Source organism: Triticum aestivum, chromosome 4B, assembly GCF_018294505.1.
Source record: "Triticum aestivum cultivar Chinese Spring chromosome 4B, IWGSC CS RefSeq v2.1, whole genome shotgun sequence".
In the NCBI taxonomy this organism is placed as follows: domain Eukaryota; kingdom Viridiplantae; phylum Streptophyta; class Magnoliopsida; order Poales; family Poaceae; genus Triticum; species Triticum aestivum.
The window spans coordinates 605,712,922-605,766,523 of record NC_057804.1 but is presented as its reverse complement, the minus strand read 5'-3'; the positions used below and the strand labels follow the sequence as shown (position 1 = coordinate 605,766,523).

Sequence of the window (53,602 nt, the reverse complement as noted above, 5' to 3'; positions counted from 1 at the left end):
AATCTATTAAAGAGTTCCGGCCTATCAGCCTATGCAATGTTATTTATAAAATTATTTCTAAGTGCCTCGTAAATAGGCTGAGACCGATTCTTGATAGTATGATCTCTCCAACCCAAAGCGCTTTTATTCCTGGAAGATTAATTTCTGATAATGCTCTTATAGCTTTTGAATGTATGCATTCTTTGAGCACGCTAAAAGACAGTCGAGGCGAATTTTGTGCTTATAAATTGGATTTAGCAAAAGCTTATGATCGGGTGGATTGGCACTTTCTCAAAAGGATAATGGGTGCGTTGGGCTTTGACGCAGTTTGGATAAAATGGATTATGGCATGTGTCACATCTGTCAAATTTTGTGTGCGCTTTAATGGTCAACTTTTGGAAACTTTCTCCCCTTCTTGTGGTCTCAGGCAAGGGGACCCTTTATCTCCATACCTATTTTTGCTGGTGGCGGAAGCTCTTTCTTTGTTGCTTCAGGATGCATGTGCTAGAGGAGCTCTCCAAGATTTCAAGGTGAATAGGCATGCTCCGAGTATCTCTCATCTTTTATTTGCCGATGATTGCCTTATGTTTTTCAAGGGGTCCATTGATCAAGCGTTGACAATTAAAAATATCATTTCAACTTACCAAAAGGGGATTGGACAGTTATTGAGCGCAGATAAATGCTCTATTATGTTCGGGAAGAAGTGTAGTATGGAAAACCAAGTGTCTGTCATGGTAATCTTGAATATTACCGCTGAAGGTTTTGAGGACAAATATCTTGGGCTTCCGGTGCCAAAAGGAAGAATGAAGGCTGGTAAATTTCAATCTACTAAAGAAAAAGCTCTTAAAATTTTATCGGATTGGATTGAAAAATATGCATCCAGTAGGGCGAAGGAAACGTTGATCAAATCAGTTCTTCAGGCTCTTCCAGTTTATGCCATGGGTATCTTTAAATTCCCAGCGTCGCTTTGTGAGGAGCTATCTCATATTATAAGGAATTTTTGGTGGGGTGACGAGGATGAGAGGAGGAAAACTCACTAGTTGGCTTGGGACAAACTGACTAGGCCTAAAGGTAAGGGAGGTATGGGTTTCCGCGATCTCAGATTATTTAACCAAGGTCTGCTAGCTAAGAAGGCTTGGAGATTGGTAGTTAACCCTAAGTCCTTATGCGCAAAGGTGATGAAGGCGAAATATTATCCCCAGGGGCATATCCTTGACACTGTTTTTTCACAATCAACTTCACTTCCTTGGCAAGGTATTATGCATGGTTTGGACCTGCTTAAATCGGGCGTTATTTGGCGAGTATGTGATGGATCTAATATTAATATTTGGAGAGATAATTGGCTGCCAAGAATCTCTGGTCTTAAGGTTACTACAAAGAAGAATGGAACCAGGGTCAAATGGGTGTCTGACTTAATTTTGAGTGGACCGAGGAGATGGGATGAGAATTTGGTTAGGCACTTATTTTATCCACATGATGCAGAGGAGATTTTAAGTCTTCGTTTTCAGTCGTCAGGGGAAGCTGATTTTATAGCTTGGCATTTTGAGAAGAATGGTTTATTCTCGGTTAAAAGAGCGTACATGCTTGCGCTTAATTTAAAGGAACTTAAAGAAGATGAAGGGCAATACAGTGGCGCGGTGTTGGGGGAGAGGAAGATTTGGGATATTATTTGGAAGGCCAATGTTCCTCAGAAGATTCGTATTTTTGCTTGGCATGTCTCTACGAACAGCTTGGCCGTCCAGGTAAACAAAGTCATGCACCACCAAGCCACTCTTAGTACATATTCTATTTGCGGAGTGGAAGATGAAAATACGTTTCATGCGCTAGTTAAGTGCCCTAAGGCATATGCGTTGCGTATGACAATGAGAGGTATATGGGATCTTCCTGGGGAGGAGGTTTTCAAGCATTCGGGGGCTGATTGGTTTCTTATTCTTTTGGACCAATTGAATGCTACTCTGCGTGACTGTCGGTGTCAAAACTGGCGGATCTCGGGTAGGGGGTCCCGAACTGTGCGTCTAGGCAGATGGTAACAGGAGACAAGGGACACGATGTTTTTACCCAGGTTCGGGCCCTCTCGATGGAGGTAAAACCCTACTCCTGCTTGATTAATATTGATGATATGGGTAGTACAAGAGTAGATCTACCACGAGATTAGAGAGGCTAAACCCTAGAAGCTAGCCTATGGTATGATTGTTGTTCGTCCTAAGGACTAAAACCCTCCGGTTTATATAGACACCGGAGAGGGCTAGAGTTATACAGAATCGGTTACAATGGGAGGAGATCTACATATCCGTATCACCAAGCTTGCCTTCCACGCCAAGGAAAGTCCCATCCGGACACGGGACAAAGTCTTCAATCTTGTACCTTCATAGTCCAGGAGTCCGGCCAAAGGTCATAGTCCGGCTATCTGGACACCCCCTAATCCAGGACTCCCTCAGTAGCCCCTGAACCAGGCTTCAACGACGGCGAGTCCGGCGCGCAAGTTGTCTTCGGCATTGCAAGGCGGGTTCCTCCTCCAAATACTTCATAGAAGATGTTGAACACAAGGATAGTGTCCGACTCTGCAAAATAAGTTCCACATACCACCGTAGAGAGAATAATATCCGTACAAATCTAATCTGCTGACGTATTCCGCAGTGTGACATCATGCCACGGCCAAACCTTTATTCGAATCGTTTTACTGTCCCACCTCAGCATGTTTAGCGAGGCGGTTTCCTTGGCACGTCTTGTCAAAGCAGAGATTGCGTCCCCTTTTTCCGGGATTCTCATCAATACGGGCGTCGGTAACCCAACCGTGCCATTAATCACGGCGCTTGGGAGATAAGCGAGTTTTACCAGGCTGGCGGGGGCACATAGTTTTGGTCGCCCATATAAGGGGATAAGGATCCACCCTTTCCATCTATGCCTTCTTCCTCCCTTGCTTATCCATTTCCGCGCACTCGAGCTCCAGTGCCCAAGTCCGCACTTACCACCTCAACCTTCTCCAGCCATGTCAGGAGCGGGAGGCAGGTGGATGGCTTCCTCCATCACGGAGGGGCAAATCAAAAAGTTGAGGATAGCCGGATACTTGTCCAACGACATCGCGCATCGGCTCCTAGATGAGGGGCAGCTCATCCCCACCCCTAGGCCCCATGAGAGGGTGGTGTTTCTCCCCCATTTCCTCCGCGGACTAGGATTCCCACTCCACCCATTTGTCCGGGGGCTCATGTTCTACTACGGCCTGGATTTCCACGATCTGGCCCCAAATTTCATCCTCAACATCTCGGCGTTTATCGTCGTGTGCGAGGTCTTCCTCCGCATCAAGCCCCACTTCGGCTTATGGCTGAAGACCTTCAATGTCAAGCCGAAGGTTGTGGGCGGCTGGCAAGCGGACTGCGGAGGCGCCATGGTGGGCAAGATGCCCAACGTCACATGGATCGAGGGATCCTTTGTGGAAACCATCAAAGGGTGGCAATCGGGGTGGTTCTACATCACCGAGCCGGGTGACCCTGAATGGGCAGCTGCCCCCGAATTCCAATCTGGCATCCCCACACGGCTCACCTCCTGGAAAGAGACGGGCCTGTCGTGGGGTAATTCGGAAGAGGTGACCGGACTCCAAACCAGCGTCCAAAACCTGGTGGACAAGAAGGTTAAACTTGTCAACGTAGTCCAGGTCATGCTCTTCCGCCGGATCCTCCCGTGTCAATGATGGGATTTCAACTTGTGGGAGTTCGACCTGGCTCGGCACCAGACTTTGTCCAGGCTCTTCGACACAACGCACGAAGACGCGTGGAAGGTGCTATTCAAGAGTTCCGAGGTTCCCCCTCCCATTACCGAGGATCGCGAATTCTGCGCCAAGCTAGCGCAGTAAGCTTGTTTTACCCTTTACAGGAAACTTGTTTTTCATAGTTTGACTCTATGCGGGATCTAAGCTCTCGCTCCTTTGACAGGACTGGAAGAGGACGTCCGGACGGATCGACTGTCCGGCTCCTTTGCCCGAAGGCCCAGCAGACGCCCACTTGGCAAAGTTGCTGGTCCCGGCACCTCACGTGGTGCCGGAGAAGAAGGCCAAGAAGAAGGCCACGGGAACTCGAAAGAGCTCCCGGCGCCTGGTGGTGTCGGACTCATCACCCGACAACCTCGAAGCGCACTGCTCCTCCGAAGATGAGGAGGAGGAAGAAGAAGCCTCTCCCCCTCGAGCGGGAGGGAGGAAAGAAAAGGAAGGCCGCCCCAACTGGGGAGGCCGGAGGGTCCAAGAAGGGGAAGACCCTTCTTCCGGACTATGCCACCAACGCCGAAGACGGCGGAGAGGATTGGCCATCCAGGGCCAAGCCCCTAGCAACATCGTAAGTATCCGGATACCAGAATAACTCATGGTGTTCCTTTAGTGCACAGTATCTTCTAACACCGAACATAATCATGCAGTCCGCCCAAGGCCCAGCTCGACGCTTCATCGAGTGGATCCCTGGATTCGTCGGATGTGAATAGTCTTTCACTCCCGACTGCTACCTCCCCTCGCCCCACGAACGATGCCGAGGTGGAGTCCCAGAAGGGGCTATCCCAGGAGGAGGTAGCCCCGGAGGCGCCTCAAGGCGACCTTCCGGACTCCAGGCGCAAAGGGGATAAAACCCCAGAGGGATCTAAGTCCGGCCCTAGGCCAGACACCGCACCGGAACCTTCAGTGGTTCCAGAGTCTGGCAGGCGACCCCTTCATAAGAAGGGCAAGCCTACGATGCCGATGGCCTCCGTCCAACCGGAGGCGCCGGACAATTTGCTGGAGGTGCTTAACTGCGCCTCCATCGACGAGGAGCACTGCACTATTATGAGTGAGGTGATCCAGAAGGTTCAGTCCGCCAAGAGCGGGCTGACAGAAGCCTGTGCTAGCCTTCTAACAGGCTTTGAGGTATGTATTTAAAACATGTAAAAATGTTACTGCATAGACAGTATCCCCTGATGCTCAGTTTGGTGTTCGGAAAGAAAAGCCGGACTGAGGATCTAAATAGATATACGCAGGAGTGTAACATAAATATGTCAATATGGGAATGCAGGCTGCGCTGCTGACCTCTGGCACACTGACTGCGGAGGTCGATGCATTGAAGCAGAGCCTCGAGCGGTCCGAGAACGAGCTCGGCCTTGCCAAGAAGCAGCTCAAGGACAAGGAAGGTAGGTATTACCTTATGTAAGTATATATAAAAATACCTGGTTACAAATAGTGACAAGACCAACGTGAATGTTTACAGGGGCCACAACCGAGGTGGCGACCCTGAAGGAGGCGCTGTCCAAGGTCGAAGACAATGCAGCCGTGGAGCGCACCGAGCGAGAGAAACAAGAGGCGCGGGTGGCGGAGGTGCGGCAAGAGCTCAATGCTCTTGTGAAAAAACACGAGAGTTTAGAGCTTGACTCAAAGACTCGAGAGTCCGAGCTTTCCTTGGCACTTGAAAGCACCAAATCTACCAAGGCCAAAGCCCAAAAGGCCCTCCAGGAAATTGAGGCGATGAAGAAGATAGAGGCGGGTAAGGTATTCTTTATGCAAAGCAAGCATGTGAAAGTGAATTACTTGTTACTTACCCGAATCCGGAGCTCTCCAGGAGCATTCGTAGATCTGCCCCGCAGTGTGTCCGACGCCGCCGCATTCTACCGAGCCGAAGAAGGGAGCTCGATGGAGAAGGTGTTCTGGTCCCAGTATGTTGAGGCCGGACACCCGGTGCCCTTGAGCAACCAACTGAAGCAGCTGGTCGAGCTCCATAAGGCAGCCGAACAGGCCATGAAGGACCTTATAGGCCGGCTATGGCTTGGGGAGGCCATGCCTGGGAGCTACTTTGGGCTGGTGAGGCGGCTGGTGGATGCCTATCCATGGCTTGAAGTCATCAAGCGCTCCGTATGCATCGAAGGCGCCCGTAGGGCCCTTGCCAATGCTAAGGTACATTAGGGCAAGCTGGATGCTGAGAAGCTGGTGACAGATGGGCCACCGGAGGGGAAGGAGCATCACAGGCCCGAGATGTATTATGAGGGCGTCCTGAAGGGTGCCCGCCTTGTGGCGAATGAATGTTCCAAAGATGTAATTTTTCAGTAAACTCGCTCATGTTTATCCTGTGCGCTGAAAACTTGTTCATATTCGCTAAGCAACGCTTGTTGAATTTAAAATATTACCTTCTATGCGGCCGTTTATTAAATCCGAGAGATGCGAGTCGTCGGCTTGTACCCCCATGCCACGAGTGCTGGGGTGTTCGGGATAAACCTGAGCACTCTTGTTCCCATTCTTGGGTCCTTCGAGGGAGGCACCCAGCACAACGAACAAGGCAATCGGACTATAATGCTTTATCACTCTCACTTAGCCATAGAATTCTATAATTTTAAATTTCGGCGAAGCCCCTAGTATTCGGAAGACCGAGTTCGGGGCACTATCCACGCCTAGGCCGGACAAAGCCAGCTCCTCGCTCTAAGCGGCATAAGTCTTTAGGGACTCGAAAACCTCTTGAACAGCGACCGGCTCTCGCCCTATCATGACGGTCAGTTTTAGCTTTCTCTACTGAGGTGCTCAACCCAGCTCAACTGGGGCACAATCGCAGTAGTTCTCCCAGCGCTACCTTAGCCGATATAGCGGAACGTAAGGTACCAAAACATGGGAGCCGGGCAAACCCAACTATTGACCCAAGACATGATTCGGAGCCGATGCATATAATGCTATAAGTTCGGGGTGCCGCACTCGTGAGAGTGTTCGGACTTCTCACACCATATTCTGGGGTACTTGAGCCCCTGGTGTATTGGCCGTACCAAAGTTTAAGGTTGCATAATGTCGTAACTGAACATATTTACATAAAAAATGATTGCAATAATAGACAAAAGCTATGTATTGTTTATTAAAAGGCTGCTATGAAAGCAGAATGATACAAATAGTGCGATAAGCAAGAGATGGGATTATTTGACATGTCCCCCTCCAGGGGCAAGCTGCCTGACTTTAAGTAAGACAGGTATTTAGCTCATTATAGAGACCACCTGGACATTCGACGTGGCTTGCTGTCTCCCTGGCTGTTGCATCGTGTGTTCTGCGATTGTACTGCCGGACAGGCCTTCCTGAGAGTGGAGTCCTGAAAGTAAGAAAAGAGAAATGACAAAATCGGGTGCCCCTAGTGCGGTTGAGCCGCATTCTGGGCGTGCCGTGGTTGTGCCCCTCCCCTTATGCCCATGGTATTTTCAGAGCGTAATTATGTACGCGTGGTACTGGTTTCGCAATCTCGCGAGGGCTGGGGTTGGGGCCGCACTGCTATGCTTGCTCGGAACGTGCCAGACGGTCTTGTTGTAGGTTACTCCGGGCGCGCTTGACGGTGTCCAGACGTTTAACAGCCGGACTGGAGAATTGCCTTGAGAGGCTACTTTGTACTTCCGCCGTGAGGGCCGCCGTGTGCTCCTCTGTTCGGAGAGAGCGTTCGGTGTTCCCATTGACCGTAATGACTCCTCGAGGGCCTGGCATCTTGAGCTTGAGGTATGCATAGTGCGGCACCGCATTGAACTTTGAAAATGCGATTCGCCCGAGCAGGGCGTGATAGCCACTGCGGAACTGGACTATGTCGAAGATTAACTCCTCACTTCGGAAATTATCCGGGGATCCAAGACCACTTCGAGTGTAACTGAGCCTGTACAGCTGGCCTCTACACCTGGTATGACGCCTTTAAAGGTAGTCTTTGTGGGTTTAATCCTTGAGGGATCTATGCCCATTTTTCGCACTGTATCCTGATAAAGCAGGTTCAGGCTGCTGCCGCCGTCCATGAGGACTCTAGTGAGGTGAAATCCGTCAATGATTGGGTCTAGAACCAATGCGGCGAATCCGCCGTGACGGATTCTAGTGGGGTGGTCCCTTCGATCAAAAGTGATCGGGCAGGAGGACCATGGGTTGAACTTTGGGGCGACTGGCTCCAACACATATACGTCCCTGAGTGCACGCTTCCGCTCCCTTTTGGGGATGTGGGTTGCGTATATCATGTTTACCGTCCGCACTTGTGGGGGAAAACCCTTCTGTCCTCTGTTGTTCGGCGGCCGGGGCTCCTCCTCGTCATCGCTATGCAGCCCCTTGTCTCTGTTTTCGGCACTGAACTTGCCTGCCTGCTTGAACACCCAACAATCCCTGTTGGTGTGATTGGCTGGTTATTCGGGGGTGCCGTGTATCTGGCACGAGCGATTGAGTATCCGGTCCAAACTGGACGGGCCCGGAGTATTTCTTTTGAATGGCTTTTTCCGCTGACTGGGTTTAGAGCCTCTGAATCCGGCATTAACTGTCGTATCCTCAGTATTGTCGCCGTTAATGCGGCGCTTGTGCCTGTTGCGACGCGACCTGCCATTGTTGTCCTTGGTATCCGAATTACCAGGGCTCTTGGTCATGTTATTACTACGAGCTAGCCAGTTGTCTTCTCCCGCGCAAAAGCGGGTCATGAGTGTTGTGAGGGCTGCCATGGATTTCGGCTTTTCCTGTCCTAGGTGCCGAGCGAGCCATTCGTCACGGAAGTTATGTTTGAAGGCTGCAAGGGCCTCTGCATCCAGACAGTCGACTATTTGATTTTTCTTGGTTAGGAACCGTGTCCAGAATTGTCTGGCCGATTCCTCTGGCTGCTGAATTATGTGGCTTAGGTCATCGGCGTCTGGTGGTCGCACATAGGTGCCCTGGAAATTGTCGAGGAATGCAGATTCCAGGTCCTCCCAGCAACCAATTGACTCTGCTGGCAAGCTGTTAAGCCAATGTCGAGCTGGTCCTTTAAGCTTGAGTGGGAGGTATTTGATAGCGTGTAGATCATCACCGCGGGCCATGTGGATATGAAGGAGATAATCCTCGATCCATACCGCAGGATCTGTTGTGCCATCGTATGATTCGATGTTTACGGTTTAAAACCCTCGAGGATTTGATGATCCATTACTTCATCTGTGAAGCATAGTGGGTGTGCGGCGCCTCTATACTGGGCTATATCATGACGTAGATCATATGAGCTTTGCCTGCCATGTTCGGCCTGGCCGTATTTGCCATATCCGGCATGACGGTTATCGTCGCGTGTCGTGGGGCGCCCACGCGATCCGTAGATTGATCTTGTTTGCCTTGCCTTGTCCTCCAATATGTCTCGCAGGTCTGGTGCATTTGCCCGTGCCTTGGTATTTTTTGAGCGGCGCCGGGGTGCGGCTTGAATGGATGGCCAAGAGGCCTCTCTATCGCGGCCACGAGGTGGCCGGTCGGCCGCGTCCTGCGCTGGTGACGTAGGTTTAGGTGCTTCCTCCTCTAATTGGGGTAGCAGCCTGCGCTTCGGGTAGCTCTTGGAGGGGCGTTCGAGTTTGTACTCTTCGGCCGCAAGGACTTCAGTCCATCTGTCGGCTAGCAAATCTTGGTCAGCTCTAAGCTGCTGCTGTTTTTTCTTGAGGCTACTTGCCGTGGCCATAAGCCTGCGTTGAAAACACTCTTGTTCGACGGGATCCTCAGGCACGACAAATTCGTCGCCGGCGAGGCTTGCCTCGTCTTCGGAGGGAGGCATGTAATTATCGTCCTCTACCTCTCTGTCTGCCGCTCTCTTATGAGGGCTGGCTTCTCCATCCTCCTGCGCTGAATCCTGCTGGAGGGGGTTGTCTTCGGCACTGTCCGGGGTGTTATTGTCTCCGGTGCCGGAATCGCTGTTTTTTCCTTTGGCGGGATTTAGAGCGGCGCCGCTGATGCCGACGCTTAGGCTGCTTCTTGGAGGGGTCATCCTCCGTTGTTCCATCGCCATTCCCTTCTTTTGGGGTGTCCAGTACCTTGTAGGCGCTGGTTCTTGGTCGTCTCCTGCATCGTCGTCCATACCGTCGATGTCTTCGGAGTCGAAGTCGAGCATGTCGGTTAAATCATCGACAGTGGCTACAAAGTGGATGGTGGGTGGGCTTCGAATTTCTTCGTCATCCGCATCCCAACCTTACTGACCGTAGTCCGGACAGGGCTCTCCTGATAAGGAGAGAGACTTTAGTGAATTCAGGACATCGCCAAAGGGTGAGTGCTGAAAGATGTCCGCGGCGGTGAACTCCATGATCGGCGCCCAATCGGGTTCGATCGGCAGGGGTGCGGAAGCTTGGAGTCCGGAAAGGAGTCCGACACCTTGGAGTCAAGGGCTTTGCAAAGGACAGGGCTGGTATTCGGCTCGATCGCCGTAGAGATTGCAGCCCCCGAGGCGGTTTCTAGCCACCCGACCTCGATTGGCGCAGTCGGCTCCGAGCTAAGGGTCGGAGTGGACACTGAGGCGGCCTCCTGGGCGCTGTCCGGCGGCAGAGCTAGATCGTGCCCATCGTGACAGTGCGGCGCGCTCGGCTGTGGCTCGAACCCGTCGAAGATCAAGTCTCCACGGATGTCAGCCGTGTAGTTCAAACTTCCAAACCTGACCTGATGGCCAGGGGCGTAGATTTCGATCTGCTCCAGATGGCCAAGTGAATTGGCCCGCAGTGCAAAGCAGCCGAATACGAAGATCTATCCGGGGAGAAAAGTCTCACCCTGGACCGCATCATTGTTGATGATCGGAGGAGCCATCGGGCCTAAGGGTGACGACACAGAGGAACTCTCAATGAAAGCACCAATGTCGGTGTCAAAACTGACGGGTCTCGGGTAGGGGGTCCCGAACTGTGCGTCTAGACGGATGGTAACAGGAGACAAGGGACACGATGTTTTTATCCAGGTTCGTGCCCTCTCGATGGAGGTAAAACCCTACTCCTGCTTGATTAATATTGATGATATGGGTAGTACAAGAGTAGATCTACCACGAGATCAGAGAGGCTAAACCCTAGAAGCTAGCCTATGGTATGATTGTTGTTCGTCCTATGGACTAAAACCCCCCGGTTTATATAGACACCGGAGAGGGCTAGGGTTACACAGAGTCGGTTACAATGAGAGGAGATCTACATATCCGTATCGCCAAGCTTGCCTTCCACGCCAAGGAAAGTCCCATCCGGACACGGAACGAAGTGTTCAATCTTGTATCTTCATAGTCCAGGAGTCCGGCCAAAGGTCATAGTCCGGCTATCCGGACACCCCCTAATCCATGACTCCCTCAGTGACCAAATTATTTTCATTTTCTGGAGAGCCTGGCACTCGAGGAATGACTTGATATTTGGTACGGGGAAGAAACTTGTCTCAGCATCTGCTAATTTTGTGTAGAGTTATTGGTCATCATTTGTCGCAAGTCAATCCTGCCCAGAGGTGGACTTGAAAAATAAAGGTAAAGGATTGTTGTCTGGTTCATTTTTTTTCCTAATCCTATGGAAACTCAGTGTTATGGCACCCCCTCCTTCGGAGTATATTAAGATCAATGTCGATGCAAGCTTTGTGGAGAGCATTAGCGCTGCAAGTGTGGGTGTGGTGGTCAGGGACTCTTCGGGGAAGGTCCTCGTCTCTTCCTGGGATTACATTGGGCTTTGTAAAAGCGTGGAGGAGGCGGAACTACGAGCATGCATTGCGGGTCTATATATAAGTATTACCTTTCACAATCCTAGAATTTTGGAGACTGACTGTGCGTTTGTGGTTGCGTCTCTTGCAAATGAAATAGGAGACATGTCTTCAATGGCTGATTTGAAAAAGGAAGCAAGGAGTTTATCAAAGCTTATAAATAATTTTAAATACTCCAAGATTAATCGTTCGGCTAATATTGTGGCACATACGATTGCAAAGTTTAGTTTCGATAATAGATCGGATGGTATCGTTGTTAACGATGTTCCGCCCTGCGTGGTGAATTTTGTAATGAATGATTGTAATAACATTCTTGGTTAATCAATATATGTGGTGGTTTCAAAAAAATATATATTTAAGGTTTTAATACATACTGTCAATCGTATTGTCTTCTTCAACGTGCACTTCGATGTAGCCAATAACAAGTTGGACAACACATACACGCAAGTAATATGGTTATTATCCACACAAGGAGCTCTATCATTGTATTCCTGTCTTAAACATGGAGAAGGAAAGAAAATTCTACTCCCTTCGTCCCGTGCAAGACGTTTTTTGACACTATACGTTTTTTGACACGACACTAGTGTCAAAATACGTCTTATATTATGAGACGGAGGGAGTACTTTTGGTCTTCAGACATTAGATCGATTAACTTATATTACCTAACGCGTGGAAGATGACAATAACCGCAATTTTTTTGTCATTTTAAACATGAAAATAGGATGGATGCCAATAGATTAATTCTTAGGGCGTCTATATATGATACAACCATGTGATTTTCCTGAAGATATTTCTAAAGTTGGCTCAGTTTTCTATACTACTTGAATTGTCTGAATCTCATTAATATTCTACACTAATTTGTATTTTCTCATTTCCTTTTACTGTCTACTGGATTTATTTCCCTCCTGAAAAAAAAATGTTATTTAGAAGTACCTTAAAACTAGTAAAATTCATGGGTTAAGGTTTTAGCTTTGATACGTGTAATCCAAATTCTGCCAGTAGTTGAGAGTAAACATTTCCTTTTTGCTTTAAAAGATGAATCTGTTGTGAAATGGAAGATGTGAAAGCTATAAGTATACCTCTTCGTTCACCTTTAATCATGAATATTCTCTTATACTCCAGTGTAATCATCTTAACTTGATCAAGAAAATAATGAGTAGCCAAATGCCCAAATATCTTCAAGAGGCCAACTAACTAAATTGTCAGGGCCCACCAGGTTAAGGGATATCCAGTGAGCTAAAAGTCCACTATTTTTCTACGGCGCTGCTATACAGACGACATATTTGTGGCCGACTCTTGCACGATCTTACTTGGCAGCTGCCTGTGAACGCAGGAAGCAATTGTTTTTTCCGTAGCTGATGCTAGCGTTGTTGGGGAGCAGGTGTCGTTTGCCGATCGTGCATCAAGTGTCAAGTGTGAAGCAATTTTGATTTTTCTATGAGTTGACAGATGTATTTGAATCAATCAGTCATGTACTCACTAGAAGTAGTATGAGATCAGATCATTGAACCAGAATTTACCAAAGTACCCCCTCTGTAAAAAAAATATAAGAACTAAAAGTCCACTATTTTTCTATGAGTTAAGATCACTATTTTAGTGAACTAAACGCTCTTATATTTCTTTACAGAGGGAGTACTAGAGACTAGAGAGAATATGATGACCACATAATACACATAATGTTCATGTCGCAGCCGATCTCCTGACTTTTCTACTATGTATACTTTTATGGTAAGCCAATTATAATCCCATCAAAGCATGTTGAATTCATAATAGTGAGAACTGCCAGCACCTTAATAATCATGGATTATCTGTTGAACAACTGTACGAACAACAACTTAATAATTGGCTTGCTCAACATCCAGCTGCTGTAGACAATGGCAATGCTTGTGGCAGCCAAGGTGTTGAATCCACCCGGCGAGAAAAAGAGACAGAGGTTTGCACTTGGTCCTCTTGGTTAGTATGTAGAGGGGATCTATCAACAATCCCGTCGTCTTCTTCCAGCTTTTTCCTCTAAATTTGATATACTTCAAAAACGGATTACTCTTTTCAGTATGAATGGCTCACTGTCCCATTCTTTCCGGCTAGGGCAGCAGCTGAGTGAATTGCAAAAAACATCGACACTTCAGGCTAGGTTTGCAGGATCCACACATATACGGAATTGTGCCAAAAAGCACTAATTTTTTGCCAAAAACACTGGTTGCTCGTTTGGACCGTTTTAAGTGCATTTATGACAGGAGGGGCCCGTATCTGTCGACGTGGCAACACTGTTCACAAGCAGGCGTTGTTAGACGGCATTACACGCCACTCGCACACCGGTTCGAGCTGGGCCGCTTAGTACTCGAGTCGTTCCCACCCGTTGCGCTCCTATCCCTCTCTTTTCCACCCCGCACTCTCTCCTCTGAGTCATGGTGACGGCTGGCGGCGCAGGCGGCGACTGCAGCGGGTCTGCCGGCGTTGGAGATGATGGTCCACCGGTGGGAGATGTATGCGGGAGCTCAAACCCTAGCTGGCCGTCGGATGCGAGCAGCCCCATCCAGAGCCCCCATCACTGTCTCAAATATGCGGCGGCAAGATCTTGGGCCAGGGCAATGAAGGAGAATCCGATGGAGAGCCACCGGATTGCCTCGTCGTTTGGCGGCATCTAGTGAGTTCCCTCTTCCTGTCGATCGATTCTAGGGTTAGGGTTAGGTTTTTTTGGCACTGTTAGTGATGTAATTTAGTGCTCTCTTAATTGTGATTCTAGGGTTATGGTTTGGTTTTTTGGCACTGTTAGTGATGTAGTCTAGTGCTCTGTTAATTGTGATTCTAGGGTTAGGGTTAGGATTTAGTTGTGGTTGATGTAGTTTAGTGCTCTGTTAATTGTGATTCTAGGATTTAGGGTTAGGATTTAGGTTTTTTGGCATTGTTAGTGATGTAGTTTATGCATTTTTATTTACAGTACATTGGTGCTCTATTTTAGTGCTTTGTTAATTAAGATATTCTGTTTTAGTGCTCTATTAACTAAGATATTTTAATTATTTGTGTGCAGTTTGAATGATGATGTTTGGCAAGTTAGAATGCACTTCCATGACAGAGAGAACTTGGAGATATTAGTTTGCATTTTAGACATAACATATTATAATTTGGTTGCCCTGATAGAGACAGAGGGATATGGGCTGAATGATTTCATGTATTTTGTGAGGGATCCTGGTGTAGGGATTACAGGAATGGATGAAATTTGTGATGATGATAAGGTGGATGAAATGCTTGACCATATTGCTAACAATGATTAGAATGTAGTTAACTTGACAGTGGTTAGGGGCACTGATCCAAGACCTGCAGATTTGAACTCAGGCTATCTGTATGAGGAGCAGCTTCCTTTGAGCCAATTAGGAGAGAACCCTGTGTATGTAGTAGATCCTTCTTGTGTTCTCTTAAGATCACCACCAAAAAGTAGAATACAGAGTCAACCAGAGCCACTGCAGTTCTACACCACACAGCAGAGCACAAACCATGATATGCAGGTTCCTTTGGATACATATGCTGCCATGGAACAATGCATTGCAGTAGATCAGGATGAACTGGAGACAATAATGGAGTTGAAGAGGAGAACAAAGATTGCCAAATTTAGGAAACATAAGGTTGCAACTGGGCATGTAAATAAGGTTAAGCAGAAGCTACCAATTCTGCTAACTGGAGATGATTCAGATCTAGATGCAGATGAGGACTATCTTCAGAGGCTTAATGAAATGAGGAAGCAAAGAGAGGATCCACTCATTCATTTTGGTGGAGACACTGATTGGATGAAGTGTATGAGGAAGCTGAGGAAGGGCAGCATGTGGAGGTGGAGCAAGAGGAGCAGGTGCACCAAGAGGAGCAGGTGGAGCAAGATGAGCAGGTGGAGCAGCAAGATGTGCCTACAAAGAAGAAGAAAGCTAGAAAAGGGCCAACGAAGAGGTCACATTCTAGCTTGGAACAGAGATTTGAGGACGTTTAGGCACCATCATCAGATGGGGAGGCAGATCTTGGTGTTTTGAAGCAAGAATATGATGATGGAGCTGAGGAAGTACAATTTGTTCTGCCCAATGGAAGGAAGAGCAAATCAGTGGATAGATGTCGATTGAGTTTGTTGGCTGTGATGCTGGTGATTCTGATGATGATGATGCTTACTATGATTGTAGGGTCCCTCGGCGTCAAAAAACCCAGCAAAGTGAGTCTAGGGTCCCTCGACGTCGGAAAATCCACCAAAGTGAGTCTAGGGTCCCTCGACGTCGAAAAACCCACCAAAGTGAGTCTAGGGTCCCTCAGCATCGAAAACCCCACCAAAGTGAGTTAGGGTCCCTCAGCGTCAAAAAACCCACCAAAGTGAGTCTAGGGTCACTCGATGTCGGAAAATCCACCAAAGTGAGTCTAGGGTCCCTCGGCGTCGAAAAACCCACCAAAGTGAGTCTAGGGTCACTCGATGTCGGAAAACCCACCAAAGTGAGTCTAGGGTCACTCGACGTCGAAAAACCCACCAAAGTGAGTCTAGGGTCATTCGATGTCGAAAAGTCCACCAAAGTGAGTCTAGGTTCCCTCGGCGTCGAAAAACACACCAAAGTGAGTCTAGGGTCACTCGGCGTAAAAAAAATCCACCAATGTGAGTCTAGGGTCTCTCGTCATCGACAAAACCAACCAAGTGAGTCTAGGCTCTCTCGGCATCGACAAAACCAACCAAATGAGGCTAGGGTCAATCAACATCGACAAAACCAACCAAACAACATCAGATTCGGCAAACTAGAAGATCCATACATAACCATAACTAATAAGTACCATATTACACGATAGTGCTTAATGCTAAATAGGTACATTACATAACCATAATTTAGAGATTAGTATATCATTCATCTAATAGTAGTCATTACATCACCATAATTATATTACTCATCATCCCATAACCATGCTGGTGGTACTAATAATCAGCATATTACATTATACTGCTCATTCATTTAAGATGGCCTTGATCCCATTGAGCTTCAGCTTGGTCTGCTCCACAACCTTCTCAAGCTCATTAATGTGGGCCTGCAACTTAATCTTCTCTTCAACAAGCTTCAACTTCATGATCCTAATGACATTGGCTTCAGCAACTGACAGGTTCTTGAGCATGTCATACTTCTCCTGCAGCTTTTTCTCACCAGGTTTGTTCTGCATCTTAACTCTCTGCATCTGAGCCCTCTGCTCCTGGGCATCCAAGAGGCCGTTGACATCTTCAACCAACCTCTCATAACTTGCCTGCAGCTTGATCTTCTGTTGTGTCAGATTGTGAACAACAAATGAGCTTTCCAGATTCTCCTCAATCTTGCTCCTCCTGCACTCTTCATACTTATCCCACAACTTGGTCAATGCATTCTCCATTGAGGCTGGCCAAAATGGATCAACCCATTAAACTAGCCCACAGTTTCTTCTCTCCTGTAATATTAGTGTTAAACAAATGGTGAAAAGTGCTCACTAATCCAAATGCTATAAACTAACAAGCAGGTATAAAGTAACACAATGAGTTAAACAAATAGGTATGAGCTATATGACACACTGAGTTACACAATTACAGTGCTCACTAATCCACATGTTGTAAAGTAACAAGTCTCAATCAGTGCTCCCAACCCTATGCACATACTGGCATATAAACAATGACCTCACTAACCCACCACTATCACAGAAAAATACATAATTAATTAACAGTCTAACTAATAGGACAGATCTGCTGACAACATTGTGCACATGCTCACATATAAACATTGACCTCACTGAGAAACTAACACACCAAATCGGCTAACTATAAAATCAGTACTAAACAATGACCAGATTAGCATAAATTTGGAACATACCTTCACAGCACAAGCAAAGAACCTCCTACCAGTATGGATGCCCTCGAAAGCAACACGCCTCTCTGCTGGCAGGGAGTGTTCATTGCACAAATACTCAGGTTCAGTGCCCTCGAAATCGGAGTCATCCGTGGTTTTAGGGATCTGTAGGTGCAAAGGAAAGCAAACAAAACTTCAGATCAAGCTCAGTAGAAAAATCCCCAAATCCCAACCCTAACCCTAGCTTGAGCTCAAGCAACTCACCTTGATGATGCCCTCGTCTGAAGCTGATTCGACGTACTGGTGAGAGTTCTCGCTGTTGTCGTCATTAGACCAGGACACCATGGCGATGTGGCGGCGACGGCGGTCAGAGATGTAGGAGGGGGTGGTAGCGGCGAACGAGCGGGAGCATAGAGGGGAGAAGGACGAGAGAGAGTGAGGGCTGGGGGGTGGGCCTGCACCGCTTCGGGGGTGTTTGACCCGAGCGGCTCGAATCGGTGCGCGAGCAGCGTGTAACGCCATCTAACGGCGTCTCTGTGTGAACAGTGTTGCCACGTCGACAGATGTGGGCCCCTCCTGTCATAAACGCACTTAAAACGGTCCAAACGAGCAACCAGTGTTTTTTGCAAAAAATTAAGAAAAAAAATTAGTGCTTTTTGGCACAATTCTGTATATGTGTGGATCCTGCAAACCTAGCCTGAAGTGTCGATGTTTTTTGCAATTCACTCGCAGCAGCTAGACCCATATCTTTTGATGGCGAGCATTGATCGAGATCCTTCGGTGAAAGCTAGAACCACATGATGTTGATGTTCAGATTGAAGTTGTTTCGCGACACAGGGGGGGTGATGGCATTTTTTCTTGAAAAAGGAGGAATGCATCTGAATGATGCATGAAATCATATTATTAACAAAAAATATCACACAAAAGCTCCCTGATACAAAACTCGCTCTCAAAAGAGCCAAAGTAAGGTCAAAAATAAATTTGCCACAACCGACGAAAATAGAACAAGATGGCTAAACACCTAGTCTATTATTGGACCAGCATCCAAATCAGTTGTAAATATCCCTTGCTACCATCTCCCAACAGTTCCATCCAATAGACATATGCTCCTTGACTTCCGCATGACTGAGTAAGGACCACATACGGACCTAAGACGTGGCTCTATATATGACCTACAAAAAATTTATGAGAGGTTGCCTGTTAAAAATCATGTCGTTTCTGCAGTTTCATATCGGCCATAGTAATGTACATACTCCTATCTGAATATGCCCTGCAATACTCGGCTTCACTCCATCTAGCCACGATCCAAATAATGTGTTAATACTAGACGGAGGGTTAACATTGAAGGCCACTTGAATCGTACACCATAGAAGTTTCGCGAGCGAACATTCGAAAAAGAGGTGTTTTATATTCTCATCCTGATCACATAAGCAGCATTGCTTACTACCCTCCCATCTTCGCTTGGCTAAGTTGTCCTTTGTAAGAATTACTTCCTCGTGAGTGAACCACATGAATATCTTGATTGTCACAGGGACTTTAATCTTCCAAATATGACTTGATTTTGGAATTGGACCAGAGTTTATTAGGTCTAGATACATAGACCTGAGGGAAAATATCATATTGATGGATAGTTTTCAGTGAATCATGTCTAGCTCATTAGAGAGGTGAACATCCATCAACCTTCGAATGAGATGTAACCAACTATCCCACCAGTCACCTACTAGAGACCTTCTGAACTGGATATTCAGGGGAACAATATGTAATATTGTAGCCACATAAGCTTCCTTATGTTGCACAATATTGCACAGAGAAGGATATTGTGTGGCCAGTGGCGTCTCCCCTAACCAAGTATCCTCCCAGAATCTAGTCGTGTTACCGTTACCAATGATAATTTTGGTTATGTGAAAGAAGGCAACTCTTGTTCTCATTAACCCATTAAAAATTGACACGGCTAACATTTGGTTTGCATAATGCAACTAATTACTTATGTAATTGTCAAGAATGATGATGATGTATTGTACATAGTGATCCGTACCTCATAGTTATGAAAATGACATTTTGGAGTGAGTTTCTTGAAACATTACGTTAAAAGAAGATAGTGAGTTTCTGAAAGATATGGAACGCCCATGCATTTCACTCCATCGACACTCACTCAGTAAATACTCTCGGACTTACGATCTTTGATTTGGATTTGTGGTCGCATAGAGTTTGTAAGGCTATTGCCAAGGAACACGCTTTCTCACAACCTGTGTTTCTCTCCTCACGCGCCTGCATGCCTATGTAATTCCTATGTAATTCTGGTACAGTTGTAATCGGCCTTGGCTGCATTATACTTTGAAAAATTTATTCAGGCCGGGGAACTCCCCCCCCCCTAACGCGATTACTAAAAAAGAGAGGATAGTATATATGTGGATTTGTTGAAACATTAATAACCATAAGTCCTCTCTTGTATATTGGTGGATAGTTGCATGAAAGTGCCATCTTGGAGTAAATTTTTCTTGAAACATTAATTTAAAAGAGGAGATAGTATGGTCAAACGACAATAAACTAAAAATGTCAACCCATTTAAAATTGACACGGCTTGCATAATTCAACTTATCAGTTATGTAATTGTCAAGCGTGATGATGATAGATTGTAAACAGTGAGACGTATCTTGTTGTCATGAGAGGTTGCTTTCAGGAAGTAATGTTACCTAACTTTGCAGCTAATAAGTAACAATGGCGCCTTAGATTATGGACCTTACACATACGTCATCTCCTGTATATGTATAGTTGAATGAAAGTGACATATTCGAGTGAATTTCTTGAAACAATAGCTTGTGCAACTATCAGGTATTAGGGAACCATGCTTATTAGGAAAGTGTGGTCGTGGTTCATATGTTGCATATTGTTTTGCTTCTATTGTACTGAGGAAATCAACTGTGTTTCTGATGGATAACCTATGGTTCTTACATTCTAGAACAAATGCTAGCCAGGTATATTTGATTTTTAAGGTATCATGGAGAGTTTAGAATGGTACCTAAGTTACCTAAATTTTATTATTACAGGGTGGTTGCTAAAATAAACATTTCATCTAACACAATGATATGTTTGTTTAGAGCACGATTAAGGAAAATGATTTAGTGAGAAAATATGTACAGTCATAGGTTCTAGTAAATGTCCCACAAAAAAATAGGTTCTAGTAAATGGGATCATCATACTTCAACAAAAATAAAAATGAGCTTCTAGTAACCGCCAGAGAGCCAAACGTCTACTGTGTTTAAAAATAGTTGATGCATGCACATGATTGACATCTAATATATGCAATGCGACATCATATATTAATTACACAAAACATTCTTATCCCGCTAGATGTCTTTTCGTTTCTCTAATATTTATTAAGATAACTATAATCGATAAATGAAATGTTTTGGATTCCTTCTAGTGAAAATTATCAAGTAGTATGAGTCGTTTGCATATCTCACTGATTGGACAAAACTTTACTTATGCTATTGACACTATTAATTTCTGCATTGAGCTGTCATCGATAATTTCATTTATTATGCCAAGTTTGCGGTTTTGGTGATGTCACTCTATTTACTTATTTTAAAGTTGTTCTAGATAAGAGATGTTATTATAGATAAGACTTTGATAAATTATCTCCCGATCAGTGACAATACTCTTATACATTTCGTCCATATATTTTTAATTGCGTAACCTACGACACCATGAGTTGCACAGGTAAGATTTTTTTCTCGAAAAGGAGGATGACCCCTGGCCTCTGCATCTAGAAGATGCATGCATCCATTTTATTAATTATTCATAAAGACCTTACAAAGTAGTACATCAGGTAGTCTGAAGCCACCATCTTAGCAACATATGTCGCTATTCCTATCCACTTGATGAAGGGTTGCCAATAGTCCGAGCCTAATACCAAACAGACATCTCATAAATGCCTAACATCTAAAGTCGGAGGCCCCAACCAAGCCACATACTAGGTTATGGGGCGCAAACCGGTTTGATGCACTCTCACATATCGTCGTCGCCGTGATCCATCTTCAGAGCAGATAGTGACGCATCAACCTTGCCAAGCATGTTGTCGATGCCCCCAGGGTGCCAGACAATGCCTCCTCCCTGCACGCATCTATCATCACACATCCATCGCCGAGGCCCTACCGCGCCACGCCGCCGAGACTCCACGTCGTTGATGCGTCATATGGAATGCCGCTCCACCGCTGGGACCGTCCACTGATCCCTCAAGCCAATGCACACCTCCAAAGATGCCCCCGAGGAGGGAACAACACAAGTGCGCCGCCGTCTTGGGTTTCCCCGGAGGTAACGGAAGGAGTTGGGAGCTTCACCTTGATGATGCCTTCAAGAAGGAAACGACGCCGAGGGCGTCACCATCACCGGCTCCGGCCACCGGCCGGAGACCAGGTTTTCACCCGGATCTGTCCCATGAGTATCCAACCGACAACATGTGCACCGTACAGACCGCCTTCAAAGCCCCAGATCTGGCCACCCAGATTTGACGACCATCCACAACAGTACTGCCACCATGGGAGCCCTGGCACACCGGCCACTGCCTGCGTGTGCCACCACTGGAGCCTGGGAGAAGGGCTGCCACGCCACCTCGCCAAACCGCGAGAGCCTCTGTGATGAATCCCGCGCGCTTGTCACCGTCGCTGAACTGATCAAATCCGGAGCCAAAGACACCAGATCGCCAGTGCAGATGGAAGGCCCCTCCCCGTCGCCTCGCGAGCTACAGGGTGGCCAGGGTGGGCCACAGCCCACCCTGGGATTTCTGATAAGCCTATATACCTATGAATCACTAAATGGGCTAGAGAAAAAACAGCCCAATAGCACTTGCCTGTTGACCCAGAACGAACGCAGCAGCCACGCCCTCGTCATCTAGCTGCCTACATCGAGCAGAGCCAGCCCTCCAGTCGCCTCGTCCTGACTCGTGACACCCTCGCCATAGCCGTCTCGCCACCCTTGCTGGCCGGATCCCGCCTCTCCTTCCCACGGCGTTGCCCCTGCCCTGTGTTGCGCGTCTCTCCCCTGCCCTATGTTGTGGGGCTGCGCCCCTAACTCTTCGGCCGCCTGACACCCCTGCAAAGACCGGCGGCCGCCGCCCAGTGCCCCACTGCCCAGTCCAACGATAGCAACTAAGCAAGTCAGCCTAATTTAAGGTATCAAATACCCAATTTCTGATTAGTATTTTTTTGTTGTGCTATACTATCGACTAGATGAACCAAACAAATGCATAATTTCGCATATCATCTGCCCCAAATAGCTTTGATTGAAAATAATATTTACTGCAGAATTGTTCAATACTATCTCAAGGTATGTATTATGTATATATGGTCCATGTAATATTTAGTATGTAGGTTTCTTTACGACTTAATTGAGAATTTTAGTGTGTTTGTAAGACCATATTGATCTATTTCTATATAATATTGGTAATTATTTAGAATTTTCACATGTCATATTTCTTATCAAGAAAAAAAATTATGTGCGGACCACCCTGTTCTCAAATGCTAGCTCCATCACTGGCGAGGAGAGGTGGGGCCCTTATTGGAAGGAGTGGAGACCCTTATAGCTAGCCTTAAGATGGTAAGATTGTAGGAGTGGAGACCCATATACCGCCCTTATATTAGAGGGAAATACACTTTGAAACCTGGTTGTATATACACCATATATGGGATTTAATAAATAAACAAAAGGTCAAAATAGTTTAGAAGGTTTTTTGGAATAAACTTGACTTTCTTTTGCACTAGTATATAAATTTTCACGAAAAAAAACCAGCGCTGACTTCAGGGCAAAAAAGACAAAATTTATTTGCTATTATAGGTCACTATTCACACTATTTTAGCCAAAAAAATGTCTTTTTTGAAAAGAAGTTTTTTCGCGAATACGCAAAGCTTTCGTATCTTTACATTGATAGAAGGAGTAGAATGAGTACAAAGGGGGTACAACACATGACACGGACACAAGCAGGCGTGAACATGGTGCCCGGAGCAGAGAGAAGGGGATGCTCGGCCCGAACAAAGGATACATCACAACTAGACTTACCAAACCCGAACCAAGCGGCAATGCTGAACCTACACAAGAATTCCAACATCTACCAAGCCAGAATCAGGGACACCGCGAGCTCGCAAGATAACGCCTTCAAGAAGGAAGACGGTGCCGGGACGCCATCGCTATCCGGTCCCGGGGAGTCAGACCTAGGGTTTCCCCTGAGCTTGAAGAGGGGCGCAGCTGAAGGCCTTGACAGCGCCTCCAAGAAGGAAGCGACACCCGCGGGCGCCACTGCTGCCAGCACCGGCAAGCCGAACAGGGATCTCTCCCTGGCCTGAAGCTGAGCAATCCCATAGCCGCCTAATCCGGAATTGAAGATGTGGAAGTCAAAGTTGGTCGGAATTACCATGTCTGGAGGGGGTTGGCAAGGCTGCACTTGTCGTCGGTGGGTGGCATCGCCCACAAACCCACGAGCACTTGGATCTGGCAAAACGTGGAGCCTTGAGGCATACAAGGTAGGGCTGGAGACGAAGCAAAACCTCGCGAGCAGATCTGGGGCAGCGGCGTCCAGTAGCGTCGGCAAGCTAGGACTGGAGAGACGCAGATCCCAGCTGCCGTGGCCTTAGCCGTCGTGACATCGACAAGCCGAGTGAGCTGGAGGGGATGCAGCCACACGGTCGCCGAGGCTGGAGCTGCCCGGCACCGGCAGCAGGGGACACCGGAGAGACGCGGGCCCTAGGCAACCGAGACCGGAGCACCACCAGCAATGATCCGCCGCGAGGAGCCTGTAGGGGAACGTAGCAGAAATTCAAAATTTTCTACGCATCACCAAGATCAATCTATGGAGAGACTAGCAACGAGAGAGAGGGGAGTGCATCTTCGTACCCTTGAAGATCGCGATGCGGAAGCGTTACAAGAACGTGGTCGGTGGAGTCGTTCACGAAGCGATCCAGATCGCGGCCAAATCCGATCTAAGCACCGAACAACGGTGCCTCCGCGTTCCACACACATACAGCCCGGGGACGTCTCCTCCTTCTTGATCCAGCAAGGGGAGAGGAGAAGTTGAGGGAGAACTCCGGCAGCACGACGGCATGGTGGTGATGGAGCTCGTGGTTCTCCGGCAGGGCTTCGCCAAGCACTACGGAGGAGGAGGAGGTGTTGGAGGAGGGAGAGGGCTGCGCCAGGGGAAGGGTGCGTCTGCCCTCTCTCTCCCTCACTATATATAGGGGGAAGGGAGGAGGGGGAGGCGCCCTAGGGTTCCCTAGGGGAGGGGCGGCGGCCACAGGGGAAACCCTAGATGGGTTTGGGCGCCCCCACCCCTGAGGAAACTTGCCCCCCAAGCCGGGAGGGGCGGCTGCCCTAGGGGTGGCGCCCCCACCTCTCCTGGTTACGTGAGATGGGGTGGGAGGGGTGCTCAGCCCCTTAGTGGGCTGATGTGCCATCTCCCCTTGGCCCATAAGGCCCCCCAACGCTTGTCGGGGCCTCCGAAACCCCTTTCGAACACGCTGGTCATCACCTGGTACCCCCGAAACAATTCCGGACTCCAATACCCTTCGTCCAATATATCGATCTTCACCTCCGGACCATTCCGGAGCTCCTCGTCATTTCCGGGATCTCATCCGGGACTCCGAACAACCTTCGGTAACCACATACTATTTCCCATAGACCCTACGGGTTTGGGAACCATGCAGACATGACCGAGACATCTCTCCGGCCAATAACCAACAGCGGGATCTGGATACCCATGTTGGCTCCCACATGTTCCATGATGATCTCATCGGATGAACCACAATGTCAAGGATTCATGCAATCCCGTATGCAATTCTCTTTGTCAATCGGTATGTTACTTGCCCGAGATTCGATCGTCGGTATCCCAATACCTCGTTCAATCTCGTTACCGGCAAGTCACTTTACTCATTCCGTAATACATCATCCCGTGACTAACTACTTAGTCACATTGAGCTCATTATGATGATGCATTACCGAGTGGGCCCAGAGATACCTCTCCGTCATATAAAGTGACAAATCCCAGTCTCGATTCGTGCCAACCCAACAGACACTTTCGGAGATACCTGTAGTGCACCTTTATAGTCACCCAGTTACGTTGTGACGTTTGGTACACCCAAAGAACTCATATGGTATCAGCTAGTTACACAATCTCATGGTCTAAGGAAATGATACTTGACATTAGAAAAGCTTTAGCAAACGAACTACACGATCTTGTGCTATGCTTAAGATTGGGTCTTGTCCATCACATCATTCTCCTAATGATGTGATCCCGTTATCAATGACATCCTATGTCCATGGTCAGGAAACCATAACCATCTATTGATCAACGAGCTAGTCAACTAGAGGCTCACTAGGGACATGTTGTGGTCTATGTATTCACACATGTATTACGGTTTCCAGTTAATACAATTATAGCATGAACAATAGACAATTATCATGAACAAGGAAATACAATAATAACCATTTTATTATTGCCTCTAGGGCATATTTCCAACAGTCTCCCAGTTGCACTAGAGTCAATAATCTAGTTCACATCACTATGTGATTGTAATGAATCAACACCCATGGGGTTTGATCATATCTCGCTTGTGAGAGAGGTTATTAGTCAACGGATCTGAACCTTTCAGATCCGTGTGTGCTTTGCAAATCTCCATGCCATCTCCTAGATGCAGCTACCACACTCTATTTGGAGCTATTCCAAATAACTGTTCTACTATACGAATGCGGTTTACTACTCAGAATAATCCGGATTAGTGTCAAAGTTTCCATAGGCGTAACCCTTTACGACAAACTCTTTTACCACCTCCATAATCGATAAAATTCCTTAGTCCACTAGTTACTAAGGATAAGTTTGACCGCTATCCTATGATCCATTACTGGATCACTCTTGTACCCCTTGACTGACTCATGTCAAGGCACACTTCCGGTGCGGTACACAGCATAGCATACTATAGAGCCTACGTCTGAAGCATAGGGGACGACCTTCATCCTTTCTCTCCCTTCTGCCGTGGTCATGTCTTGAGTCTTACTCAATATTCACACCTTATAACACAACCAAGAACTCCTTCTTTGCCGATCTATTTTGAACTCCTTCAAAATCTTATCACGGTATGTATTTATTTGAAAGTACTATTAAGCATTTTTATCTATCCTTATAGATCTTGATGCTTAATGTTCAAGTAGCTTAATCCAGGTTTTCCATTGGAAAACACTTTTCAAATAACCCTATATGCTGTCCAGAAATTCTACATCATTTCTGATCAACAATATGTTAATAACATATACTCATCAGATATTCTATAGTGCTCCCACTCACTTCTTTGGAAATACAAGTTTCTATAAACTTTGTATAAACCCAAAATCTTTGATTATCTCATCAAAGTGTATATTCCAACTACGAGATACTTACTCCAGTCCTTAGAAGGATTGCTGGAGCTTTGCATACTTGTTAGCATCTTTTAGGATTGACAAAACCTCTTGGTTGTATCACATACAACCTTTCCTCAAGAATATCATCGAGGAGACAATGTTTTGACATCCTATCTGCAAGATTTCATAAATCATGCAGTAACTGCTAATATAATTCCAACAGACTCTTTAGCATCGCTACGAATGAGAAAGTCTCATCGTAGTCAACTCCTTGAACTTGTCGGAAAACATCTTAGCGACAAGTCGAGCTTTCTTAATGGTGACACTTACCATCATTGTCCGTCTTCCTTTTAAAATCCATCTGTACCCAATAGCCTTATGACCATCAAGTAGTTCTTCCAAAGTCCACACTTTGTTTTCATACATGGATCCTCTCTCGGATTTTATGGCCTCTAGCCATTTGTCGGAATCCGGGCCCACCACCGCTTCTCCATAGCTCGTAGGTTCTTTTTTGTTTAGCAACATGACCTCCAAGATAGGATTACCGTACCACTCTGAAGTAGTACGCATCCTTGTCGACCTACAAGGTTTGGTAGTGACTTGATCCGAAGTTTCATGATCACTATCATCAGCTTCCACTTCAATTGGTGTAGGTGCCACAGGAACAGCTTCATGTGCCCTGCTACACATTGGTTGAAGTGATGGTTCAATAACCTCATCAAGTCTCCACCATCCTCCCACTCAATTCTTTCGAGAGAAACTATTCCTCGAGAAAGGACCCATTTCTAGAAACAATGATTTTCGCTTCCGGATCTGAATTAGGAGGTATACCCAACTATTTTGGGTGTCCTATGAAGATGCATTTATCCGCTTTGGGTTCGAGCTTATTTGGCTGAAACCTTTTCACATAAGCGTCACAGCCCCAAACTTTTAAGAAACGACAACTTAGGTTTCTCTAAACCATAGTTCATACGGTGTCATCTCAATGGAATTACGTGGTTCCCTATTTAAAGTGAATGTGGTTGTCTCTAATGCCTAACCCATGAACAATAATGGTAATTCGATAAGAGACATCATGGTATGCCCCATATCCAATAGGGTGCATCTATGATGTTCGGACACACCATCACACTATGGTGTTCCAGGCGGTATTAGTTGTGAAACAATTTCCACAATGTCTTAATTGTGTACCAAACACGTAACTCAGATATTCATCTCTATGATCATATCATAGACATTTTATCCTCTTGTCACGACGATCTTCAACTTCACTCTGAAATTACTTGAACCTTTCAATAATTCAGACTTGTGTTTCATCAAGTAAATATACTCAGTATCTACTCAAATCATCTGGAAGTAAGAACATAACGATATCCACTGCGTGCCTCGGCACTCATTGGACTGCACACATCAAAATGTATTACTTCCAACAAGTTGCTTTCTTGTTCCACCTTACTGAAAATGAGGCTTTTTAGTCATCTTGCCCATGTGGCATGATTTGCATGTCTCAAGTGATTTAGAATCAAGTGAGTCCAAACGATCCATCTGCATGGAGTTTCTACATGCGCACATACCAATAGACATGGTCCGCATGTCTCAAACTTTTCAAAAAACGAGTGAGTCCAAAGATCCATCAACATGGAGCTTCTTCATGCATTTTATACCAATATGACTCAAATGGCAGTGCCACAAGTAGGTGGTACTATCATTACTATCTTATATCTTTTGGCATGAACATGTGTATCACTACGATCGAGATTTAATAAATCATTCTTTTAGGTGCAAGACCATTGAAGGTATTATTCAAATAAATAGAGTAACCATTATCCTCCTTAAATGAATAACCACATTGCGATAGACATAATCCTATCATGTCTATGCTCAACGCAAACACAAAATAACAATTATTTAGGTTTAACACCAATCTCGATGGTAGAGGGAGCAGGTGATGCTTGATCACATCAACCTTGGAAACACTTCCAACACACATCATCATCTCACCTTTAGCTAGTCTTCGTTTATTCCGTAGATCTTTTTTTTTCGAGTTGCTAACACTTAGCAACCGAACCGGTATCTTAATACCCTGGTGCTACTAGGAGTACTAGTAAAGTACACATTTAATACAATGTATATCCAATATACTTCTGTCAACCTTGCCAGCCTTCTCATCTACCAAGTATCTAGGGTAGTTCTGATTCAGTGACCGTTCCCTCATTACAGAAGCACTTAGTCTCGAGTTTGGGTTCAACCCTGGGTTTCTTCACTGGAGCAGCAACTGATTTGCCGTTTCATGAAGTACCCCTTCTTGCCCTTGCCCTTCTTGAAACTAGTGGTTTCACTAACCATCAACAATTGATGCTCCTTCTTGATTTCTACTTTCGCGGTGTCAAACATCGCGAATATTTCAAGGATCATCATATCTATCCCTGATATGTTATAGTTCATCACGAAGCTCTAGTAGCTTGGTGGCAATGTCTTTGGAGAAACATCACTATCTCATCTGGAAGATTAACTCCCACTCGATTCAAGTGATTGTTGTACCCCGACAATCTAAGTACAAGCTCAACGATTGATCTTTTCTCCCGTAGTTTGTAGGCTAAGAAGCTCGTCGGAGGTCTTATACCTCTTGACGTGGGCACGAGCCTGAAATCCCAATTCCAGCCCTTGGAACATCTCATATGTTCCGTGACGTTTCTAAAACGTCTTTAGCGCCTCAATTCTAAACCGTTTAACATTACTGAACTATCACGTAGTCATCAAAACGTGTATGTCAGATGTTCGCAACATCCGCAGACGACGTTCGAGGTTCAGCACACCGAGCGGTGCATTAAGGACATAAGCCTTCTACGCAGCAATGAGGACAATCCTCAGTTTACGGACCCAGTCCGCATAATTGCTACTATCAACTTTCAACTAAATTTTCTCTAGTAACATATCTAAAACAGTAGAACTAAAACGCGAGCTACGACATAATTTGCAAAGACCTTTTGACTATGTTCAGGATAATTAAGTTCATCTAATGAACTCCCACTCAGATAGACATCCCTCTAGTCATCTAAGTGATACATGATCCGAGTCAACTAGGCCGTGTCCGATCATCACGTGAGACGGACTAGTCATCATCGGTGAACATCTTCATGTTGATCATATCTACTATACGACTCATGTTCGACCTTTCGGTCTCTCGTGTTCCCAGGCCATGTCTGTATATGCTAGGCTCGTCAAGTCAACTTAAGTGTTTTGCATGTGTAAATCTGTCTTACACCCGTTGTATGTGACCGTTAGAATCTATCACACCCGATCATCACGTGGTGCTTCGAAACAACGAACTTTCGCAACGGTGAACAGTTAGGGGGAACACTTTCTTGAAATTATTATGAGTGATCATCTTATTTACTACCGTCGTTCTAAGAAAATAAGATGCATAAACATGATAAACATCACATGCAATCAAATAGTGACATGATATGGCCAATATCATTTTGCTCCTTTTGATCACCATCTTTGGGGCTCCATGATCATCATCGTCACCGGCATGACACCATGATCTCCATCATCGTGTCTCCATGAAGTTGTCTCACCATCTTATTACTTCTACTACTATGGCTAACGGTTTAGCAATGAAGTAAAGTAATTACATGGCGTTATTCAGTGACACGCAGGTCATACAATAAATAAAAGACAACTCCTATGGCTCCTGCCGGTTGTCATACTCATCGACATGCAAGTCGTGATTCCTATTACAAGAATATGATCAATCTCATACATATATTTCATTCATCACATCCTTCTTGGACATATCACATCACACGACATATGCTGCAAAAACAAGTTAGACGTCCTCTAATTGTTGTTGCAAGTTTTTTTTATGTGGCTGCTATAGGTTTCTAGCAAGAACGTTTCTTACCTACGCCAAAACCACAACGTGATATGCCAATTGCTATTTACCCTTCATAAGGACCCTTTTCATCGAATCCAAACCAAGTAAAGTGGGAGAGACTGGCACCCGCTAGCCACCTTATGCAACAAGTGCATGTCAGTAGATGGAACCTGTCTCACGTAAGTGTACGTGTAAGGTCGGTCCGGGCCGCTTCATCCCACAATACCATCGAAACAAGATAGGACTAGTAACGGTAAGCATATTGAACAAAATCAACACCCACAACAACTTGTGTTCTACTCGTGCATAGAATCTACGCAATAGACCTAGCTCATGATGCCACTGTAGGGGAACGTAGCAGAAATTCAAAATTTTCTATGCATCACCAAGATCAATCTATGGAGAGACTAGCAATGAGAGAGAGGGGAGTGCATCTTCATACCATTGAAGATCGCAATGCGGAAGCGTTACAAGAACGCGGTCGGTGGAGTCGTTCACGAAGCGATTCAGATCGCGTCCGAATCCGATCTAAGCACTGAACAACGGTGCCTCCGCGTTCAACACACGTACAGCCCGGGGACGTCTCCTCCTTCTTGATCCAGCAAGGGGAGAGGAGAAGTTGAGGGAAAACTTCGGCAGCACGACGTCATGGTGGTGATGGAGCTCGTGGTTCTCCGGCAGGGCTTCACCAAGCACTACGGAGGAGGAGGAGGTGTTGGAGGAGGAAGAGGGCTGCGCCAGGGGAAGGGTGCGGCTGCCCTCTCTCTCCCTCACTATATATAGGGGGAAGGGAGGAGGGGGAGGCGCCCTAGGGTTCCCTAGGGGAGGGGCGGCGGCCACAGGGGAAACCCTAGATGGGTTTGGGCGCCCCCACCCCCTAGGAAACTTGCCCTCAAGCCGGGAGGGGCGGATGCCCTAGGGGTGGCGCCCCCACCTCTCCTGGTTACATGAGATGGGGTGGGAGGGGCGCTCAACCCCTTAGTGGGCTGATGTGCCCTCTCCCCTTGGCCCATAAGGCCCCCAACGCTTGCCGGGGCCTCCGAAACCCCTTTCGGACACGCTGGTCATCACCCGGTACCCTCGGAACAATTCCGGACTCCAATACCCTTCGTCCAATATACCGATCTTCACCTCCGGACCATTCCGTAGCTCCTCGTCATGTCCGGGATCTCATCCGGGACTCCGAACAACCTTTGGTAACCACATACTATTTCCCATAACAACTCTAGCGTCACTGAACCTTAAGTGTGTAGACCCTACGGGTTCGGGAACCATGCAGACATGACCGAGACATCTCTCCGGCCAATAACCAACAGCGGGATATGGATACCCATGTTGGCTCCCACATGTTCCACGATGATCTCATCGGATAAACCACAATGTCAAGGATTCAAGCAACCCCGTATGCAATTCTCTTTGTCAATCGGTATGTTACTTGCCCGAGATTCGATCATCGGTATCCCAATACCTCCTTCAATCTCGTTACCGGTAAGCCACTTTACTTGTTCTGTAATGCATGATCCCGTGACTAACTACTTAGTCACATTGAGCTCATTATGATGATGCATTACCGAGTGGGCCCAGAGATACCTCTCCGTCATACGGAGTGACAAATCCCAGTCTCGATTCGTGCCAACCCAACAGACACTTTCGGAGATACCTGTAGTGCACCTTTATAGTCACCCAGTTATGTTGTGACATTTGGTACACCCAAAGCACTCCTACGGTATCAGGGAGTTACACAATCTCATGGTCTAAGGAAATGATACTTGACATTAGAAAAGCTTTAGCAAACGAACTACACGATCTTGTGCTATGCTTAGGATTGGGTCTTGTCCATCACATCATTCTCCTAATGATGTGATCCCGTTATCAATGACATCCTATGTCCATGGTCATGGTCAGGAAACCATTAACCATCTATTGATCAACGAGTTAGTCAACTAGAGGCTCACTAGGGACATGTTGTGGTCTATGTATTCACACATGTATTACGGTTTCCAGTTAATACAATTATAGCATGAACAATAGACAATTATCATGAACAAGGAAATACAATAATAACCATTTTATTATTGCCTCTAGGGCATATTTCCGACAGAGCCTCATGCCAGCCACACCATAGAAGCATCGATGCCTCCACACGAGAGCTGTCACCGTGACTCGGGGAAAGGGAGGGCCACCGAAGACGAAGGGGGCGCCTGCACGGAAGGCAGGCCGCGGACGCCTCCGCCTCCAGCTGCAGGCCTCACGCCTGGCAACAACACCAACAGGGCTGGGTCACGCCATCATGGAGAGGGAGGCTGCAAAGGGGGGCGCCCATGGCAAGGCCAGGAGCGCCGGATTCGCCACCGGCCGGCAAGTTTGGGCAGCAGTTCGTGGAGGGCACCCGAGAGCTGCCAGACGGGATCTCGGGGACGCGGGGCGCGGGCGGAGAGGAGGAGGCGCACGAGGGGGGCGTCCGCGGCGGCCAAGGGCGGGAGGAGGGGGAGGGGCGAGGCTGACCGGAGCCACGCGGGCTAGGCTGACGAGCGACCGGAGCCGGCGTCGCCGGGCCCGCAGGCAACCGCCAGGAGCGAGATATGCGGGTGGTGGTTTGGAGATGGGGGGATTGGGGGCGTGAGGATCAGATCCGCCCCGCCGCCACCTTCCTGGGGTCCGGCGCGGCTTCGCCGGCCGGCCCTCCGGCGGCGGCGGCGCGAGGTGGGGGCAGGGGAGGGGCCTCGCTCGCTGCGGCTAGGGTTCCCCCGTGCCACTCGAGATGGGCGACGCGGGGGCGGGGGTCTTTGAAGACAAAATGGGATTTTCTTTTTTTTGGATTTTTTCTCACAAGTAAAATGGAAGGTCAAGTTTATTTTAAAAATATTTTCAGAATTTGTTGACTTTTTGTTGAATTACTAATTATTATTTTTCATATAGGGTGTAGATACGCCCAGAGAACCAAAACGTCCGCTTCCGCGCCCTTTATAATTGTAACTGTATTATCGTGGAGACCAACACCGTGTGAAAGCTGTGTATACTGCAAATTAGTACTACAAACTAGTGACAAGTTGGCAAGGCTCCGCCGCATAATCGGATCTTCACATATTTTTCTCCCGCCGAGAATGTTTTAAATAAGCTAAGTACTGTCTGCATCAGGTTCTGCCTTCACGATGATCTAATGCCGCAGCTATATTATAAGCTGTGATTCGCCGGACCGATTGCAATTTGGCAAAGAGAAACGAAGAAAGTGGGAGGATGCAAGACAACAATTTAAATAGTACGGAGCACGGCTTTCAATGCTGTGCTCTTGCTGCTTAATCTGCATATGTTTAGGAGTAGTTTGTTACAAAAAACTGTTTAGTACTGTAGTTTATATTTCAGATGACCAATGTTTATATGGCTGCTGTTGCTATTTGTACTGAGCGTTGTCTGAATTCTGAAGTTATTTTCCTTTTTTTCTGTGACAACTATTTCATGCACCTAATCCTTCATGAAAATTTCTTCATGTTTCCTATGTTAGAATCAAACAACTTTTAATACATATCCCTTGTTTGCAGTTCATGTAGAATTCAAGTCAAATAACACAAAGTACAAGACATGTTTAACACCATCCACCTAATCCTTCATGAAAATTTGCCAATCCTTTAATAAAATTTATACGTTTTTCCTATGCTAGAACCAAGCAATTTCTATGCAGATTCCCGTGTTCTCTATTCATGTAGAATTCAAAATTGTATGGCATCACAATTCTACATTTTTGGCTATGCATTTTTAGTATCACGTGGACCAACGAGACCCTTAATCTGTATGTTTATTTTTTTGTATACTATATAAAACACTATAAATGTTCTGAAACATGTGGGTGGTGCATTCTATTTTGTTCTGAAACGTATCTGAATTCTGAAATTGGGTTTAGCAAGCGTTGAAGAACAATTTCAAACATCGTATTTGTATGACAAGCTATCTCAAAAATACTGAAAAGACCGTATGTGGCTATGTCTGGAGGACCTAGCACTGCATATCCATTTATCATCAAAATTCTGTATTTTCTTGCTTTCCTCTTGGCCTACCGAAACCGGCGGTGCGCTTACCTTCTTCCTGCCATGCCATGTAGGTACGGAGGAGAGACAAATCACCAAATCCATGCTTGTAGTGAGAACATAAGATACAGATCATCGTATGATCTTGACCTTTTCTCCCAAAGCTTGCTTGTGTCTGTACAGTCTGTTCCTTTCAGGTATATTCCCGGAATAACCATGATCTGGTTTCAGTATTTTCCTCCACACAATTCTATAATGCGGAAACTCAAAGGTCAAACCTGAAAACTTAAAGTTGGCATTTCTTAACAATCGTTCTAACAATAGAAATGTACATAGCTGTAGCTGTCAAGGCAAGACATTTGACCCTTGCGTATATTTTTGTAAGAACCATCCTAATATGTACAAGCCGTTGTACTCCCTCCGTTCTAAAATAGATAACTCAACTTTATACTAACTTTAATACAAAGTTAGTATAAAGTTGGGTCTTCTATTTTGAAACGGAGGGAGTACTTGTAAGCGATGCCGTAATAGGCAATTTTATACTTACAACTAGCAATGTTGGATTGGCATACTACAATATCTCCTTGCCTTTATGCCTTCACCCTGAATTATGCCTATATATACGTAGCAGAAGCACCTAACAAAGCACACAGGCTAGAGAGCAACAGAAGAAAGATAGAAAGGAGCAGAGTTTAGCTGACAGCTCGCCGGCGGCCATGGCGACTGAACAGCTCAACGTGTTGAAAGCACTGGATGTTGCCAAGACGCAACTGTACCATTTCAAGGCGGTCGTGATCGCCGGCATGGGCTTCTTCACGGACGCCTACGACCTCTTCTGCATCGCCCTCGTCACCAAGCTGCTGGGGCGCATCTACTACACCGACCCTGCCCTCAACGAGCCCGGCCACCTCCCAGCAAACGTGTCGGCCGCCGTGAACGGCGTGGCCCTGTGTGGCACACTTGCCGGCCAGCTCTTCTTCGGCTGGCTCGGTGACAAGCTCGGACGCAAGAGCGTCTACGGCTTCACGCTCATCCTCATGGTCCTTTGCTCCATCGCGTCCGGGCTCTCGTTTGGACACGAGGCAAAGGCGTAATGGGGACGCTATGTTTCTTCCGCTTCTGGCTCGGCTTCGGCGTCGGCGGCGACTACCCTCTGAGCGCCACCATCATGTCGGAGTATGCTAACAAGAAGACCCGTGGCACATTTATCGCCGCCGTGTTTGCCATGCAGGGGTTTGGCATCCTATTTGGTACTATCGTCATGATCATCGTCTCGTCCGCATTCCGACACGCATTCCCTGCACCGCCATTCTACATTGACGCCGCGGCGTCCATTGGCCCGGAGGCCGACTACGTGTGGCGCATCATCGTCATGTTCGGCACCATCCCGGCCGCCCTGACCTACTACTGGCGCATGAAGATGCCCGAAACTGCGCGGTACACAGCACTCATCCCCGGCAACACGAAGCAAGCCACATCAGACATGTCCAAGGTGCTCAACAAGGAGATCTCAGAGGAGGATGTGCAGGGTGAGCGTGCCACTGGTGATACTTGGGGCCTCTTCTCGCAACAGTTCATGAAGCGCCACGGGGTGCACTTGCTAGCGACCACAAGCACTTGGTTCCTGCTCGATCTGGCCTTCTACAGCCAGAACCTGTTTCAAAAGGACATCTTCACCAAGATCGGGTGGATCCCGCCGGCCAAGACTATGAATGCATTGGAGGAGTTGTACCGCATCGCCCTCGCCCAAGCGCTCATCGCGCTCTGCGGCACCGTGCCCGGCTACTGGTTCACCGTCGCCTTCATCGACATCATCGGCAGGTTTTGGATCCAGCTCATGGGATTCACCATGATGACCATTTTCATGCTCGCAATCGCCATACCTTACGACTACTTGGTGAAGCCAGGGCACCATACCGGCTTCGTCGTGCTCTATGGGCTCACTTTCTTCTTCGCCAACTTCGGCCCCAACAGCACAACCTTTATTGTGCCAGCCGAGATCTTCCCTGCGAGGCTTCGGTCCACATGCCACGGTATCTCTGCCGCTACCGGTAAGGCGGGCGCGATCATCGGCGCGTTCGGGTTCCTGTATGCGTCGCAGGACCAGAAGAAGCCCGAGACCGGCTACTCGCGGGGAATCGGCATGCGCAACGCACTCTTTGTGCTCGCAGGCACAAACTTTGGGCCTGCTCTTTTCCTTGTTGGTGCCAGAGTCTAAGGGCAAGTCGCTCGAGGAGCTCTCCAAGAAAAACGTCGGCGACGACGACACCATTGCTGCGACTGGTGTCTAGAGACATGCATGTGTACTTGCACACTCGTGCATTGTTGGTGTGCTTGATTTGCCTTTTTGTATTCTATTTTTGTTTTCTTTGCCGCGACCACTTTCTAAATTTCTAGTGTTGTAATGGTGACAATGTAATGCGTACACTGTAACAGTGATTCAAATTTCAATTCTGAAAAAGTATATCATTTGTACTCCCTCCCATTGTTTCCCATGTCATCGATTATATTTAAGGTTTTAAAACATACTGTCAATCATATTGTCTTCTTCAACGTGCACTTCGATGTAGCCAATGACAAGTTAGACAACACATACACGCAAGTAATATGGTTATTATCCACACAAGGAGCTCTATCATTGTATTCCTGTCTTAAACATTGAGAAGGAAAGAAAATTCTACTCCCTTCGTCCCATGCAAGACGTTTTTTGACACGACAATAATGTCAAAATACGTCTTATATTATGAGACAGAGGGAGTACTTTTAGTCTTCAGACATTAGATCGATTAACTTATACTATCCAACGCCTGGAAGATGACAATAACTGCAATTTTTTGTCATTTTAAACATGAAAATAGGATGGATGCCAATAGATTAATTCTTAGGGCGTCTATGATACAACCATGTGATTTTGCGGAAGATATTTCTAAAGTTGGCTCAGTTTTCTATACTACTTAAATTGTCTGAATCTCATTAATATTCTAGACTAATTTGTATTTTCTTATTTCCTTTTACTGTCTACTGGATCTATTTCCCTCCTGAAAAAACGTTATTTAGAAGTACCTTAAAACTAGTAAAATTCATGGGTTAAGGTTTTAGCTTTGATACGTGTAATCCAAATTCTGCCAGTAGTTGAGAGTAAACATTTCCTTTTTGCTTTAAAAGATGAATCTGTTGTGAAATGGAAGATGTGAAAGCTATAAGTATACCTCTTCGTTCACCTTTAATCATAAATGTTCTCTTATACTCCAGTGTAATCATCTTAACTTGATCAAGAAAATAATGAGTAGCCAAATGCCCAAATATCTTCAAGAGGCCAAGTAACTAATTTGTTAGGGCCCACCAGGTTAAGGGACATCCAGTGAGCTAAAAGTCCACTATTTTTCTATGAGTTGACAGATGTATTTGAATCAATCAGTCATGTACTCACTGGAAGTAGTATGAGGTCAGATCATTGAACTAGACTTTACCAAAGTACCCCCTCCGTAAAAAAATATAAGAACTAAAAGTCCACTATTTTCTATGAGTTTAGATCACCATTTTAGTGAACTAAACGCTCTTATATTTCTTTACAGAGGGAGTACTAGAGAGAATATGATGACCACATAATACACATAATGTTCGCAGCCGACCTCCTGACTTTTCTACTATGTATACTTTTATGGTAAGCCAATTATAATCCCATCAAAGTATGTTGAATTCATAATAGTGAGAACTGCCAGCACCTTAATAATCATGGATTATCTGTTGAACAACTGTATGAACAACAACTTAATAATTGGCTTGCTCAACATCCAGCTGCTGCAGACAATGGCAATGCTTGTGGCAGCCAAGGTGTTGACATTCATTATGTTGATGTTCAGATTGAAGTTGTTTCGCAGCGCCGGGGGGGGGGGTGGCATTTTTTCTTGAAAAAGGAGGAATTTGTCTGAATGATGCATGCAATCATATTATTAACAAAAATATCGCACAAAAGGTCCCTGATACAAAACTCGCTCTCAAAAGAGCGAAAGTAAGGTCAAAAATAAATTTGCCACAACAGACGAAAATAGAACAAGATGGCTAAACACCTAGTCTATGATTGGACCACCATCCAAACCAGTTGTAAATATCTCGTGCTACCGTCTCCCAACGGTTCCACCCAATAGACATATGCTCCTTGGCTTCCGCATGACTGAGTAAGGACCACGTACGGACCTAAGACGTCGCTCTATATATGACCTACAAAATTTTTATGAGAGGTTGCCTGTTAAAAATCATGTCGTTTCTGCAGTTCCATATCGCCCATAGTAATGTACATACTCCTATCCGAATATGTCCTGCAATACTCGGCTTCACTCCATCTAGCCATGATCCAAATAATGTGTTAATACTAGACGGAGGGTTAACATTGAAGGCCACTTGCATAGAAGTTTCGCGAGCGAACATTTGAGAAAGAGGTGTTTTATATTCTCATCTTGATCACAAAAGCAACATTGCTTACTACCCTCCCATCTTCGCCTGGCTAAGTTGTCCTTTGTAATAATTTCTTCCTCGTGAGCGAACCACATGAATATCTTGATTGTCAAAAGGACTTTAATCTTGCAAATATGACTTGATTTTGGAATTGGACCAGAGTTTATTAGGTCTAGATACATAGACCCGAGGGAAAATATCCTATTGATGGATAGTTTTCAGTGAATCATGTCTGGCTCATCAGAGAGGTGAACATCCGTCAACCTCCGCATGATATGTAACCAACTATCCCATTGGTCGCCTACTAGAGACCTTCTGAACTGGATATTCAGGGGAACAATATGTAATATTGTAGCCACATAAGCTTCCTTATGTTGCACAATATTGTGCAGAGAAGGATACTGGCGTCTCCCCTAACCAAGTATCCTCCCAGAATCTAGTTGTGTTACCGTTACCAATGATAAATTTGGTTATGTGAAAGAAGGCAACTCTCGTTCTCATTAACCCATTAAAAATTGACACGGCTAACATTTGGTTTGCATAATGCAACCAATTACTTATGTAGTTGTCAAGAATGATGATGATGTATTGTATATAGTGAGCCGTACCTCCTAGTTATGAAAATGACATTTTGGAGTGAGTTTCTTGAAACATTAAGTTAAAAGAAGATAGTGAGTTTTTGAAAGATATGGAACGCCCGAAATGCCCATGCATTTTGCTCCATCGACACTCACTCAACAAATACTCTCGGACTTATGATCTCTGATTTGGATTTGTGGTCGCATAGAGTATGTAAGGCTATTGCCAAGGAACACACTTTCTCACAACGTGCGTTCCTCTCCTCACGCGCCTGCATGCCCATGTAATTCCTATGTAATTCTGCTACAACTGTAATCGGCCTTGGCTGCATTATACTTTGACAAATTTATTCAGGCAGGGGAACCCCCCCCCCCCCCCCTCCCCAACACGATTACTAAAAAAGAGAGGATAGTATATATGTGGATTTGTTGAAACATTAACTTAACCATAAGTCCTCTCCTGTATATTGGCGGATAGTTGCATGAAAGTGCCATCTTGGAGTAATTTTTTCTTGAAACATTAATTTAAAAGAGGAGATAGTATGGTCAAACGACAATAAACTAAAAATGTCAACCCATTTAAAAGTGACATGGCTTGCATAATTCAACTTATTAGTTATGTAATTGTCAAGCGTGATGATGATAGATTGTATACAGTGAGACATATCTTGTTGTCATGAGAGGTTGCTTTCAGGAAGTAATGTTACCTGACTTTGCAGCTAATAAGTAACAACGGCACCTCAGATTATGGACCTTACACATAAGTCATCTCCTGTATATGTATAGTTGAATGAAAGTGACATATTCGAGTGAATTTCTTGAAACAATAACTTGTGCAACTATCAGGTATTAGGGAACCACACTTGTTAGGAAAGTGTGGTCGTGGTTCACATGTTGCATATTGTTTTGCTTTTATTGTACCGAGGAAATCAACTGTGTTTCTGATGGATAACCTATGGCTGTTACATTCTAGAACAAATGCTAGCCAGGTTTATTTATTTTTAAGGTATCGTGGAGAGTTTAGAATGATACCTAAGTTACCTAAATTCTATTATTACAGGGTGGTTGCTGAAATAAACATTTCATCTAACACAATGATATGTTTGTTTAGAGCACGATCAAGGAAAATGATTTAGTGAGAAAATATGTACAGTCATAGGTTCTAGTAAATGGGATCATCATACTTCAACAAAAATAAAAATGAGCTTCCAGTAACCGCCAGAGAGCCAAATGTCTATTGTGTTTAAAAATAGTTGATGAATAATGCACATGATTGACATCTAATATATGCAATGCGACGTCATATATTAATTACATGAGACATTCTTATCCCGGTAGATGTCTTTTGGTTTCTTTAATATTTATTAAGATAACTATAATTGATAAATGAAATGTTTTGGATTCCTTCTAGTGAAAATTATCAAGTAGTATGAGCGATCATTTGCATATCTCACTGACTGGACAAAGCTTTATTTATGCTATTGACACTATTAATTTCTTCATTGAGCTGTCATTGATAATTTCATTTCTTATGCCAAGTTTGCGGTTGTTGTGATGTCACTCTATTTACTTATTTTAAAGTTGTTGTAGATAAGAGGTGTTGTTATAGATAAGACTTCGATAAATTCTCTCCCGATCAATGACTGTACTCTTATACATTTGGTCCAAATATTTTTAATTGCGTAAACTACAACACCATGAGTTCCACAGGTAAGATTTTTTTTATCGAAAAGAAGGATGACCCTTGGCCTCTACATCTGGAAGATGCATGCATCCATTTTATTAATTATTCACAAAGACCTTACAAAGTAGTACATCAGGTAGTCTGAAGCCACCATATTAGTAACATCTGTCGCTATTCCTATCCACTTGATGAAGGGGTGCCAATAGTCCGAGCCTAATACCAAACAGACATCGCACAAATGCCTAACATCTAAAGACGGAGGCCCCAACCAAGCCACATACTAGGTTATGGGGCGCAAACCGATCTGACGCACTCTCACATATCGTCGCCGCCATGATCCATCTTCAGAGTAGGTACTGACACATCAACCTTGCCAGGCCTGTTGTCGATGCCCCCGGGGTGCCAGACAACGCCTCCTCCCTGCGCGCGTCCATCATCACACATCCATCGCCGAGGCCCTGCCGCGCCACACCACCGAGACTCCACGTCATCGATGCGTCATATGGAATGTCGCTCCACCACTGGGACCGTCCACTGGTCCCTCAAGCCAATGCACACCTCCAAAGATGCCCCCGAGCCCCCGAGGAGCGAACAACACAAGTGCGCCGCCGCCATCCGATCGATTGATCTTGGGTTTCCCTGGAGGTAGCGGAAGGAGTTGGGAGCTTCACCTCGATGATGCCTTCAAAAAGGAAACGACGCTGAGGGCGTCACCATCACCGGCTCCGGCCACCGTCCGGAGACCAGGTTCTCACCCGGATCTGTCCCATGAGTATCCAACCGACAACATGTGCACCGTCTAGACCACCTTCAAAGCCCCAGATCTGGCCACCCAGATCCGACGACCATCCACAATAGCACTGCCACCATGAGAGCCCTGGCACAATGGCCACTGCCTGCGTGTGCCACCACTTGAGCCTGGGAGAAGGGCTACCATTCCACCTCGCCAAACCGCGAGAGCCACCGTAATGAATCCCCCGCGCTCGTCACCGTCGCTGAACTGATCCAATCCGGAGCCAAAGACACCAGATCGCCGGTGCAGATGGAAGGCCCCTCCCCGTCGCCTCGCGGGAGGGGCGCGGGAGGGTTGGATCGCAAGGAGAGCTTGGGGCCCTTATTGGCAGGAGTGGAGACCCTTATAGCTAGCCTTAAGATGGTAAGACTGTAGGAGTGGAGACCCTTATACCGCTCTTATATTAGAGGGAAATACACTTTAAAACCTTGTTGTATATACACCCTATATGTGATTTTTTAATAAATAAACAAAAGGTCAAAATAGTTTAGAAGGTTTTTTTAATAAACTTGACTTTCTTTTGCACTAGTATATAAATTTTCAAGAAAAAAAACCAACGCTGACTTCAGGGCAAAAAAGATAAAATTTATTTGGAGAAGGCCAATTTGGCTCCCGGGCTTAGCTGCACCCATGCCGACGAAAAAAAATCAAAACAAATACTAGAAAAATTCAAAAAAATCCAATTTTTTTGTGTGGTAGATAATTTGATGCGTGAGGTTCGCTGCAAAATTCAACTCGTTTGGACATTTGAGCATCTCTCGGCAAAAAAGACAAAATCGGGGTCCGTAAAAAAGTTTACCGTTCATGAACTGTTTTGACCCGATCTGTCTTTTTTGCCAAGAGCTGCTCAAATGTCCAAATGAGTTGAAATTTGCAGCGGTCCTCACGCAACAAATTATCTACTACACAAATTTTTTTTGGATTTTTTTGTATTTTTTTAGTATTTGTTTTGAATGTTTTTCTGAGTGGGAGCATCTGAGCCTGGGCTCAGATGCGGATTTTCGCAAGGTCACTATTCACACTATTTTAGCCAAAAATTTGTCTTTTTGAAAAGAAGTCAAAGGGGATTTTCTTTTTTTGGAATTTTTCTCACAAGTAAAATGGAAGGTCAAGTTTATTTCAAAAATATTTTCAGAATTTTTTGACTTTTTGTTGAATTACTAATTATTATTATTCATATAGGGTGTAGATACGCCCAGAGAACCAAACGTCCGCTTCCACGCCCTTTATAATTATAACTGTATTATCGTGGAGACCAACACCGTGTGAAAGCTGTGTATACTGCAAATTAGTACTACAAACTAGTGACAAGTTGGCAAGGTTCCACCGCATATCCCCCGCAAAAAAAAAAAAAAAGAAGGTTCCACCGCATAATCGGATCTTCACATATTTTTCTCCCGCCGAGAATGTTTTAAATAGGCTAAGTACTGTCTGCATCAGGTTCTGCTCTCACGATGATATAATGCCGCAGCTATATTATGAGCTGTGATTCGCCGGCCGGACCGATTGCAATTTGGCAAAGAGAAACGAAGAAAGTGGGAGGATGCAAGACAACAATTTAAATAGTACGGAGCACGGCTTTCCATGCTGTGCTCTTGCTGCTTAATCTGCATATGTTTAGGAGTAGTTTGTTACAAAAAACTGTTTAGTACTGTAGTTCATATTTCAAATGACCAATGTTTATATGGCTGCTGTTGCTATTTGTACTGAGCGTTGTCTGAATTCTGAAGTTATTTTCCTTTGTTTCTGTGACAACCATTTCATGCACCTAATCCTTCATGAAAATTTCTTCATGTTTCCTATATTAGAACCAAACAACTTTTAATACATATCCCTTGTTTGCAGTTCATGTAGAATTCAAGTCAAATAACACAAAGTACAAGACATGTTTAACACCATCCACCTAATCCTTCAACAAAATTTCCTAATCCTTTAAGAAAAATTCTAGGTTTTTCCTGTGCTAGAACCAAGCAATTTCTATGCAGATTCCCGTGTTCTCTATTCATGTAGAATTCAAAATTGTATGGCATCACAATTCTACATTTTTGGCTATGCATTTTTAGTATCACGTGGACCAACGAGACCCTTAATCTTTATGTTTATTTGTTTGTATACTATATATAAAAAACTATAAATGTTCTGAAACATGTGGGTGGTGCATTCTATTTTGTTCTGAAACGTATCTGAATTCTGAAATTGGGTTTAGCAAGCGTTGAAGAACAATTTCAAACATCGTATTTGTATGACAAGCTATCTCAAAAATACTGAAAAGACCGTATGTGGCTATGTCTGGAGGACCTAGCACTGCATATCCATTTATCATCAAAATTCTGTATTTTCTTGCTTTCCTCTTGGCCTACCGAAACCGGCGGTGCGCTTACCTTCTTCCTGCCATGCCATGTAGGTACGGAGGAGAGACAAATCACTCAAAATCCATGCTTGTAGTGAGAACATAAGATACAGATCATCGTATGATCTTGACCTTTTCTCCCAAAGCTTGCTTGTGTCTGTACAGTCTGTTCCTTTCAGGTATATTCGCAGCATAACCATGGTCTGGTTTCAGTATTTTCCTCCACACAATTCTATAGTGCGGAAACTCAAAGGTCAAACCTGAATACTAAAAGTTGGCATTTCTTAACAATAGTTCTAACAATAGAAATGTACATAGCTGTTGCTGTCAAGGCAAGACATTTGACCCTTGGGTATATTTTTGTAGGAACCATCCTGATATGTACAATCCGTTGTACTTGTAAGCGATGCCGTAATAGGCAATTTTATACTTACAACTAGCAATGTTGGATTGGCATAGTACATTATCTCCTTGCCTTTATGCCTTCACCGTGAATTATGCCTATATATACGTAGCAGAAGCACCTAACAAAGCACACAGGCTAGAGAGCAACAGAAGAAAGATAGAAAGGAGCAGAGTTTAGCTGACAGCTCGCCGGCGGCCATGGCGACTGAACAGCTCAACGTGTTGAAAGCACTGGACGTTGCCAAGACGCAGTTGTACCATTTCAAGGCGGTCGTGATCGCCGGCATGGGCTTCTTCACGGACGCCTACGACCTCTTCTGCATCGCCCTCGTCACCAAGCTGCTGGGGCGCATCTACTACACCGACCCTGCCCTCAACGAGCCCGGCCACCTCCCGGCAAATGTGTCGGCCGCCGTGAACGGCGTGGCCCTGTGTGGCACACTTGCCGGCCAGCTCTTCTTCGGCTGGCTCGGTGACAAGCTCGGCCGCAAGAGCGTCTACGGCTTCACGCTCATTCTCATGGTCCTCTGCTCCATCGCGTCTGGGCTCTCGTTTGGACACGAGGCCAAGGGCGTAATGGGCACGCTATGTTTCTTCCGCTTCTGGCTCGGCTTCGGCGTCGGCGGTGACTACCCTCTGAGCGCCACAATCATGTCGGAGTATGCTAACAAGAAGACCCGCGGCACCTTTATCGCCGCCGTGTTTGCCATGCAGGGGTTTGGCATCCTATTTGGTACTATCGTCACCATCATCGTCTCGTCTGCATTCCGACATGCATTCCCTGCACCGCCATTCTACATTGACGCCGCAGCGTCCATTGGCCCAGAGGCCGACTACGTGTGGCGCATCATCGTCATGTTCGGCACCATCCCGGCCGCCCTGACCTACTACTGGCGCATGAAGATGCCCGAAACTGCGCGGTACACAGCACTCATCGCCGGCAACACGAAGCAAGCCACATCAGACATGTCCAAGGTGCTCAACAAGGAGATCTCAGAGGAGGATGTGCAGGGTGAGCGGGCCACTGGTGATACATGGGGCCTCTTCTCCCGACAGTTCATGAAGCGTCACGGGGTGCACTTGCTAGCGACCACAAGCACTTGGTTCCTGCTCGATGTGGCCTTCTATAGCCAGAACCTGTTCCAGAAGGACATCTTCACCAAGATCGGGTGGATCCCGCCAGCCAAGACTATGAATGCATTGGAGGAGTTGTACCGCATCGCCCGCGCCCAAGCGCTCATCGCGCTCTGCGGCACCGTGCCCGGCTACTGGTTCACCGTCGCCTTCATCGACATCATTGGGAGGTTTTGGATCCAGCTTATGGGATTCACCATGATGACCATTTTCATGCTCGCAATCGCCATACCTTACGACTACTTGGTGAAGCCAGGGCACCACACCGGCTTCGTCGTGCTCTACGGGCTCACTTTCTTCTTCGCCAACTTCGGGCCCAACAGCACGACCTTCATTGTGCCAGCCGAGATTTTCCCTGCGAGGCTCCGATCCACATGTCATGGTATCTCTGCCGCTACCGGTAAGGCAGGCGCGATCATTGGCGCGTTCGGGTTCCTGTATGCGTCCCAGGACCAGAAGAAGCCCGAGACCGGTTACTCACGAGGAATCGGCATGCGCAACGCACTCTTCGTGCTCGCAGGCACAAATTTCCTGGGCCTGCTCTTTTCCCTGCTGGTGCCGGAGTCCAAGGGCAAGTCACTGGAGGAGCTCTCCAAGGAGAACGTCGGCGACGATGGCATCGAAGCTTAGGCTGGTGTACATCCGGAGACACAGAGTCATGCACAAGTGTTTGGATTTTCATTGCAGCGTTTCTTTTCTTCTGTGTGGTCGCTTGCTGAATTTGTGGGGTCGCTTGCCGTACGTGTGTAGCTGTTGCATTTTTGTGGTGGTGCTCTGTATTCATTTGTAAAGAATTGCCAGTAAAGTATCCCGTTCATTTGATTTGATTCCAAGAGATCACCTGTTGCATGCAAGACGAGATTTCTGAAATGTTTGGCCTGGAAGAAAGATATAGGGTTCCAGAGAAAAAAAATCTCTTCACAAAATGAAAGTAATTTACAAGCAAATTACTTACCACATCAAATCCCCTACAAGTTTATGCGCTGCTGGCTACCCGCTCGCTGAGGCCTCTACCGCTCGCGCCTCACTGCCATGTGGGCCCATGCTGGCGTTGGTTGGCTCAGGGTTTGAAGAAAAAATCTCTCCACGACTCCTCCCGTGCGCATCTAACATGCAGGCCCACGCCGCAGCATTCTGCGCACTCTCGATCCCATCTGGCCCAGCAGCCACCATGACCGAGCTCCTCACCGTTGGCCTCTCCATTCGCACATTCTTCCCGGCCAAAAGTTTCTTCCTTGAATTCCCACTGCCACTACTTTCATACAGCTGTGCGCGCTCGCCGTGGTGTTCTTGACGGACTTCGGATGCATAGCGCGGCGGCCACGACTATGCCGGGTTCCTGTGATCTTGGAGCCGCGCCGTCATCCCCGACAGCAAGTACCCCGTCCGGTCACCCCATTACTGGAAAAAGCTCTATAGGTGAACTATAAATAGTGACGAACAGGACATGTCACCCACCACGGTTACTTTTTCAAAAAAGCAGCGGCGGGTACCTGGACCTGCCCGTCACAGTTACGGCATGCTTGTGGCGGGCGCTGGTCAGCACCCACCGCAGTTAGGCTCCTACAAATACTCCCGCTGGATGGAAACTGTAGTGGCGAGTGCCGACCTAGTGCCCGCCACTAGCTTGTGGATAAGTAGTGACGGGTTTTGCTAGGCGCCCGCCACAACTATATTTTGGCAAGCACACCAAGTAAATCAAAATTTAGAAATGTTTGCTGTGGCGGGTGCTTGTGTTGGCCGCCACTGCTCTCGACGGACAGTTTCCCTTCCGTGTCCGCCCAGCAACCGTCCACAAAACTTTCATTTCCATCGTTTCATCTTTCTCTCTGTCATTTCCTCTCCCTCGTCCCCTTCCTCGCCATCATGCGCCTCGACCGCCGATGCCATCCCTCCAACCAACCGGCGGCGCCTTCCACGCTCCCGACACCATGAGCGCCGCCGGATCTGCTCGTCGTTGCGTCGTCCGCCGACCTTCGTCGCACCGTTCTCCGCCTCGACCGCATGCAGCCCCCGTCCTCTGCCACGATCGCCGCCGCCGTCCTCTGCCACGACCACCGCCTTGACCGCTGCCCTCAACCACTGCCTGGATCACCGTCACCGTCCTCCGTCCTCCGCCTCGACCGTCGTCACATCCACAGCCGGAAAAACGGCCAACGGTATACTACATCTCCGTGACTAAATTATGCTCTAGGGTTTAGAATTTGCATCTTATTAATTTGTAGATTAACTAGTTGTACATCATATAAGAGAGCACGAACCACATCAGCAGGAGTAGTACTAAATAATTGAAATAGCTCTTTTTCGTATCGGTAGGTGTCAAAATATTTGGAACATTGCTAAATATGACAAGTGGCAATTATGTTTGAATTTTCTTACATATGAGAAGTGCATGGGCTTCATGTTGTTCATAGGGATTTGAAAAGGAGTGACCAAGTTTTTGCGAAACGTTAATTCATTTCCGTTTGCCAAATTTATGTCACTCCATACGACAAGTGCATGGGTTTTGAAAATGAGTGCCAACATGAAACGTTGATTAACTTCCATTTCATCAAATTTCTGGTACTCAAAATATGTTCAAAATTCAGCAATGGTCATGCCAAGTTTTCTCGAACCCTTCTTAATCACTTCATCCTCTCAAAATTACAATTAATAAGTGCTTCATAATGATTATTAAGGATCATGAGGCGTAAGATCTGCCATATCTGCAAATGTCCATGTATGGACAATGTGATACTTCAGTAGATTTCGGACTATTCTTGACGAACGGAATTCAAAAATCTGTGGTAAGAGTCTTTAACCTCAACTAGTATTCAAACCATTTGTATAATTATTGTACTGACTTTATTGTTAATGATGACCTGCTACATAGTGTATCCCATGCAACATAAGGGTTGAGTTCAACAATTTATACGGTAATGTTATGTACTTTGATGATGATATGGGGAGCACACTCGAAATGGATATGCGTAAACGGAAGGATAGAACCATCATATATGGTGATGGATGGGAGCGGTACATTGCACAGAATAATTTCATCAGAGGAGAGTACATATCCTTTTCCATGAATGGAGAGGTCAACAGGTTAAGGACAATGTATTTCTGTAGCAATGACAATAGCGATAGCCAGGATCATGATGATAGCCAGGATCACCAGGATGATGGAGATAGCCAAGACGACGAGGGCATCCGTGACGATGAGGACAGATCGGATCATGATGACAGCCGGAATGACGAGGATGAGCAAGATGATGACGATGAGGAAGATGTTGACAATGGTCCTTTCAGTTCAGCAATTTGCTCTCAAAGAATGAGGAAGCTTACTCAGGATGAGACCCTGAATGTTACCGCGATGTTATCATCGAGTGTGGTCTTCGTTGGGAAGGCCTTTGTGCACCGTTCAACAAAAACCAACGTCATAAAAAAAGCCATGGTGAAATGTTTTGTATTCTTTCATCTTTTTCTATTCATAACCAAGTATGTTGAGATGTCTAACATTGTGTGCTCTCTATTTGGTCTTAATGATGGGGAGTTCAGAAGTTACCTATGAAGATATTTTTCGGAGTGGACATCCCCGCCGTCGGCATCGCTGGAGTACGCCCACTAGTAGAAAACAACCCATTTGTCCCGGTTCCGGAGGCTCTTTAGCCCCGGTTCTAGACCCGGACTAAAGGGTCGGGACTAAAGCCCAAAACCTTTAGTCCCCGTTCGCTTACGAACCGGGATAGAAGGGGCTCCACGTGGCCGCAGCATGGCGCCCAGGCAGGAGGACCTTTAGTCCCGGTTGGTAGCACCAACCGGGACCAAAAGGCATCGACGCGTCAGCATCTTGCTGGAGCTGGGCTTTTTGTATTTTGTTTTTTGAAAGGGGGGTAGCGGTTTTGGAGGGTTAATTTAGGGGTTTCATATTGTGTTAGCTAGCTAATAGAGAGAAATGTCCTCTCTAATCTCCGTGCTTGGTCGACGCTAGCTACTATACGTATAGAGAGAAGTGTCCTCTCTTCTGCTACTATAGTTTTGTGGAATGCAACAGAGAGGAAAACATTTCTGCTTAAACATCTCATTGCATAACAACTTCACTTCTAGTACATAACGACTTGACATTGCTTAAACAGCTTCAGTACATAACAGGTTCAGCATTGCTTAAACATAACTTAAACAGCAAGAGGCAACCACCTGATTTAACTTAACACTGACTGCAAAAGGCAAGCATTGCTTCAGTACATGACATGCAGTTCTTCAGTACATAACTTAACTTAAACACTGACTGCAAAAACATACTGAAGTTAAACACTGACACTTAACTAACTGACACTCACTGCATTTCTTCATTTCTGAATATCCTTCATCTTCTTGATGCGGTCAGAGTGGCAAATGCCGACATGGATGTAGGTCTCCGCCTCAATTGGCATGCTCATGTCGCCGAGTTGCGGGATCCCCGGCGCCACCATGTACAGGTCGTCATCGGCAGGCAGGTGCAACTGTTGCGCCACCTCCCCCTCGCTGTCGTCCTCCACCTCCACCACCAGTTGCACCTGCCCGCTGTCGTCCTCCATCTCCACCACCACGTCCGCACCTGGCTCCTCCTCCCCCTCGCTGGACTCTTCCTCCTCGTCGTCCTCCTCCTTCTCCTCCTCCTCATCTTCACTGCTTTCTCCCTCGCTGAAAAATGGACAATCACCTGCTTCTCTACAGCTGGTACAGCGACCACGACGCCGACGAGACCTTCCGCTAGAGCAGGGGCGCGACGACGAGAGCGGTACTCGTACCACCTAGCACGCTGACACGGATCTGGTGAGTTTTTCGCTTCATTCATAGCCCAAAGGAATTCCACAGCTGCCGGGGAACGTCGTCTTCTTCTGAACATCCATAGCCACGACGATGAGGCCCCTAGCGTGGTCGACGCACATCTGCAAGCTGGGAAACCTATTGCAGATCTCCTCTACGTCCGCCCTTTTCTCTGAATCTCCCTTGCAAAACTTGCTGATAGTCTCCTCCCATCGCTCTTGAGCATGGCGAAAACCTCTTGTAGATGGCCTCTTGTTGGGCGCCATGGCCGGCGTCGAGAAGCGATGGGAGTGGCCGCATGGGCTGCTTATCCCCTGAATCAAGCCCAAGTGACCAAAATGCTATTTGATCTTATCTAGATCAATAAAAGCACAAAGAATTATTGGGTAACAACTCGGGACAACCTGATATTTCTCATTTACTAATTAATGCTTGGCACCAAGAATTGATTATTTTATGAGAATAAATCTAGTACAAATTGGAGAATTTCAAGAATTAGTCTGTGTTCTTAGATAAACTGGAATTACATGAGGATGGTGTATGCTACAACAGGTAGACCCAAAGAATTTAGTTCAAAAAGTATACGTGTCTACTTGCAAAAAAAAATCCTAGCAATATGCATATAACTAGGCATGTGCAAATCAGTTGCAGGTAACCCATCAAGCTTGTGCTGCACGCATGTGAACTAATTGACATAGGGGTTGGCACCCCCTATAGGCAAAGCTTGTGCTATACATGTATGACAATTTACTTGAAAAAACAAGCATGCTCATTTGAGTTAATCACCATGAGATCACCCCCTCATGTCGAAGTTATCAGGGAGAGGGTAGATCGACAACGACACTCACCCCTCATTTTAACTTATGAACATTTGAACAAAAAAAATATTCTATGAACAAAATCATTCACTAATATTGAAAAAATACATCTCATCTCATACATCTCATCTCATCTCATCTGAAAAAAACATACATATATACATACATACATGGAAAAACATTGCTATGAACAAAAAAATCTATGAACAAAAAAACTATGAATAAAATCATCGGGCAGGGCAGGGGCTCACTGGGGCAGGGGCGCGCGGGGAGGCGTCGAGGTGGCTCGGGGAGGCGACGGCGCGCGCGATGTCAGGGCAGGGGCACGGCAACGGCGTCGATCGGGGCGGGGGCGCGGCAACAGCGACATCGGGGACGGCGTCGGGGCAGCTCGGCGATGGCGACGACAGTGACGAGGTGAGGCGACGGCGCAGCAGCAGCAGTCTGACGGTGTCGTCGAGAGAGGAATGGCGGGTGGGGTGAAATTTGCTAAGTGTTTTGTTATATAGCAACCATCTTTGGTCCCGGTTCGTGCCACAAACCGGGACCAAAGGTCAATTTCCAGTGGCCCAAAGGGCGGGAAGCAGAGACCTTTGGTCCCGGTTGGTGGCACCAACCGGGACTAAAGGTGGGCATTGGTCCCTGTTAGTGGCACGAACCGGGACCAAATGATGGCATTGGTCCCGGTTCGTGCCACCAACCGGGACCAATAGCCTTGCACAGCGGCGTGGTGGTGGGAGTTTAGTCCCACCTCGCTAGCTGAGATAGAGGCGCACTTGTTTATAAGGTGCGGTGCGCCTGAGCTTTCGAACTCCTCTCTAAAGCAGGCTTACGGGCCTAAACACTCTGTATATGCTTGTGGGCCTACTGGGCCTTCTGCGGGCCTGAATCCTGGCCCATGGTTGAGGTTCTAGTCGTATTCAGGTCGTTGTGGCCCAGTAGGTGGCATTTTTTATATTTTTCATTTTGTTTGTTTTGTTTTTTGCTTTATTTATTTTCTTTTGTTTCTACTAACAGTTTTTCAGTGATTCTTTTTGCTTTTAGGTCACAAAAATTATAAAAGTTTTGTTAGTGCATTATTTTTCAAATTTGAATAGTTTAAATTTGAATTCTATGAAATTTGTGTGAATCACTAGTTTGTGAATAACTTTACTATAAAAATAGATTTTTGAGTGATTCTTTTTCTTGCTATTTAATATTACTTGTTTCATCATTATATTCAATTTGGTAATTTTTAGGTTATTTTAAATGTCTGTTTTAGTCAAAAACAGATTTTTTTTATTTTAGTTTGCTATTAAAGTTTCTAACAAAAAAATCTTTATGAAAATTCTTTTTTCTATTAAAGTTTTGAACAAAAAAGACTTTGATAATTTTAGTTGCATATATTTTATATAGTTTTAGTTTCAAAAATACTAGAGGTTTCTAAAAATCTTTTTAGTTGATTCCTTTTGCTATTAGAGTTTTATAAAAGCTTTATAGTTGATTCTTTTTGCTGTTCAAGAATATTATAGTTTTGTTTTAGTTGATCATAACATAATATTTTAATTGATTTTTTTGTTCATTCTTTTTGCTATTAGAGTTTCATAAAAGTTTTCTAGTTCATTCTTTTTGCTATTAGTTCATTCTTTGAGCTAAATGACCCTGAAATTGAAAAGCAATGCAAATGAACTCTGAAAAGGTTGAAAGTTGGCATGGTATCATCATTTCACCCACATAGCATGTTCTAAAAAGTTGAGAGGGTTACGGCAAAAACTGGATGCACCTCATGTACAAAATGGACAATCTCTTTCGAAGTATCAGGGTTTTGGACGAAAACTCATCTGTTACAAAGGGATTTCATTTAGTTGAACTGATTTGAACTCCAGACTTTTTGTGTGTTCAAAATGTACCATTAAAAGCCACATCATCAATTTTGAACCCTTTCTGACTTCATTTGCTATTTTTCATGGATTTACTGATTTTTGAGCTAAATGACCCTGAAATTGAATAGCACTACAAATGAACTCTGAAAAGGTTGAAAGTTGGCATGGTATCATCATTTCATCTACATAGCATGTTCTAAAAAGTTGAGAGGGTTACGGCAAAAACTAGATGCACTTCGCG

The 53,602-nt window shown here is 45.9% G+C and overlaps 1 protein-coding gene and 1 pseudogene across 1 annotated transcript; both read left to right on the top strand.

Moving 5' to 3' along the window:
- Positions 1–35,210: 35,210 nt before the first annotated feature.
- Positions 35,211–36,785, top strand: LOC123089374 (inorganic phosphate transporter 1-2-like; annotated as a pseudogene).
- Positions 36,786–44,957: 8,172 nt separating this feature from the next.
- Positions 44,958–46,523, top strand: LOC123089373 (inorganic phosphate transporter 1-2). The gene has a single exon (XM_044511072.1). It carries the CDS (start codon positions 44,958–44,960, stop codon positions 46,521–46,523), a length of 1,566 nt encoding a protein of 521 aa, XP_044367007.1.
- The last annotated feature ends 7,079 nt before the right edge of the window (positions 46,524–53,602 follow it).

Excerpts from the sequence above, each read along its gene's own strand:
- LOC123089373 (XM_044511072.1), top strand. The coding sequence starts at position 44,958 with ATGGCGACTGAACAGCTCAACGTGTTGAAAGCACTGGACGTTGCCAAG.